The 72,089-nt window shown below is 39.2% G+C and overlaps 3 protein-coding genes across 5 annotated transcripts; all 3 read left to right on the top strand.

The window, feature by feature from the left end:
• The first annotated feature begins 365 nt into the window (after positions 1-365).
• LOC132151918 (volume-regulated anion channel subunit LRRC8C-like) lies at positions 366-6,904 on the top strand. Its single transcript, XM_059560466.1, has 2 exons — positions 366-506; positions 4,468-6,904. The coding sequence occupies exons 1-2, from the start codon at positions 369-371 to the stop codon at positions 6,706-6,708; spliced, it is 2,379 nt and encodes a 792-aa protein (XP_059416449.1). The 5' UTR covers positions 366-368; the 3' UTR covers positions 6,709-6,904.
• A 12,481-nt stretch (positions 6,905-19,385) lies between these two features.
• Positions 19,386-31,473, top strand: LOC132151919 (volume-regulated anion channel subunit LRRC8D-like). Of its 3 annotated transcripts, none has more exons than XM_059560467.1 (2): positions 19,386-19,524; positions 27,335-31,473. In XM_059560467.1, exon 2 carries the CDS (start codon positions 27,337-27,339, stop codon positions 29,860-29,862), a length of 2,526 nt encoding a protein of 841 aa, XP_059416450.1. In that variant the 5' UTR covers positions 19,386-19,524; positions 27,335-27,336; the 3' UTR covers positions 29,863-31,473. The 3 variants fall into 3 exon arrangements, with proteins under 3 accessions (XP_059416450.1, XP_059416452.1, XP_059416451.1); XM_059560469.1 differs by lacking the exon at positions 19,386-19,524 and adding an exon at positions 19,554-19,692; XM_059560468.1 differs by lacking the exon at positions 19,386-19,524 and adding an exon at positions 19,715-20,107.
• Positions 31,474-32,909: 1,436 nt separating this feature from the next.
• LOC132151311 (DBIRD complex subunit ZNF326-like) lies at positions 32,910-37,275 on the top strand. The gene is made up of 14 exons (XM_059559417.1): positions 32,910-33,113; positions 33,449-33,567; positions 33,674-33,720; positions 33,852-33,924; positions 34,241-34,601; positions 34,674-34,839; positions 34,967-34,983; positions 35,051-35,096; positions 35,472-35,553; positions 35,836-35,983; positions 36,080-36,179; positions 36,324-36,454; positions 36,573-36,668; positions 36,759-37,275. The coding sequence occupies exons 3-14, from the start codon at positions 33,693-33,695 to the stop codon at positions 36,861-36,863; spliced, it is 1,353 nt and encodes a 450-aa protein (XP_059415400.1). The 5' UTR covers positions 32,910-33,113; positions 33,449-33,567; positions 33,674-33,692; the 3' UTR covers positions 36,864-37,275.
• The last annotated feature ends 34,814 nt before the right edge of the window (positions 37,276-72,089 follow it).

The following is a 72,089-nucleotide window of genomic DNA, read 5'->3' on the forward strand; positions in this document are numbered from 1 at the left end:
CTATAGTTGTGTTCTTGGCCTGTGAAGAGCATCAGATATTTTTTGTTTACAGTGTATTTATTATTTAAATGTTATGCATGGTAGCCAATTGCACTGCACACTGCAAAGTGGAGGAATGGAGGTTTTGGGAGGAATAACTGCTTTTGAATGCAAGAATGAAATGATGATTGTGTAATGTTTCTTTTGTCTTCATTTTATTACTTGCCTTTTTTAAAGAATGTTATTAATTGAAGAAATCTTTTTTTAGAATTTATCAAAAACTACAGAAATTCTGTTATTAACTCTAGGATAGCATATCAGCTGTTTTTTGTTTTTCAAAATTTCTTCCTATTCATATTCATAACTCCTCATTGTGCCTGTACAGGAGTATGATTCCAGTGACCGAATTCCGGCAGTTCACGGAACAGCAGCCAGCATTCCGGGTTCTGAAGCCATGGTGGGATGTGTTCACAGACTACCTCTCTGTGGTCATGCTCATGATAGGTGTGTTTGGATGCACTCTGCAGGTAAATATTAAAAAAATTCCCATTAAACCACACACTGAAATAACATTTTGGTCTTTCAAAGTTTTTTACTGACATCTTAAGACAAACTAAGACATACAGTCTTCCTTGATCCACAGCAATAGAATAATGAATGACTTCACACCATAGATGGATTTCCTCTGTGCATGAATAGCCCACTGTTGGAGAGTGCATACTGCATTTAGAAGTGGGAGTTTGTTAACAGAAAAAATTCCACTCACCCCACTCGAAAAGATTACTCCTTCCCCTCAGGAGGCCCCTCTATAAACACAAAATGACTCCTGTGGTAAAGCTACTCAGCCTCAAACTAGTGGGTGGAGCTTCAAGCACACGTGCCCTCGAGTTTCAATTCCTAGATGATCCTAATTATTTTTAGCCTCAACAAACACTAACAGGAACCAACTGTTAGGGTGGGAATATCCCCCGCTATGGCTGGAGTTGTGCATCAAAGAATGGGACAGTCGCATTATGTATTGCAATTTCTGAATTGAGATTGGATATTCATGATGCTCCCAGTGAAGGCTGTATTAATTGATCTAATTAATGCGTTTACTAATGTCATGGCATAGTCCTGTGGTTCTGAGGGGGGAATAAATAGCCGCCTCTTTGCTAAATGACCATGTTTGACTGGGGGCACTTTGAGTGGCCATGTAGTGCATAATGCACATTTTATTAGGCACTTGGGGCTGCTGCACCTCACATCCATTTTACTGCAGAGATGACGGAGCTGATGCTTCATTAGCAGGCTTTACTCAGCAGCCAGCTTGTTGTCTTTGTGCTACACTATAATGCTGTGTAGAGCTCTCACAATCTTTTCCCTCTTTTTTTTTTTTTAGCAGAGTTCTTGTTTCTCATTACCTTTCCAGACAGAAACCACATGGTGTAATTATCAGACAAACTTAAACAATTTTGCAGGAAAAGGGGGGAAGTGCACACATCTTGAATCATATACAGAATGCTTTTGTTTACTGCTTTTCAGTTCTAGTGAAAGGTTGTTGTTTTTTATTTATTTATTTATTTATTTTTGGCCTGGTGTGTTGAGTAGTCGTTGAGCACCTTTTTCTCCTAGCCCAAAGGTAATTCATCTCACTCTTATATTTAAATGGCTAGTGTAATGTAGGGCTGGGCGATATGACGTTTTTAAGGATGAAATTAAAAGTCTATCGTTTCATATTATACTCTATAGTTTATTTCGTGGTGCCACAAAATACATCGTTTATGGCAATACTTTTTCATTTAATGATGGCAGTCTTACATGCATTACATGGGGATGCAGGCAGAAATGTAAATAACAGCATGCGTGCTCATGTCACATTGTTGTGAGTGTGGAAATGAAAACTTAATGTTTGCACACGGTTTTAATCACTGCAGTTTAAAAACAACTGATTTTAGGCCGTTGAAACACAAACAACAGAGCTATATGCATGCACTGTCTCTGTTTCTGTGTGAGAGGAGTGCATAAGCCACACATCAGCTGCTAATTCAGGTGCATCTCAGTAAATTAGAATGTCGTGGAAAAGTTAATTTATTAAAATTAATTCAACTCAAATTGTGAAACTTGTGTATTAAATAAATTCAATGCACACAGACTGAAATAGTTTAAGTCTTTGGTTCTTTTAATTGTGATGATTTTGGCTCACATTTAACAAAAACCCACCAATTCAATATCTCAACAAATTAGAATATGATGACATCCCCATCAGCTAGTCAACTCAAAAAACCGGCAAAGGTTTCCTGAGCCTTCATAATGGTCTCTCAGTTTGGTTCACTAGGCTACACAATCAGGGGAAGACTGCTGATCTGACAGTTGTCCAGAAGACAATCATTGAACCCCTTCACAAGTAGGGAAAGCCACAAACATTCATTGCCAAAGAAGCTGGCTGTTCACAGAGTGCTGTATCCAAGCATGTTAACAAAAGGTTGAGTGGAAGGAAAAAGGGTGGAAGAAAAAGATGTGCAACCAACCGAGGGAACCGCAGCCTTATGAGGATTGTCAAGCAAAATCAATTCAAGAATTTGAGTGAACTTCACAAGGAATAGACTGAGGCTGGTGTCAAGGCATCAAGAGCCACCACACACAGACATGACAAGGGATTTGCTGAACCACAGACAAGGTCAGAGGCATCTTACCTGGGCTAAGGAGAAGACTCACTGGACTGTTGCCGAGTGGTCCAGAGTCCTCTTTTCAGATGAGAGCAAGTTTTGTATTTCATTTGGAAACCAAGGTCCTAAAGTCTGGAGGAAGAGTGGAGAAGTTCATAGCCCAAGTTGCTTGAAGTCCAGTGTTAAGTTTCCACAGTCTGTGATGATTTGGGGAGCAATGTCATCTGCCGGTGTTGGTCCATTGTGTTTTTTTTGAAAACCAAAGTCACTGCACCCGTTTACCAAGAAAACCACTTCATGTTTCCTTCTGCTGACCAGCTTTTTGCTGATTTCATTTTCCAGCAGGATTTGGCACCTGCCCACACTGCCAAAAGCACCAAAAGTTGGTTAAATAACCATGGTGTTGGTGTGCTTGACTGGCCAGCAAACTCACCAGACTTGAAACCCAGATTAAATCTATGGGGTATTGTCAAGAGGAAAATGAGAAACAAGAGACCAAAAAATCCAGATGAGCTGAAGGCCACTGTCAAAGAAACCCGGGCTTCCATACCACCTCAGCAGTGCCACAAACTAATCACCTCCATGCCACACCGAATAGAGGCAGTAATTAAAGCAAAAGGAGCCCCTACCAAGTATTGAGTACATGTACAGTAAATTAACATACTTTCCAGAAGGCCAACAATTCACTAAAAATGTTTTTTTTTTAATCATTATTATTATTATTATTATTATTATTATTGGTCTTATGAAGTATTCAAATTTGTTGAGATAGTGAATTTGTGGATTTTTGTTAAGTGTAAGTCAAAATCATCACAATTAAAAGAACCAAAGACTTAAACTACTTCAGCCTGTTTGCATTGAAATGATTTAATAAACCAGTTTCACAATTTGATTGCCACTTTATTGGCTTTGAATGATTGCATAAATACATATATGCACCCAAATTCCCAGCTTTGCAAGTAGCCTATCCTCATAAACAAAGCCATTTAGATCTTAAGGGATCGTAAACAGTTACGAAAGAAAGCTCCGGTCTTAAAGGGTAAGTGTTCCAATATTCATTCTGTCTACCAAAATCTCTCACTGCTCTTGACTAAATTACTTTTGTAAGTAGAATAAGAAGAAAATAAATAAATAAATGATAATAATTATGCCTATAGATGGATAGATAGATAGATAGATCGATATAATTTACAGAGTGAAGACTTATTTATTGTAGTTTTTTGTCCTATTGCTTGTCCTATTACTGACTGTTTATTTATCTCCAGTGAACTTCTTTTTTTTTTCTTGTATTATTTTGATTTCAACATTGGTGACGATTATGAAAATTATATGGTATCAAAGATTTTAATATCATAAAAACCTCATTAAAAGAAAAAATAAATAGTGATATATATCGTTCTCGTGATATAAAATTACTCATATGATGATACAAGATTTTGGTCATATCACCCACCTTTAATGTAATGATTTTTCATTTCCTGAGTCAAACAATGATGTCAGAGGACCAAAATAGTTATCTTAAAAGAGATGCTCCTTGTCAGATAGTGTTACACTGTTCCTGGAAATATATGGGTGGTGTGGATTTGTAATTCAGTCCATGCAATGGCCTTGTCTGCTATCTTAAACACGCTTGAGGTTTATTTATTTGCTCTCTGCATTTGAAGTTCATTAGCATTTACTGCATACTTGGGGATATTAATGTAATTATAATGGATAGTACATTGGTTAGAATGGTATATTACATAGTTATAATGTACATGGAAAGATGCTGGTTTAACTATCCCCCAACTACTTTAATGCAAATTTCTGTCTCTTCTTTTTCACTCTTCTGTCCATTTAGGTGATGCAAGATAAAATCATATGCCTTCCTCAAAGGACATTCTCGCCAAACCAGACAGAACTGATGTGCCCACCTCCTTCTACAAATAATGAATCAATAGTGCCTGTCCATGAGTTGAAAGGACTAAAGACGAACTTGGATATTCAGCAGTATAATTACATAAACCAAATGTGCTATGAAAAGGCACTGCATTGGTATGCTAAGTACTTCCCTTACCTGGTTCTCATACATACTGTAATTTTCATGGTGTGCAGCAATTTCTGGTTCAAATTTCCTGGCTCCAGCTCTAAAATTGAGCACTTTATATCCATTCTGGGCAAGTGTTTTGACTCCCCATGGACTACGAGGGCACTGTCAGAAGTATCTGGGGAGAATCCTGAGGAGAAGGACAAGAAGAAGAACAGTGCCAGTAGGTCAAACCTTGATACTCCAGTTGGTGAGGGCAACCTGGAAAAGACTCAGTCTTTAAGATCCATTCCTGAAAAGATTGTTGTTGAACAGCCAGTAGCAAGTGTCCTTGACAAGAAGGAAGGAGAGCAAGCCAAGGCCTTGTTTGAGAAGGTCAAAAAATTCCGCCTGCATGTGGAGGAGGGTGATATATTATATATGATGTATGTCCGTCAGACTGTTGTAAAAGTACTCAAATTTATCATTATAATTGCATACAACAGTGCTCTGGTGTCACAGGTTAGGTTCAGTGTTACCTGTACTGAGAACATGCTGGACATGACAGGCTACCGGTACTTCTGTTGCAATCATACTATGGCCCACTTGTTCTCCAAGCTCTCCTACTGTTATTTGTGTTTTGTTGGAGTTTACGGCCTTACCTGCCTTTATACATCCTACTGGCTGTTCTATATTTCTCTCAAGGAATACTCTTTTGAATATGTCAGGCAAGAGACTGGAATTGATGACATCCCCGATGTAAAGAATGACTTTGCTTTCATGTTGCACATGATTGACCAGTATGATCCCTTATATTCCAAGAGATTTGCAGTTTTTCTCTCAGAAGTGAGTGAAAACAAGCTGAAACAGCTCAACCTCAACCACGAGTGGACAGCTGATAAGCTTCGGCAGAAGTTGCAGACCAACAGCAATAACAGACTAGAACTTCAACTCTTTATGCTGTCTGGTCTCCCAGATACCATCTTTGAGGTGACAGAGCTGCAATCTTTGAAGCTTGAGATTATTAATAATGTTACCATACCAGCAGCCATTGCCCAACTAGAGGATCTCCAGGAGCTTTCGCTTTACCAGTGCTCGCTCAAGATCCACAGTGCAGCCACCTCCTTCCTCAAGGAGAACTTGAAGGTGTTGCGAGTTAAGTTTGATGATGCCCGTGAACTTCCACACTGGATGTATGTGTTGCGAAACTTGGAAGAGCTCCATCTGAGTGGCTCTTTGAGTTCTGATGCATCAAAGAATGTGACCCTAGACTCTCTACGAGAGCTCAAAGCGCTGAAGACACTGACGCTCAAGAGCAACTTCACCAAGATCCCTCAATCCATTGTGGATGTGGCCAGCCATCTACTACGCCTCTGTATTTGCAATGATGGCACCAAACTGGTCATGCTAAACAACCTGAAAAAGATGGTGAATCTTACAGAACTTGAGTTGGTGCACTGTGATCTGGAGCGTATACCACACGCCATTTTCAGCCTGTCTAATCTGCAGACTTTGAATCTGAAAGAGAACAATCTACGCACTATTGAAGAGATTGTCAGCTTCCAGCACCTCAGAAAGCTGACCTGTCTGAAGCTTTGGCACAACAGCATTGCTTTTATACCTGAACACATTAAAAAACTCAACAGCTTGGAGCGCCTCTACTTCAGTCATAACAAGATCGAGATCCTACCTTCACATTTGTTCCTGTGCAACAAACTCCGTTACCTTGATGTTTCCAATAATGACATCCGTTTCATCCCACCGGAGATAGGCGTTCTCCAAAGCCTTCAGTACTTCTCTGTTAGTTGCAACAAAATTGAAAATATTCCTGATGAGCTCTTCTTCTGTAAGAAGCTGAAGACTCTAAAGCTTGGCAGAAACATGCTGTCTGTCCTCTCACCAAAGATTTCTTTCCTAGGTGTACTGACTCATTTGGAGTTAAAGGGTAATCACTTTGAGTTCTTACCAGCTGAACTTGGCCATTGTCGCGCCTTAAAGTGCAGTGGACTTGTCGTAGAAGACTCGCTGTTTGAAACGCTGCCTACAGAAGTCAGGGAACAAATGCAAGCAGAGTGATGACTGTTTTGCTTTCATGCCAAATATTGTAATCTGACTCCTTAAGAGGCAAGACTCCAGGGGTTTCGTCCTGTAGTATGTATAGTGATCTATATGGGTGAGTACTTGCAATTTCATGTTTAGAGCTGGACTTGTACTTAATCGCCTTTTAATGCAAAAAAGAGAAACATCTAGGGATGAATACCTTTTAATGCCTTACATTATGGAATGATATTCCAGACATTATTCAAAAGGAATTGCAAAAAGGAAATGCGTTTTCAATTTGTGGACACATAAAATGTGACATAATCCATATGCAAATCGCGCATTACCATTTGCATTTTCGTTAAGCGAACGCACTGTGTCTGCCAAATTTAAAATGGAAATCCAAAGTCCATTTGCAATTGTGTTTCCCATATCTTACGAGCTATGAGCCTGTCATATTTAAATAGCAATATTAATTACCACATTTGCCTTTTCACTCTCTCTGCACTGTGCATGTAAACTGCCAAAACTCAAATGGAATTGCAATTCCTTTTGCATTTGAATTTCCAACGTCTACACGGAAACCTGTCAATCAAGTGACAGGGGTGGGGCCATTTTATTGGGCGTGTTTGCATTGGGAAGTGACGTCACTCACAGTCGACGGTAATAAATAATTATTAATTAATTAGTGTGGACTTTGTCATCTGAATACTTAATAACCAATAAGGTTAAGGATGTGTCTTAAAAATTACTTCATCTTTTCTATCCTGTGTAGCTTTACTTAAAAAAGATGTTTCCTGATATTGACACTTTATGTTCTTTTTGTGGTGCTGAACACGAATCCATTTTTCATCTCTTCTGGGAATGCACATATACATCATCTGTTCTGGAAGAATTTTTGTATCTTCGATCATACTAAAATGTACCATGTTTTACTATGGTAAATATGAGTTATCGATAGGGTTTATAATTAAACCACAGTAGCCACAAATGTACAGTTGTCTGAGACGTTTTGAAATGTTCTTTAACATCATGAACCATAAAATGTAGTCAGTGGTCTGCTATGGTTTATTTTCATAATAAGTAAACACAGGTCACAAGTTAACACGGTCACATTTCCTTGATTCAGCGGCGGCACATCAGTCCTGTCTTCAATCGAGAGATCTGGAGCTGATTCGGTGTAGATCAGTAGCTTGGTGTTTAGTGACTCTCGTCTCGCGGTGTGCCGTCTTTTAGCGCGTGTTCGAAACCCGCGCCAACACAGATGGACTTTATTTTTTTTTTATCCTACTTAATTCAGCCGCAAAACAGGCGATCATACTAATAACTTGTAATCTTTACAAGAATATCTGAATCATGCAATGAGCAAGTCTGCGTCAGTCAGTAAACACTTCATATAGCGTCAGTTTGTGATTTCAGAATCGCAGAGTCTGCTGCCGTCATTCCAGCACATCTGCAGCAGAGACCTGAACCAGGAAGTTCGTAACCAGATAACACGGTAACCAGTTAAACCGTTACACCGGGAAGATTAGGCAAATAGACTGGTGACGTAGGTCTGTGCGCGTTTCTCAATACAAAGTACGCTGATTTCGGACTTGCAACTTCGGTAGTTCAGACTTTGTGCATTTGACTTGGGAGTGTGATGTCTGCGAGGACGCAGGTCCAGTAATTCTGCAAACAGCAGCGTACTTGATAACTTCAGTCAGCTTGCCTTGACTACTGCAATTTTCCTCACTGTATATTTACAATAAAACAAAAAAGGATATGAAATACCACTGCCTCCTTTCATTTTTCATTTAAACATAATAATAGCAGCAGAAATGTACTTAGTTCAGGGAAATGTGTATATATACAGTCATTACAAATGAAACTAAATATTATATCAGTTGCCTCTTTTATTACCGTCGACTGTGAGTGACGTCACTTCCCAATGCAAACACGCCCAATAAAATGGCCCCACCCCTTTCACTTGATTTACAGGTTTCCGTGTAGACGTTGGAAATTCAAATGCAAAAGGAATTGCGATTCCATTTGAGTTTTGGCAGTTTACATGCACAGTGCAGAGAGAGTGAAAAGGCAAATGTGGTAATTAATATTGCTATTTAAATATGACAGGCTCACAGCTCGTAAGATATGGGAAACGTAATTGCAAACGGACTTTGCATTTCCATTTTAAATTTGGCAGACACTGCGTTCGCTTAAACGAAAATGCAAACGGTAATGTGTGATTTGCATTTGCGTTTGGATTATGTCACATTTTATGCGTCCACAAATTGAAAACGCAATTGCAAATACAATTTGCAATTCCTTTTGAATAAAGTCCGGAATATAATTCCATATAATATAATATAATATTACATTGTAGAACAGGGATAGGCAACTTTGGTCCTGGAGGGCCACTGTCCTGCAGAGTTTAGCTCCAACCCTAATTAAACAAACCTGAACAAGGCAATCAGTGTTTTCGGGATTACTAGATAGATACAGGCAGGTGAGTTTTTATGAGGGCTGAAGCTAAACTCTGCATGATAGTGGCCCTCCAGGACCGGAGTTGCCTATCCCTGTTGTAGAATATGAAAAAGATGCGTTGTAAACATTTTAAGACTCTTTATTTAATTTTCTATACATGTAAATCATAAAAGTAGACAATTGACAGGGATTTATTTTAAAGACAGTGGGATGCAATTTCATTGCATTCTTTCACTGCATTTGACTGACATTTGCTTTCATAATCCATTAAGCTTTTGCAGGTCAAGTACTGTACAACATGTTTTGCACTGGAAATAGTGATATTAGAATATGCACTAGGAACTTTAACATTCCTTTTATTTGACACTTTATGTGTATATAGGACTTTGCAAGGATTTGAAGTATGTATTATAGGAAAATAGTTAATGTAAACATTTATACTAGTAGTATTTTTTTTTCTTCCTGCATATTTACTGATAATTCTTAAGCTTTTGGAAAGCAGGATCCTTATGCATGTGTTCTCGGGTAGATTTACATGTTTATCTTAGCATTACTGTTTTAGTGATGAGTTTGTCTGCTGTTGGCAGTAGATCCTGGGCAGATAAAGGTAACCACATTTCAGTATACCTCTTATGTTCTAGTTGTGCCTAGCTTCAAATGTCACATTATGCATTTTCTGCTGTGGTTTGCTTAGTTTTAACAGTACTTGACTTTTCTGGTTGAAGACAGAAAGCAGATGCAGAAGGCATTTTTCTTACCTTAACTTGGTCTTTTAATGTACACACATTTTTCTTATAAACCAACAATGTACTACAAATAGACATTTCGATTTATTAATCATATTAGTCAACAGTATTTGTCATTTAAGCTTGCATTGTACACTGTTTCTATTTTATGCAAACTAAAAGAAAACATTTGCCAGAAACAAAGCTCTAAACATATAAACAAAAGCATTTGAAGAAATGTATTCTTCTATAATGTCTATAATATGCAAAAAAAGATCTCTCAAGGTGCACTAAGATAAATCAGGTTGGTAGTAGGCCTGTCTCGATAACTTTTTGTTGTGCAATATATTGTCCCAGCAATAATTGCAATTAATAATATTATTGTCATTTTAAGACCATTTTATGCCACTGAATATATAATCATAATATAAAAGCATAATAATGCAAGAAGACCTACATACTTTCAAATGACAACAAACTTTATATTCCGATACCTTGAAAAACTTGAATAAATAGTAAATAAACATTTTCTAACAAAAATGGCAAAGTAACATGTAGAAAAAAGAAATATTCACGAATAAAATGTATGAAGATTTTCCCAGATTCCAGATTTTTTTCCCGGACCTTATTTTCTTTGTAAATTAAGGGTGCATTGTATTGCTGTAAAAAAAAAAACAAACAAACAAAAAAAACAATTTTAACAATAAAAACAATAAATTTGAACTAGCACCAACTACATCATGTTATGTACGAGAAGCTGCAAAGACACTGGCGCAAGTGGAATGCAAAAAACATGGTGACATTAATGTTTAAGTAAATATAATGGGCGATACATTGTCACTAAAAATTATTGAGGTCATGTACATATATTGTGTAATAAGTCGATATATTGATTATTGCGACAGGCCTATCAGGTAGACTTAGTTCCCACAGTATTTTCTCTCAGCTAGACAGTGGCGATTGATTATGAGTGTGTGTGTCTTTTCTTGAGGTCATGTACATGGCAATTGCATCGTCTCTGATCTGATCTTGCCTTGTGGGAGGTGACTCATCTGATGTACTGAGATCAGCATGTGGCCTTTTTTTAATAGATTGCTGTTACATCGCCATCATAAACGAGTGTCATTGAATCAGTGTTTCATGTATGAATTCCAAGACACTGGTAATACACATCTTTAGTTGCTTTAAGGTTAAAACTGAATACTTAGATCACCAGACCTTTGTGTGTTTTGCATGTATTCCTTTATTAAAATATTCACAAATAGCTTTGGTGCATTTGAAGTGATTTTTGTTTGTTTTTGTCAGTAGACCTGTCTTAGGTCAGGAAGGTCAGTTCATGTTCTGGTCTTATGTCTGGTCTGCATGTTAGTGGTTATAGTGATGTGAATGCCAAAGCTTCAGAGTGGCCTTTTTTTTTTTTTTTCTGGGCATAAAAGGAAGGATTTGTTTTCCATTAAATAAAAGTGCTGACATAATATAGTCAAGTCACTTTTATTTATATAGCCTAGTGCTTTATACAATACAGATTGTGTCAAAACAACTACATAGTGCCGCAATATGCCTTATTTTATGCCTTAATTTTGTATTATTTTCATTCTACCAAAGTGTTTTTGATTTGTAAAACAGCATAAATAAAATGCATTATTTGTCCCTTGTGTTGAGTTCAGTTGATGTTTTGAAATTCTCAAGGGAGAGTTGTCACACAGGTGGCAGTATTGTGCAGTAAATGCAACAGATTCGAGTCTATCCAATATTTAAGGATAATTTGCTTATTTCCTAAATGCATGCATACACCAGAAAGTTTAACACATTGCTGATGTTAAAAATGTAACTGCAAACAAGATTTTATTTATTTATTTATGTGGGATGACAGTATGATGGTGAAGATTATTCAAATATGTCTCAGTCATATTTGTTAAAATTTTGAAAATGAAATGGACAGAAAAATTAGCAAAATTATTTACATAATTGAACTGTGTAACAGTATGCCTTAAAAGGGGACCTATTATGCCAATTTCACTTTTATAAACTCTCACTGAGGACACAGTGGATTAATTTTATTCATGAAGGGAATATGTCCAAGAAAAACCCTAAATTCGTATGTGTTAAAATAATGCAAATTATCACAAACTTTACAAACAAGGGCCAACAAAAGTTCATTCTCATATATGGATCAATACCAACTGTTCGTGATCCAACTTCATATCCGGGACATGCAAATAACTAACTTTTCATTTTGCGAATGTTTGGAAACCTTTCTGAATGTGTTTTTTAGCACATTGTATCTGTATTCACAGAGACCAGAGCTATGTCATTTTTATTTTTTAACCCCCAAAACACTCACCATCTTTATAATTCATAAACGCAAATCGATTGCTTCTTAAAAATAAATAACGACATAAGTTAGCTCTGATCTCATTGAATACAGTCAGAGACAATGGTAACTTTATCCACATTAGCCGTTCACCGTGCTAACAAACACATTCAGAAAGTAGGGATGGCTGAGGTGAAACTTCAGTTTTGACTCAATGCCTGCAAGTGACCACTAAACTTAGGTGCCACAGTGGAGACGAGTGTCATATTGTTTCAAAGCCTCGACACGGTTCGGCACATTTGTTTCAACTGTTTCACAAAATATCCCCAAAATATAAAGTGTGGTACTTGTGTGTTCTGGATATGAAGTTCACGAAGAGTCGGTTTTGATCATAGACCGTATAAAAACAGGTATTAATACATCTTCATGAATTCAATCACCAAAACTCAATTCTAATTTTATTATTGGAGAGTATCCGGAGCGTGACTGTAAAGGCTCAACCCTCCTCTGGAAGAAGGGATATGGAGCAGCAGCTCATTTGCATTTAAAGAGGCACAGGAAAGCAGCATGTTTCTGCTCGCACCCAAAAAGGGAACGTTTGGACATGGTATAGTAAATGATATGTGTGGTACTTTGAGACTTCACAGAGACATTCTGGGGACACCTGAGACATTACATCTTATAAAAAGGAGCATAATAGGTCCCCTTTAAAGCCAATAATTTAATCTGTATAGCATGATTCAATGTTTTGTTTATTTTTTTATTCTTAAATATATTCAATATTAGTTTTTCAAGCAAAAAATAAATTAAAAAATGCATTGCGTTTAAATTGACTTTATTTTCATATGGTGATTAGGAGAATGTTAGTAAATGATGATGCTGTATAAAGCAGTTATAGGCCTAATTTATATGAAAGGGAATTATTAATGTCTGATGGAGCAATCCTCTGTCTAATGGAGGTATGTGGGTGTTGTCTCCTATCTCATCTCATGTTCCAGCACCAAGTAGGGATCAGAGAGTGTTTGGTCACATGATCAGCTGTGATGGATATGCCTATTGATAGCTGAATCATGGTCTGGTCTACAGTAAAAAGCAGAGAGGGCAAATACTATAGCTACTGCCCCTTTCAAAAGCATTACCTCTGCCTTGCATGTAGTTATTTAATGTAAATTATGTTACATTTGAAGGTAAAATTTGTATTTTATTATTATTATAATTATTATTATTGTAATCAGGGAAATAAAAAATGTCCTCCATGTACCTCTACCTGTACAAAACTCCAAAAGAGATGGAAGCAAATATTTTGTTACAGTTTTGCTCTGTATACTGGCATGTCATCTAACTTTGACTAAGGTGGACAGCGAATGCCTTTATATAGAACATATCTTGTTTAATTACCATCCTGAAACACAACACCACATACAGATCTAAGGCAGGCAAGTACTTGCACCCTAAAATAGAAAGTACAAGTACACTATTTTGTCAACAAAATGGAGATGTTTAACTTTCGTCTGATCCCTTGTCATCACGTAGTCTAAAACATTCCATATACCAAATGTAGAATGGCTGACTCATTACAAATAAGAGCTTCAACAGGTGATCCACGAACCCTACAGGGACCACATTTGCACTCCATAGGGTGCAGCAATCAGTGGCGGATTGGGACAGTAAATCAGGCCGGGAATTTGACTCCACCCCAGGCCACCTCTGTTGCTGCAGTCACCACCACCCAATTCATGTGTCCACCAGACTGCTAAATTCTTTGGCTCTTTCAGTAGTTTGAATTGGGTGATACTTCCTTCGTCACCTTCAAAATAAATAAATAAACATTGTAGACTAGACTACATATTGTAGGCAAGAAAGGGAAAATCTAAATTTCTGGTCAAATTTGGCACTAAAAAAATACTGTATACCCATATGTAAAAAGTGTGGTAGTTTGTCATTAAGATGCTCTTTTAAAACTTCTATCATTACATATATTTGTTATTTATTTTTTATAATAGATTTTATCTATTGTAAGTCGCTTTGGATGAAAGCGTCCATCTGCCAAATGATTACGTAATTACTAGGGGTGGAAGAGTTCAACTTTTTCAAGGTTCGGTTAGTTTCAAGGGTTTAGAGTCACTGTTGTATGTGCTATGTTTATAGAAAAAATAGATTTTCAAAAATATATATTTTATCATACTATTAAGAATATTCTAACTACAACTACAAACATGGATGGAGATTCTAGAAAGCAGTGCACCAGGATTAATGATAGATGCTCCTCCTTTGCTAACTGCACTACTGGAGTCCCTCAGGGATCCATTTTAGGACCAATTTTATTTAGTTTATATATTAATGACCTGCCATTGATTTGCCCAGAAGTTCACAGCCAATTGAACGCTGATGATACAGTTATCTACACCCATGCGAAAACTAGAGAACAAGCTGCAGCAAAACTTACTGCAGTGTTAACCAAAGTATCAGACTGGTTAACTCTCAATTGTCTTACTCTTAATGTAAGCAAAACAGTGGGTATCTATTTCTCTATTAAGAGGAATGTTACACAACATCAACCCGATATCTGTATTATGGGAGAGGTGATACATATTGTTGATCATTTCAAGTATCTGGGCATAATTATTGATTCTAATTTAAGTTTTAAAAAACACATAAAAAAGATCTCCAATTGTGTCAGAGCTAATTTGGCTAATTTTAGACATATAAGACACCAGTTACCAACAGCCGCAGCTAAACTGTTTTTGCATTCAGTGATTTTTTCACAATTATCTTACTGTTCGACAAGCTGGTTCCAGGTGGGTCGGACCACGCTAAAACCTTTATGTACCCTTTACAAACAAGCTGTGAAAGTTCTCGACAAAAAACAAAGGACTATCACCATTGCGCCATCATAAAAAAATACAATTTATTAACCTTTGATAGTTTTCTCTGTTTTGCAGACATGTGCCTGATGTATAAATTGATCCATGATCTTGCACCACCCCCACTCAAGCAATGTGTGTCATTTTGCAGAGAAAATGTAAGGGTCACCAGGGCTTCTGTAAGAGGTGACTGTTACACGAAAGACAAAATTTGGGCAATCAGCTTTTTCTTTTTCTGTAGTAGAAAGGTGTAACTTAATTCCACCTTATATTAGAGATTTTGAAAGCTTTCACAGTTTTAAAATATCCTTAAAAACTTGGCTGAAGGCGAATCAATTATGTGATTATTAATCCATGGAATGTGTATCTATATCTGTGTTTTGGTTTGTATGCGAGTACTGTTTTGTCACATGTTGTTTGTTTGTATCTGTTTTGATAGTATTGTCTACATTTTCTATATTGTTCTTCTTCTTTTTTTTTCTTGCCCAGGGACCACAGATGTAAATTAGCTTTACAGCTAACTCTGGTACAGGGCTTGAACTGTGCACGGTCCCTGTCAAATAAACTAATAAAAAAAAATAAAGCAACCAGCACAAATAAATACAATAGAGTAAAGATACAGATAAAATAAACTGACTTTTTAGGGTTTTATAGGGATTTTTAGCATTAGTTTTTAGTTACAGAAATTGAATAAAGTAATCGAAGGTAAACAGCGAAATTGCTGTTCGATTAAAGGGTTAGTTCACCCAAATAGCAAAATTATGTCATTAATAACTTACCCTCATGTTGTTCCAAACCAGTAAGACCTCCATTTATCTTTGGAACACAGTTTAAGATATTTTAGATTTAGTCCGAGAGCTCTCAGTCCCTCCATTGAAACTGTGTGTACGGTATACTGTCCATGTCCAGAAAGGTAAGAAAAACATCATCAAAGTAGTCCATGTGACATCAGAGGGTCAGTTAGAATTTTTTGAAGCATCGAAAATACATTTTGGTCCAAAATTAGCAAAAACTACGACTTTATTCAGCATTGTCTTCTCTTCCGTGTCTGTTGTGTGAGAGAGTTCAAAACAAAGCAGTTTGTGATATCCGGTTCGCGAACGAATCATTCGATATAACCGGATCTTTTTGAACCAGTTCACCAAATCGAACTGAATCGTTTTAAACGGTTTGCGTCTCCAATACGCATTAATCCACAAATGACTTGTGTACAGTGTACTGTTTGAGTACATAAATTACTCCGGGATATTGGTTTGTTTGAACTCAGAGGGAGTGTCAGCCACATTAAAAAAGTTAACAGCTTAAGTCATTTGTGGATTAATGCGTATTGGAGACGCGAACCGTTTAAAACGATTCAGTTCAATTTGGTGAACTGGTTCAAAAAGATCCGGTTACATCGAATGATTCGTTCACGAACTGGATATCACAAACTGCTTTGTTTTGAACTCTCACAACAGACACAGAAGAGAAGACAATGCTGAATAAAGTCGTAGTTTTTGCTATTTTTGGACCAAAATTTATTTTCGATGCTTCAAAAAATTCTAACTGACCCTCTGATGTCACAAGGACTACTTTGATGATGTTTTTCTTACCTTTCTGGACATGGACAGTATACCGTACACACAGCTTCAATGGAGGGACTGAGAGCTCTAGGACTAAATCTAAAATATCTTAAACTGTGTTCCAAAGATAAACGGAGGTCTCACGGGTTTGGAACAACATGAGGGTAAGTTATTAATGACATAATTTTGCTATTTGGGTGAATTATCCCTTTAATTAGTGCCGAGCAGTGTGTGGAGAACCGAACGGTTTGGTTTTTTTCAATGAACTGTCCCATCCATAGTAAATATATTGTAAATGTAATTCTGACCGACCTGCTTTCTACTGGCGAACATGGCTGGGATTTTGCAGTAATTTGCTGTGTATGTTCCCTCTCTGCTCCTCCTTTGCGTTTAAACTCCATTTTTTGCACGGATAAAGCCAATTAGGCAGTGCTTCGCTGATGTTGGTGTCATGTGGTGGTGCCATTTTCACTCCGCGATCGCCTGATTCGTGAATTCATAGGTCCATCAATTAATTAGCAGTTGCATTACAGCCTATTGCATGTCAGCCTGATCGACAGCACAGCCGCAGCCGGCAGGCCAGAATGACCGTCAGGCCCCCGGGAAATGTCCCGGTGCTCCCGATGGCCAGTCCGCCCCTGGCAGCAATTATTATCATTAATAGGATAGTTCACACAAAAATTACCCACCCTCATGTTGTTCCAAACCTGTAAGACCTTCGTTCATCTTGGGACACAAATTAAGATATTTTTGATGAAATCAGAGTTTTCTGACCCTGTATCGACAGCAACACAACTAACACGTTCAAGGACCAGAAAGGTAGTAAGGACATCGTTAAACAATTCCATGTGTTTCAACTGTAATTTTTATCAAGCTACGAGAATACCTTTAATTAACTTTTAATTAACTTTTCGCACAAAAGCAAATAAGCTTAAGTAGCTTCATAACATTACGGTTGAACCACTGATGTCAGATGGACTATTTAAATGATATCCTTACTACCTTTCTGGGCATTGAATGTGGTAGTTGCATTGCTGTCTATGCAGGCTCAGAAAGCTCTTGGATTTCATCAAAAATATTTTAATTTGTGCTCCAAAGATGAACGAATTTGTGTAATTAGTGACAGAATTTTCATTTTTGGGTGAACTATCCCTTTAACTATTAATATTTATATTAACAAATGTTTAATGCAAAATAGAGCATGTTGATGGCATGAGTAAGTTCATTAATCTGTTGTCTGTGAAGAGTTTTTGCAGGTCTGTGATTTGTGGTGCATTAATAACAAATCAAGAAGTTGTGCACCAGACCTCAGGCCTTTACAAACCTGACAAGCTGATGACCTTGGACAGTATGATCTTGAAAATGTATCCAGAGGACAAGACTGCTATCTGTTCAACCATGAAAAGGCAAGGTCCAGCAGCTGTCAAAGAGGAGCTGTAGATAGAGGCAAAAGGACACTTTCAAGCTTGTGATTAGAGACAATTTTATAGATTTTGAATTTAATCTGATTTATTTTGCCGTCAATTAAAAGCAGACAGTTCTACAGCCTTTCTCATATAATCTATAGAAACAAATTAAAATTTTCATTTTAAAGACAGCATCACTAAAGCTAAGCTAGTCTTTCAGAGTATTTTCTTTAGAGCGGCTTATTATAGCTGAAGAGCTTGAATGCCAAGAAATGTCCGCATGTACCCAGAATTTGCCTGCGGCATGAATTGGAATGTGGGATTCACCTTGTCACCCTCTGTTTCAATCAAACTCTGAGACTTTTTTGTGTGGTTTTCTGATATTTTTTCCTTTGTCTCCCTCTGTGTGTGCAGGTGGCTAGACACATACGATTAACAACACCACTGACCCACAGCAAATCGTTCATGAGGCAGTTATATACCTAACACAAACCCACTGGACCTGGTTGTCTGGTGGGGTGGGGAAGGCAAAGTCTGTTTAATCTTATTTGCAACCATATGTTAAAACATAAGGATCCCATTTACATAAACAAAACAGAAAGCTTACAAATCCATGCATTTACGATGAAAACTGACATAAGGTGAGTTTTGCTCCATATTATTTTATGGTGTAATAACTACTCTTTGTATTTGCTTGTTGTTTTGATTTTAATAACAGTAATTGCATAGTTGAAATATTACTTGACTCTAGCATTTAAGGTGAAAAACTCAGCAAGTACAGAGTTTAACATTTAGCTGGTTTACTATAAATAAATAAGTGTAGAGTTCTTGAGTAGAGAGTTCACCAACTTTATTTTAGAACTGAATGCTTAATCTGTAAAATAATCACTGATGCTTATTTTATGTTCATTTCTTCTGTTTAAGTACTGACTGCATTCAACCATTCACCACAAGTACTATACAAAATAATTGACTAAAATACATACCCCATAATAATATATAGATAGATAAAAATAATCAGCAGTAATTACAAACCAATATTTGTAGCAAACCCCTTCTGAGTGACAGCTTAATTTTGGCTGAATTTGCAACTGTGTTACTCATTTTATCATATTTGTATTTGATTTATTTTTACAATTTATAAAGTGTCTACTTTATTTATAATATATAATCCTATAAAAAATGCTAAAAATCAGCTTATGGAATTGGACATAAAATATATAGAATTGAACGTTTTCTGATGGTTCAAACCCACCATAGACTGTATAAAAACAGTTTCAAACGTGTAACTATTCATGTGTAACAAACCGGGTTTGGGTTGCTTAGTAACTTCAAGACACCGGTCAGGTGTTTCGCGCGTAAATCCTCCCGTAAACTTTAGCCCCGCCCACACGCACTTCCTCTATTTGACAGTACATTTCTGTTTATCAGACAGAGACATTTCTCATTCATCATTTCGTACGCATGGATATCGTGGCAGCGTTGACGGTTTTAAAATGACAGCTTTGTTTTGAGGTATGTATCAGCCTGTAAATGTGTTTTTGTGCGGGTTTAAAGGTGGCGGATATGCAGTGTAGAGAACTGGTGCAGACTGGTTGACTCTGCTGCTGTGCGCGCAGCTCTGAATGTACCATAAACAATGAGATGAGCGGGGACCCTTACATGTGCATAAAGCCCTCTCAGGTAAGGATTAGTAAATTGTCCTTTTGTACCGACACTTTTACCGCTTTAACACAACAGTGTTGTAAGACTTTCAATGGTTTCCTGCCTGAGCGGCGTTAATCTTCACAGAACCGCGAAGACATGACAAGTCACCGGATTGCGTTCACAGGGAATATTCCAGTCCGTTGCTGTAAATCGCGTTTTGCTCGTGGTTTACGCCTTATTGGGAAGCAAACCCTCGTCGTATATATGGTGTGACCCGGTATAGAAACACAATGGAGTGAATGCCCTCAAAATGACGTCTCCCAGACGAGAGGACCGCATATTTGTCATATTTGTACAACTGAATCCCCATTACTGCAAGGACAAGTGGATAAAACTGTGTATCAGATTCTCAGGAATTAAAGTGCTGCATGGATGACGTTTATATGAGACAGTAAGTATATACGATATGTTATGCATTAATTTCTGAAATATTACAAATGGTCGAGTATCTTTTTTTTAGGTTATGTTTATGAAGACTGTCAGAGTAGTTCAGTGCAGTCAAAGCAAGATGGTTTGGGCACTTTTCGAAGGAGACTGTACAAACTATATTGACTGTTCTAACAGTTGCACAGGCTAGTTTATAACAAGTGATATGAATGTCAGGTATCTTGTAAGAAGCTACTGATTTATCTAATTTTAGGTAATTCATATTACATAATTTGTTTCATAATATTGTACACTATTTCCCATCCCCAGAATTTCATCCAGCAGGACAGTTGTTGTAGACACAACCACTGCAGTCAAGTTGATGTAAAGTGTTAAATTCAAAAAGTTTGAATTTAGGTTTAGATTAACCAGTTTATTTTGCCGTCATTTTTAGACACATTTGGTGATGTTGGATTATGTGCAGAAGATATTTAACATTTTTGGTTGACCTTAATATTCTTGAATTCCTGATTTTGATTTCTTACACTTGACTTGGTAGATATTGTTCAGTTTCAGCCTTTAATCCGTTTTTCCCTCCACATATACCTGTATATGGGATATACAGTAGGCTATATGTATATTTCAATAACCTCTATATGGGACACATATGGTTGCCCCAACACTGAAATGTGCAGGAAAACATGAAGAGACATGATTGGTTAACAGCATTGTCATTTAAATTTTCTGTTTGAGACACAGCAAATGAGAATAACAGATGCAGCCGTGACCTAGTTATGGGGTAAAAGCCCAGACTGAGGTTAAATAAGGCTAGCTGTGATGGTAATTGTGTCTTTTGAGGGTTAAGGTTGTGTTACCTAGGTGAGGTTAAAAACTGAGGCTTCTCATCACCATAGACTGGTAAAAAATGAGTGAAAGACCATAATTCTGTTTATTTTTTGTATCTTTATTGTATTTATTTGTACTGTTGCTTGTAGTTGGATAGAATATTCTTATTCTTATTATTTTTATTTTTTAATGTATAGTTTCTCCATAAACAGCACATACCGAACTTTATAGAAATGTTTATTTAGCAAGGATGCTTAAAATTGGATTGATCAGAAGTGATGATAAACACATTTATAATGTTACAATTTCTATTTCAGATAAATGCTGTCCTTCTGAACTTTCTATTCATCAAAGAAACCTAAAAAAAATTTACTCAGCTGTTTTCAACATAATAAAATATTTTTAAGCAGCAAGTCAGAATATAGGAACGATTTCTGAAGGGTCATGTGACTGGAGTAATGATGCTAAAAATATAGCTTTGAAATCACATCACAAAATATTTCTAAATGTTACAGTTCTTGCTTTATTTTGGATCAAATAATTGCAGGCTTGGTAAGCAGAAGACAATAAAAAAAGTTAAAGATATTAATATTAATTAGGTGAGTCTGAGACAATTATTTGACTGATTTCACATTTATTGTTTGTATGAAGGCTAAATAAAAAAAAAGCTCAACTAATTTATTTGTGCTGTTTTTTTTTTCTTTTCTAAAATATATGGTTTTAAATGAGGTGTCATAGACTTGGCAAATTCATTTTTCATAAGTTTGTATGCTCAGACATCTGCTGTGGGCGTTCTTGGCAGATTTTTTAAGTGTTCATATCGATATCGGAATTCTGTTTTATCGACAAAATTATCAGGAGATGTTTGTGTAAGCATTTACTGTTTGTGAATGTTATAAGTTTACATTAGTTTGAGAGTCCAGATTATGTCATATCCTATCAATCCATATACTTTATTTATTGCTTGTAGTGAAATAGAGAATTTCTGTCGTAGACTCTTCAAAACATTTGCAAATTATCCTGCTTAACATCTCTGCTCCTAGGGTAAGTGTGTGTAACCTTATAGCTTATTTTGGATAGACAGTGAGAAAAGCAATTCTCAGACATTCTCTGATGTCTTGTTGAGTCCTACTTTACCAGTCTTTGAGCATTACATTTATAAGGTGACTTAATATTATTCACAGTCTTGCTGGTGGCTGTGCGCTCAATTTCCACTTTATGTACAGTAATAGGCTGGTATTAATTTTTACTTTAAAGGACTGATTTTTTTTTCTTTCTTCACAGTGAAGTACCATCAAAGAAGTGATGAGCTCTGCAGATGTTAATACTTATAAAATGACAGATCTACCAAAATAGATCATCCTGTTGAAATACCCAACCATGATCTAGGTTTTTGATTTTACACTGTCTATCTATGTGCTTTTATGTAAAATGCATCTGTACGTTATTATGTGCCTTTTGAGGAATCACAAGTGCTTTTCAAACCCAATGGCAACACACTAAGAGAGTAGTAATTGTTGTTTATGGCAATCTGACTTGGCTAAATAAGATGTTGTGTAATTGCACTAAATTAGAGACTAATTAATGCAGATTAAGGACTTCTGCACATACAGCTACTACTGTAACTAATGCCAATCTTGAACTGGACTGCACCACTTTAAAGGTGTTCATCTGTGACACACACTATTTCTTTATTTTTTACATTTATTGACTGAAATACAAAATTATATGTATTATTAACTTCAACATTTTCCGCATGCTTCTTAGATTCTTACACCTTCCTTACAGTTGACATGTTAACATCAAAGGCGTAAGATTTGAACAAAAGATCAAAGTACTTGTGACTTGGATGGAATGTGATCGTCTTGTGAAGCAAGTCTAGACTTTATTTTACTGGTAGATTCTAGAGGCAGTACATTATGTGTGAAAGGCCTCATGGAAAAAATAAAAGTATTAAGTAATAGTACATGTAATCTGATAACACATTGCTTTAAGGAGAATAATTCCGGTATCCAATAATGAATTCATGTTACTGAAAACATTTATGATTTATATATGTAACAGCTTTATTAGCCAAGTAAAATACAAGATAATTAATCATTATGACATTGAGTCAATTGTTTCCTGACAGTGAGAAGGTCATTCAGTTTGGCCTGTTGGATGTTTATAGTTAAGTCTTACCAATGTGAAAGCTGAGCTTCTCACATCCATAGAACGCCTGCAAAATGCCTGAATATTAGTGCAGGGACTTGAAACTTGATATGAAAGACAACATTGTCTTTGGCCAGGTTCGCCACTGCAGTACTTTTATCTTCATGCAGTACAGTATGGGCCCACTAAGACTGATAATATAATAAGAAAGTCTAATGCAGTGCTTTAGTGTCTGAGCAGTGATCAAGCTCTGTGCTGTGAAAACTGATATAGGACAAAGACACTAGGGTGTCTCCCCAAGTGATGGGACCATTTGTTATGTTTAGTGGTGTAGTAGGCCACTCCTTGCATTTGTAGATTGATTTGATGAAGAATGAGATTTGTTATGTCAAGCCTGTATTTCACATAGCAGTGAGTGTAACATTGAGGCACTTGACGTGTTTATTAGCTTAAAAGAAGGAGCGAAAATGAAACTTTTTTTTTTACATTTGTTGTATATTAAAGTCATTGTATAGCATTATGCATTTTATTATATTAAGGTATGTATATATATATATATATATATAAGATTTTAATAGATGTTAAATATCAGAAATTTGACATCTTTGACAAGGCAAGGTTAATTGAGGTTGTAAAATGTCATGTGGTGTGACTTTCCAAATATATCCCAACCCAACTTTGAAAATAGATTAATGGCGATATTTTTTTTTATTGCCCGATAAGAGCCTCACGTTAACGCAGCACGTTAACGCCGATAACGGCCCACCACTAATATATATATAGTACAGACCAAAAGTTTGGACACACCTTCTCATTCAAAGAGTTTTCTTTATTTTCATGACTATGAAAATTGTAGATTCACACTGAAGGCATCAAAACTATGAATTAACACATGTGGAATTATATATGGAATTATATACATAACAAAAAAGTGTGAAACAACTGAAAATGTCATATTCTAGGTTCTTCAAAGTAGCCACCTTTTGCTTTGATTACTGCTTTTCACATTCTTGGCATTCTCTTGATGAGCTTCAAGAGGTAGTCACCTGAAATGGTCTTCCAACTAGGGCTGGGCAATTTTATCGATTCTGCGATATAAATCGATATTTTTTTTCCCAAAGAAAGTATCGTTTTTTTAGCCGCGAGTATCGATACATACGTCCCATTATAAATCCCCCATGTTTACCCCCGTTCGCGTTGCAGGAAGAGCGATTTGGTCAGCCAGCCGCTAGTGTTGCTGTAGAGCAAGTTCCCCGTACTAACTTTACACAGACGCAGACGTCTACCTCTTCCTGTTTACCAAGTCAGAGTGAGGATATTCAGAGAATGGCGGCGAATATAAATCCGGCACCCACCTGCTTAAAAGCAGATGTGTGGGAGCACTTTGGTTTAAAAAAAAAAAAAGAGGGAAAGCAATGACTTGAGTAAAAGCGTCGCAGTTTGTAAGCTATGTGGCACTAACGTTAAATATTCCGGCAATACCACAAATTTACGAGCGCACCTAAAACGTCACCACCTGGACAAGTTTATGCTTACGGAGGACCCAAAGCAGCAGTGGCCGTGTGACCCAAAACAAACCACGCTAGACATCGATGGCGGTTTTTCCCACAAGTTTCCATCTGCTTCACCAACGTCGCAGAAAATTACAGAGTCCATTGCCTAGTTTATTTGTCAGGAGTTGAGCACGTATTCAGTGGAAAACCCCGGCTTTAGGCGCATGGTGAATGCGATGGAGCCCCGCTATCCTATTCCAACCCGCGAACACCTCACCAAGGGTTGCATTCCCGGGCTGTACGCTCAGACAAGGGCACACGTTAAAGCCTCCCAGCCAATTATTGTCTGGCTGCCATGGTTTATTTTTTTCTGCTGGCTAGACTGGCTACCTCACATAGGTGTAGGCTTACAGGCCTTAAAATACTCAGGTAAGTTTTAAGTTAAATGTTCTTAGAGACTTGAATTATTTGATGTTTTGGAGAAGCCATGGTACTACTATGTTTACTTACCTGGCGGCTAGACTGGCTACCTCATGTTCAGTGGCAAGCTAAAAAAATTTCAAAGAAACTGTTCAGAACAGGCCACTTGCACTTTAACTCTCCATTGTTTATTGCGAATTGCAATGTTGCACTTTATTTACTTTTCAAAGGCTTGTAAGCTACAGTTTGCACTGTTTCAATAAATGGAACTAATTTTCTCAACACATCTTTGATTAATTTTGTCCAGCATTTATTTTGGAAGCTGTCTGATGTTTTTTTGAGTTTTCATTTAAATTAATTCAATCCAAGTAAATGAAACAGTCACAAGATGTCACCAGAATCACTCTGTCCCCTTTAAATCTATCAGAAAATGATGTAAGCGTATCAAATTATATAGAATCGTATTGAATTATATCAGATCGTATCATTGGCTGAATATCGTGATATATATCGTATCGTGAGATTAGTGTATCACTACAGCCCTACTTCCAACAGTCTTGAAGGAGTTCCCAGAGAGATGCTTAGCACTTGTTGGCCCTTTTGCCTTCTGTCTGCGGTCCAGCTCACCCCTAAACCATCTCTATTGGGTTCAGGTCCGGTGACTGTGGAGGCCAGGTCATCTGGCGCAGCACCCCATCACTCTCCTTCTTGGCCCTTGATGCCTTCAGTGTGAATCTACAATTTTCATAGTCATGAAAATAAAGAAAACTCTTTGAATGAGAAGGTGTGTCCAAACTTTTGGTCTGTACTGTATATACAGGTCCTTCTAAAAAAATTAGCATATTGTGATAAAGTCCATTATTTTCCATAATGTAATGATAAAAATTAAACTTTCATATATTTTAGATTCATTGCACACCAACTGAAATATTTCAGGTCTTTTATTGTTTTAATACTGATGATTTTGGCATACAGCTCATGAAAACCCAAAAATTTCTATCTCAAAAAATTAGCATATTTCATCCGACCAATAAAAGAAAAGTGTTTTTAATACAAAAAAAGTCAACCTTCAAATAATTATGTTCAGTTATGCACTCAATACTTGGTCGGGAATCCTTTTGCAGAAATGACTGCTTCAATGCGGCGTGGCATGGAGGCAATCAGCCTGTGGCAATGCTGAGGTGTTATGGAGGCCCAGGATGCTTCGATAGCGGCCTTAAGCTCATCCAGAGTGTTGGGTCTTGCGTCTCTCAACTTTCTCTTCACAATATCCCACAGATTCCATATGGGGTTCAGGTCAGGAGAATTGGCAGGCCAATTGAGCACAGTAATACCATGGTCAGTAAACCATTTACCAGTGGTTTTGGCACTGTTGGCACAGGTCATGCTGAAAAACGAAATCTTCATCTCCATAAAGGTTTTCAGCAGATGGAAGCATGAAGTGCTCCAAAATCTCCTGATAACTAGCTGCATTGACCCGGCCCTTGATAAATTACAGTGGACCAACACCAGCAGCTGACATGGCACCCCAGACCATCACTGACTGTGGGTACTTGACACTGGACTTCAGGCATTCAGGCATTTGGCATTTTCGGTCCTTCTCCACAATCTTCCTCAGGGTCCGGTCACCTCTTCTCGTTGTGCAGCGTTTTTTGCCACACTTTTTCCTTCCCACATACTTCCCACTGAGGTGCCTTGATACAGCACTCTGGGAACAGCCTATTCATTCAGAAATTTCTTTCTGTGTCTTACCCTCTCGCTTGAGGGTGTCAATGATGGCCTTCTGGACAGCAGTCAGGTCGGCAGTCTTACCCATGATTGCGGTTTTGAGTAATGAACCAGGCTGGGAGTTTTTAAAAGCCTCAGGAATCTTTTGCAGGTGTTTAGAGTTAATTAGTTGATTCAGATGATTAGGTTAATAGCTCGTTTAGAGAACCTTTTCATGATATGCTAATTTTTTGAGATAGGAATTTTGGGTTTTCATGAGCTGTATGCCAAAATCATCAGTATTAAAACAATAAAAGACCTGAAATATTTCAGTTGGTGTGCAATGCATCTAAAATATATGAAAGTTTAATTTGTATCATTACATTATGGAAAATAATGAACTTTATCACAATATGCTAATTTTTTTTAGAAGGACCTGTATATATACACCAGAAATGTATTAAATTAAAAAATAATCGTTTTTCAAAGCCATGTTAAATCAACATTAATACAGAGTACATATATAAGAAGTTACATGTATTTTAAATGTTTTTTTTTTTCTCGGACACTCTTATTTGTCATTGATAATACTGTATACTAAATACATGTTTTTGTTTTTTTATGTCTTCATGTAGGAATGTTTACCCTCACAGAAGTTGCCTCTCTAAATGACATCCAGCCAACTTATCGGATACTGAAACCATGGTGGGACGTCTTTATGGATTACCTGGGTGTGGTCATGCTTATGCTGGCCATATTTGCTGGGACCATGCAGTTAACCAAAGATCAGGTGGTTTGCCTTCCTGTTCTGGAATCATTTGAGGACCAAACCCCTGTGGCCATAGAAAGGCCCCGAGAGAAAGCTCTTGGCTCAGGGACAGGAGGAGGCCATGTGACATTGGCAGCTGCACCTTCAGCAAGCAAAGAACAAACCGACAGTGTTGTCCAACATTTCTCACAGTCGTCTGCTGTCAGGCAACCTCAGCCTACGGGTTTACGAACAAATCTGGATTTTCAGCAGTATGTCTTTGTTAATCAGATGTGCTACCATGTTGCCCTTCCGTGGTATTCAAAATACTTTCCATATCTAGCTCTTATTCACACTATTGTTCTCATGGTAAGCAGTAACTTTTGGTTCAAGTATCCAAAGACCAGTTCCAAAATTGAGCTTTTTGTGTCTATTTTGGGTAAGTGTTTTGAGTCCCCTTGGACAACCAAGGCATTGTCTGAGACAGCCTGTGAAGACTCTGAAGAGAATAAGCAGAGATTGACTGGAGCTTCTACATTACCAAAGCATCTTTCAACCAGCAGTCAGGAGGGAAGTCCAAATCCGTCCACACCCATGCTTGTGAAATCTAGCATTAAGTTTTCTGCAGAGAAGCCAGTCATTGAAGTTCCAAGCATGACTATACTTGACAAGAAAGATGGAGAGCAAGCTAAAGCACTTTTTGAGAAGGTTAGGAAGTTCCGTACACATGTAGAAGACAGTGACATGATTTACAAACTCTATGTAGCTCAAACAATAATAAAAACGGTCAAATTCATTCTGATTCTGTGTTACACCATGACCTTTGTCACGTCCATTAAATTCGACCATGATTGTGAGCCTGAAATTAAGCATTTAACTGGATACGCAAAATTTAAATGCACCCATAACATGGCTTTCATGTTGAAAAAACTCCTTGTTACCTACATTGTCCTCATTTTTGTTTATGGCTTGGTTTGCATTTACACACTTTTTTGGCTATTCAGACGGCCTCTTAAAGAGTACTCTTTTGAGAAAGTTCGAGAAGAAAGCAGTTTTAGTGATATCCCAGACGTGAAGAATGACTTTGCTTTCCTCTTACACATGGTGGACCAGTATGACCAATTGTATTCTAAACGTTTTGGTGTCTTTCTCTCAGAGGTAAGCGAGAACAAACTGCGGGAAATCAGTTTAAACCACGAGTGGACCTTTGAGAAACTTCGCCAACACGTGACTCGCAATGCACAGGACAAGCTTGAGCTGCATCTTTTTATGCTCTCAGGCGTTCCTGATGCGGTCTTTGACCTCATTGATGTAGAGGTCCTAAAACTAGAACTCATCCCAGAGGCACGTATCACAGCGAAAATTTCCCAGATGATCAACCTCCACGAATTGCACTTTTACCACTGCCCCGCCAAAGTTGAACAGACTGCATTCAGTTTCCTCCGCGATCACCTCTGCTGCCTTCATGTCAAGTTTACGGATGTAGGAGAGATTCCCACTTGGGTTTACATGCTAAAGAACTTGAGAGAGCTCTACTTGGTGGGAAACTTGAACTCCGAGAATAACAAAATGATAGGATTAGAGTCCCTCAGGGACTTGAGGCATCTAAAGATCCTACATTTGAAGAGCAACCTTACAAAGATCCCGACTAACATTACGGACTTATCACCCCACCTGATCAAACTTGTGGTTCACAATGATGGTACTAAACTCTTGGTGTTAAATATCTTGAAAAAGATGATGAACCTTGCTGAACTGGAGCTGCAAAATTGTGAATTGGAGAGGATACCGCATGCAATTTTTAGTTTGACCAACCTGCAAGAGTTGGACTTGAAATCGAACAATATCCATACCATTGAAGAGGTCATCAGCTTCCAGCACCTCAAGCGGCTTAACTGCCTCAAACTGTGGCACAATAAAATAATTTCCATTCCATTGTCCATAAGTCATGTTAAAAACCTGGAGTTCCTCTATCTGTCACATAACAAACTAGAGACCTTACCTACCACTCTGTTCAGTCTTCTTAAACTTAGATACCTGGATGTTAGTCAAAACTCCATCGTAGTGATTCCTCCAGAGGTGGGGTTTCTCCAGAATCTACAGCACTTTGCCATCACAGGAAACAAGGTGGAAGTGGTACCTAAGCAGCTGTTTAAATGCACAAAGCTGCGTACCCTATACCTTGGGTACAATTGCATCTCATTGCTGCCAGAGAAAATTGGGCAGCTGCTGCAGCTGACTCATCTTGAGCTGAAGGGCAACTGCCTGGATCGGCTGCCTTCACAGCTTGGCCAGTGCCGACTCTTGCGCCGAAATGGCCTCATTTTGGATGACCACCTTTTTGATTCACTACCCCTAGAGGTCAAAGAGAGCCTAAGTCAGGAAACCAGTGCTAATTTTGCTAACGGAGTGTGATTTTTGACCTGAAAAAAAAAAAAAACTCGGTAAGATGGTTTTCTGAGTGAATGGAATTAGAGAGCGCAAAAGGCAGTGTTTCAGTAAAAATATTTTTTTTGTCATTTAAATTTTTGTCCAGAAGTTTTATCCAGGACTGTTCCATGTGTACGGAATGAGTCCAGTATCAAAGCTTATGTTATTTGTTTGCACAGGCCAGAACAAATAGCCGGTAAGCCGAAATAAACATTTGTGAACTTTATGCTTAGTGTATAGAATTCTGTAAAAGTATTCAAATGTATGAAATTTTTATGATTGTTATATTTTGTTATTTTAGAAAAAAAATTGTTTGTTTTTATGATTTGCCCATTTTACAGTGGAAATATAATTCCGATCATTTATGTTAACATTTTCACAAGCTGTTATCCGCACAGTCTGCATCACATGCATTGCGTATTGTGGTGCCATTAATGATTTTATTTATTGTCTGGGAGAACCCAGAACAACTGACATTTCATTATAAAGTTAATCTAAACTAGTGTATCTGTTAATCTAAACTACTGTACTTGACTATAAGGGGTAAAAAAAATAATAATAATAATAAAGAGTTGAAAAGGTCACCCTGGTACTCCTCAAAAAGGAATTCTCATTTGGGTTTAGTGAAAAGAGCACTAAAGCAATTAAACGTGCACTACAAAGTATTTAAGAAACTGAATGTTTGCATTGATACAAAGTTATCATATCCATCTGAGATTCAATCAAACTGTATATTTTATACCTCAGTTAATATCTGTTTGATATATTTTTTTTTATGAGATTGTTCCCCTATTTGGTGTCTGTTAACCAAAATACATGGAACTGAATAACAATGTTTGTTGATGGAGTGCATTGCACATGATACCTTTAGTTTGTGCAAGTTTTGGCAATAAAATAGCATCATCTTTTTATGTGGGTTAAAGAAGTAATGCATAAGTTATGGTGAGCTCATTTGACTTGTGCATGTTTTGTATATAACACCATATGATGGGACAGACCTGTAATGTGCATAGACTGCATGGTCCTTCATGCTCAAAAACACCAGTAGACATATATATATTCTAACATATGATATATAGTCTAACATCATATGTTAGCCTGTAACTGTGTATGAATACCATCTGCTTTAATGTATCCATTACTGGCTAGTAAAAGTAATGAAAATGCTTGCATTGTGTGTATCCCTTTTAAGTTACCTTGCTCTTGACATACTCTGTACTGTGCATGCCCATGCAGTCAGCTTTTGAGGCAAATGCACAAAAAGGTGACTTGACAGATGTTAGGTATCGATATTCACGCAAATCTTGGGATTACATGTTATTTAACTATAACCTGAACCTTTGTTGTTTCATTTTGCTTGACAAAGTAACAGATCTGTCATAGACAAATGAATGAAACATGGTCAAGATTTAATAGTTGTTTTATAGTTGAACCAAAAATAAAGATTGCCATCATTTATGCATCCCGATGCCATTCCAGACATCTAGACAACCTGTATGAAAGAATGAAAGTTGTTTGGATCACATTTAATATAATATTTCATTTATTATTATTATTATAGTTTATTTTGTGTGTGTGTGTGTGTGTGTGTGTAATCTATAGAAGAAAGTCATACAGGTTTGAGACAACATGAAAGTGAGTAAGTGACTTTTTTTTTTGGTTTGGTTAACAGGGTTATTAGTAGTTGAATAATTTGGATAACGTCCATTTATTTATTTTTCTTATTTTTGTTTTTGAGTTGTCAAGTCATTCTGTGGAATTAGTCTTCCCACACTGTTATGTTTGTCCTTCTGAAATGCTGCAGGGTCTGATCTGTAATTGGTATCTTTGTGACCCCTCAAGAATCTTTAGACTTGATGTCATGCCAGATGAGGCTTGAAAATCATTTTTGATACGTGTGTGAATAACAATAATTATAACCACACGTGACTCTAGAGAAGTTTCAATGTTTTGAGTGATTTTGAATTAGATTATTGTTACAGCTTTTGTAAAATGTAACTTTCTGTTCCGTTAGATGTTTGAAATTAAGGTTTGTTTATTCATTTATGTGGAGATTTATTAATTTATGTTCCATTTCTATAACCTACTAATAGTTTTACTACAATTTACCTGATTTGAAATGATTCCACCGAAAAAATACTTTGTGTCCAGTTAAATGTTTTTTCTGACTGAGTACTATATGTTTTATTTTTCAGCAAGCTATTTTAAGGTGTATTGCTCTTCAGCCTTGAATGTAGCCTGATACTGCAGCCCTTCATGCTTTAGCCTTTCCGTTTTTGATGGAGAGGAGAATGAATTTAGTAGGCTTTGCTTCTAATCACGTTTTGTTTGAAAGGATGTTAAATTTGCAACTTGCTATTTTTAATATAATAAATACATTGAAAATAAATATATTGGTGTCTGTGTTGTTTGAAATGTTAAAATTTACATTACAGCAGTGGTTCTTAATCCTGGTCCATCTCTGCAAAATGTGCAGATCTCGGCAAAGTCCCGGATTATACAGAATAAGGAACTAACAGCTAAGATATATATTGAGAAGGTAAAGAAGATAAAATAATTTATAAGAGTAGTAATGGACAATATGGCTTTTAATATTTGTAGTTATATTAGTAGAGTATTTCAAAACAAGACCCTTTAGATTTTCAGAGAACAGTACAAAATAATAAAAAAGGCAGTTTGTACTCTTTTAAGTGGAATCCTTGCACATTGGTTTAGGTTTGCACTCCCTCTAGTGGTAAAGGAAAAAAATGTGTACCTCTTGAGTGAATTAATGAATGAAAAACAATTTGATATGGTCTCCTTTCCCACGTACTGCCAAAAGCAGAAGCATTAACCGTTACGCTTTTTTTGCCTAAAGGTTGCAGACTTTCCTTCCAGTGGCTTGGTGCTGTTAAGGACAGACCAAACACAGCTGTTTGTGATTACTGGAAAAATCGTGTATTTAATAGATTTATGACATTGTAAGGCTGTATCAATCCGATTATAAAGACATGTTTTATAGTACAAATGCCTCCAGTGAGACCAAAAGTATCAACGATTTGAATGGGCCCGAGCTTGGGTCTCAGCGTAAGATCTGTTTGTGAAGCACTAGCGTCCTCTGGAGCATGAAGCATGTTGTTGCAGACCAGCCCTAAAGTTTCCTTACACCGTTGCTTAGTTTGTTTCCAGGGGGAAATGATTTCAGTGACACCTGCTTTAATTGAACGCGGTAGGACTGATTAACTCTCGTTTATGTGGTAAGTGCTTTATATTGCATTTCGAAATAACGTTACTTTTGTTGAAAAAGAATCAGTGAGACGAAAAAAAAACAAAAACCAAAATAATTGGCACGGGTTAAATGTGGGCCTCTTACATAAAAGCTATCATAACAGAAAGGTTTTTTTTTTTTTTAAATAATTTTTTCCCTTCTGAAAACAACATGGGCCTTTTTTCACAGACTGTGGTAATGCATTTCCACAACAGTTAAAACTTTGTTATTTGTGAAGTGTTTTTTATTTATTTATTTATTTGGTTTTTGATTTATGGCATGACATTGTTTGTAGAATTAATGGTTTCCTGTTTGCCTTTATAGAAGTTTACCCTGCTTGATCATTATATATTGGCCATTTTAAAAAAAAGAAAGAAAAATAAACACTGGTTGACCCCTAAATTCAGAATCCTTTATGAAGTACCATAGAAAAGCTTAACAAGGTAACTGCTTAATTATATAATATTATATAATTATAATTATACTTGCTAGTAATATTACATTTTTAATCAGGTCTTTAATTGTGACATTATATAATCTGTTTTAAAGGACTTATAATAAGGATGAAATGTTCCCATCATCAGCTGAAAATTCAGGTAAAGAAATTACATTAGTCCTTGCTTTCATTTTGCTACAGTGTTATGTACAGCTGCCTTGTTCTTGTTTCTGAATGAGGTCAATTCCCATAGCACTCTCAAATAATCACTTTCACTTGTCAAATGTCCAGGGAAATGCTACAGTCAGCCATTATTTGGATCGTTTGCATCTTCTGAGGACTTTGAGACCAATGGCTCTGACAGGTAAGAATTGTCCGAGGATCTTTCTTGTGCTTTTCTGAAGAGGCAACAGAAATAGCTCTCCTATATAAAATGCTGGAGACATTTGACATTTTTATTTTAAAGGTAATATCTGCTTGGTAATATTTTATAATAAGTTTTGGAAAAGGAAAAAAATAAATGTTTAAAAATAAATAAATATACAAATTATATAAATTGTAAATTAAATTAAGATTTTTCAATACGTTTTTCTAAATTATATAAAATGTATTATATATGTTACTTTTTAATAAAAAAAAAAAGTTTTATTGCATAGTGCTACCATTTATTTTTTCAACAGATATGGTGCCTATGAAACTTTTGGACTTGGGGCTTTGAACACTAGAGATGCAGATAGCGTTTTTGATAATTCTAATGGAGGGTACAGTGACACTTGTTCATCCTGGGGTGCAGACGTCTTGTCAAATTGCATCAGGCCCTTCGTCATGTCTTCCCAAAGGTCCAGGTCTCCGTTTTCAGACAGTGGCAGAGAGAGTTCATACTCCACATCCAATCTCTCAGATTACTCCAGCCTGAACTCTCCTTCACACTCTTGGTCAACACCGATTGGCTCACGGGGCAGAGACATGCACCCATATGTGCACAGAAACTACCAGGGAATAGGTGCTGCTGCACCTGAGGCTAAAGGACAGGATTTAGGGGTACGTCTGGTGTCTAGATTATTAACTGAGCAAAAGCAATGACTTTTAGTGTTGATCTCTTTTCTTCCACAGTGCTCTAGTCAGAACCCGTCTATTTGCATAGAGAGATACTACTCAAAATCAGCTGCTTCGGTGATTCGAGGGACCAAAAGGAAGATGATGGAACCAGTACCTCCTTGCAAGTTGGTAAAAAAAAAGAGGATAGTCAGAGCAACTCCCAGCTTAAGCACTATTGTGGGTATGTGATCTGCTGCTTTGTTAGACCAAACAGTTTCCATTGTTAAATTGTTGCACTTTATTGTATTTTTAAAAAATATTGCCTTGCGTTGATGTTTATGATGCTTTTTTGTTTGTTCTTTCTTTAGGACCGCACATTTCAAAGGTAAGAATTCACAATCAAAGATGCCTCAAAAACAAACCTGTGATACTAGAGTTTTTCTTTTCTGCAGGAGAGTTGTATTTCTTCCCATTCCAAGGAAATAAATAAAGAGCATGGTATGTAATGGCTTTTATATTTCTATTGTTAATTAAATTGGAAAAGATTAAATTAATCACCATACTTCAGTGCAAGCATGGTTACTTCATAAAAAAAAAATACAATTTTGTCATTAATTTCTCACCATCATGTCATTCCAAAGATGTACATGGACTGTTTTAATGATGTCCTTACTTACCTTTCTGGGTCTTGAACGAATCACTTGCATTGCTGTCTATGAAGGGTCAGAAAGCTCTTGGATTTCATCAAAAATATCTTAATTTGTGTTCCGAAGATGTGTTCTGAGGTCTAACGGGTTTGGAACATCATGAGGGTGAGTAATAGTGACAGAATTTTCATTTTTGATGAACTTACTCTTTAATATTTGTGTGCAGAGCTTGGTAGGAAAGTTCGAGCCAGAGAGAAGCGCAGAAGACGACGCAAGAAGAATCATGAAAAATATGGAGACAAGCACAGGTGATTACTGTAATTTGACTCATCACTTGTGTTTTAAAACAATATCTAGATTGATTTGCTGGATATCAATTTATTATTTAAATCGATTATTTAAAAAAAAAAAGAAGCAGTGAAATGTTGACTTGTGGTATGTAGAAAGGCCATAGAATTTAAATTGCAACTACAAAATCTTTCAAATTAGACATTTGCATCAGTTATTCAAAAACATTTAGCAATAAATTTCGTTAAATGCCAATTTCTGTCACTTTAGTATTCATAGCATGTTATTAATTTGTTTTTTAGGTGGGCTTTTACATGTGCTTTTTGTAAATTCCATACATTTGAAGACAAAGACATTGAGAAACACTTTGGAAGCACATATCACAGAGAGACTCTTGACTATATACGACGGCAGGCCAAATTTGATGACAAGGTCATCAGTTTTTTGCATGTAAGACTTTTTAAATAATTTTCTTTCCTTCATGTTTTAGTCTTGATTTGTATTATATTTGTTCATGTACATTTACCCCATTCTAATATTGCACAGGATTGCATGGTGCACAAGTTTCATAAAACTGTCTCTACCCTACACAAACTCAAGTTTACCTGTGGACGAAGCAAAGATGAATGGGCAAAAATAATGGAAGGTATGACTCTGCTTAAGCCAACGTCACATTATAAATATGCATTGTATGATAAATAAATACATTGATGTATTGTAACTCATTTCCCATCATTCTGCATACTACAAAGACAAATATTGACATACTCTAAACTTCTTGTTCTTACAGGCGTGACAGAAGATGATTACATGACAAGAATGGAGGTGGTCTACTGTGTTGCATGTGACATTTACATTCCTGTGGTTTTCAGCTCTGTACAGCAACATCTTCATTCAGTCACCCACCTCAAGAGCAAAGTGGTAACAGTACTCTGTCCTCTCTCCTCTAAATATCCTGAACTGTCATTTTCATCTTTATATATATATATATAGGGGCTTTTTCTCATTTCATGTCTCGTCTTTTTCCCTCCTCTCAAAGGCTTACAAGGACCAGTTAAAAAGAGACAGCGTGGTCACAGCTAAAGCCATAATAAATAATGATAATGTGAAGGTGCGCTATGAGAAGTACATGAAGGTAATGACGTTTGTGGTATATTAAAACACATAAAAAAAAATAAGTTTTTTTTAAAGAATATTTAAAGGTATATCTCTTTTTGTTTTACAGGGAGAAGACCCATTTGCATTCGATGCCAGTGACACAAGTTCTGATTCTCAGGATCCTGAGAGATCTGATGAGGCGGAGGAAGATGAAGAAAATAGTGCCTCATAATAATGGACAAAAGGAGAATTGAATGGAGAAAAAGAGACGAGAGGAGAGGACTCTTTGTACTGTACTTTTCTGTATCTTCAAGTGCTCAGACATCTATACATTTCACATCACCTTGCAATGTCCTCTGATAAAGTGTAGGCATTTTTCTCCCTTTTTCATTGTTGTATTCACATTGCAGACTCAGATGAATTCCGTCTTCTTGGGTCAGATTGTACTGTGTTTGTAGTATCTGTGTGAGTTTGTAATAATATTTTTCCACTGTTCTGAATGCCTTTAAACTTTACAGCTTCATATTTAAATGCAGATGTTACATTTTGTTCCCTATAATATTTGGGATTGGACATTTGCCTTTTCACTGTTTGGTCTGAGATGAGATGGTGTGTTGACCATTAAATTTTCACTTTAAACTAGACGTGCTTGTTGTGAAAATGTTTAACAGCATTATCATTCATTTTACTCATTAGAACTTTATGTAAGACCATCTGTAAGAGTACTTGCACGAGCTGCACTGGAAGTCCCTCTACTGGAGGAAACAATTAATGACAGCTCTGAGCAACTACTGTTTTACACGTGTATTTACTGTAGAGGTGCATCTCAATAAATTAGAATGTGTGGAAAAGTTAATTTATTTCAGTAATTAAATTCAAATTGTAAAACTTGTGTATTAAATAAATTCAGTCCACACAGACTGAAGTAGTTTAAGCCTTTGGTTTTAATTTTTAATTTTGGCTCACATTTAACAAAAACCCACAAATTCACAACAAATTAGAATATGGTAACATGCCAATCAGCTAATCAACTAAAAAAACTTGCAAAGGTTTCCTGAGCCTTCAAAATGGTCTCTCAGTTTGGTTCTCTAGGCTACACAATCATGGGGAAGACTGCTGATCCGACAGTTGTCCAGAAGACAATCATTGACACCCTTCACAAGGAGGGAAAGCCACAAACATTCATTGCCACAGAAACTGGCTGTTCACAGAGTGCAGTATCCAAGCATGTTAACAGAAAGTTGAGTGGAAGGAAAAATTGTGGAAGAAAAAGATGCACAACCAACCGAGAGAACCGCAGCCTTATGAGGATTGTCAAGCAAAATCAATTCAAGAATTTGAGTGAACTTCACAAGGAATAGACTGAGGCTGGGGTCAAGGCATCACACAGACATGTCAAGGGATTTGCTGAACCACAGACAACGTCAGAGGCATCTTACCTGGGCTAAGGAGAAGAAGAACTGGACTGTTGCCCAGTGGTCCGTGTGTTTTTTTTTTATTGTTTTTGTTGAGATAGTGAATTGGTGGGTTTTTGTTCAGTCTGCGTGCATTGAATTTATTTAATACACAAGTTTCACATTTTGAGTCGAATTACTGAAATGAACTTTTCCACAACATTCAAATTTATTGAGATGCACCTGTGTGTATATACAGGTGCTGGTCATATAATTAGAATATCATCAAAAAGTTGATTTATTTCACTAATTCCTAAGGAAAAGATTTGGTAGAAAAAAAGTGTACAAGCAATAGGGATAACTGCATGCTGGAGAGGATTGTGAAACAAAACCCATTCAAAAATGTGGGGGAGATTCATAAAGAGTGGACTGCAGCTGGAGTCAGTGCTTCAAGAACCACTACGCACAGACGTATGCAAGACATGGGTTTCAGCTGTCGCATTCCTTGTGTCAAGCCACTCTTGAACAACACACAGCGTCAGAAGCGTCTCGCCTGGGCTAAAGACAAAAAGGACTGGACTGCTGCTGAGTTGTCCAAAGTTTTGTTCTCTTGTAAATTTTGCATTTCCTTTGGAAATCAGGGTCCCAGAGTCTGGAGGAAGAGAGGAGAGGCACACAATCCACGTTGCTTGAGGTGCAGTGTAAAGTTTCCACAGTTAGTGATGGTTTGGGGTGCCATGTCATCTGCTGGTGTTGGTCCACTGTGTTTTCCGAGGTCAAAGGTCAACGCAGCTGTATAAAAGGAAGTTTAAGAGCACGTCATGCTTCCTGCTGCTCATTCATTTTCCAACAGGACTTGGCACCTGCACACAGTGCCAAAGCTAACAGTACCTGGTTTAAGGACCATGGTATCCCTGTCCTTAATTGGCCAGCAAACTCGCCTGACCTTAACCCCATAGAAAATCCATGGGGTATTGTGAAGAGAAAGATGCAATATGCCAGACCCAATAATGCAGAAGAGCTGAAGGTCACTATCAGAGCAAACTGGGCTCTCCTAACACCTGAGCAGTGCCACAGACTGATCCACTCCATGCCACGCCGCATTGCTGCAGTAATTCAGACAAAAGGAGCCCCAACTAAGTATTGAGTGCTGTACATGCTCTTACTTTTTATTTTAATACTTTTCAGTTGGCCAAGATTTCTAAAAATCCTTTCTTTGTATTGGTCTTAAGTAATATTCTAATTTTCTGAGATACTGAATTTGGGATTTTCCTTAGTTGTCAGTTATAATCATCAAAATTAAAAGAAATAAACATTTTAAATATATCAATGTAATGAATGAATATAATATACAAGTATACAATAGTTCTGCTACAAAATTCAGTGGGTCTGCTGGGGATAGATGCCATCTTTATAGAATAAAGATGTAAAATGTATGTTTGATGCCATCTTTATAGAATAAAGATGTAAAATATGTGTTTTTGAAATTGCTTTCCATCTAATCATAGACTGGGACTCAATGCCAAAAAAAGTGACAAATCCTTATTATTCTTATTATGATTGTTCACATTGAAGAATCGTGACTCATTATGAGGTCTGAAATGAACACTAGAATCAAATTTGCCTTACGATAAAAAATAAAATGCAATAAAAAACCTATAACTATCACTGTGCTAACATTAGCACATGCTTTAACTGCACTGTTAAAGATGTCAATATAAACAGACATTATTGGCAATTGTTTTACAAGAAAGTTGTGAAAATGTGCTACTTGCCTTTTATTTGTAATTGTTTGTGAAAATTGCTGTCAGTTTCTGAGTGAAAATTGTTTCTACATCAAATGTGTATGCAGACAAGTGACAGATTATACAATAAATGCTTGTTGATATTCCATTAGTCAAGACCAAAAAGAGCTACTTTTGATATATAAAGATGTTAAGTGTTGCTTCTGAGTCGAGGGCATGTGTTTTCTCGTCTAGATGCTGAAGCTCCAATTTTAATTGGGCATTAAACCCAGTGAGAGATTGATTGTAAAACTTTTATCTAGGGTATGGCCTTGGATTTATTTGTGTGTGTGTATGTGTGTGTTGCCCAAGGGAAAAGAGCACAAATCCAGAACTGGCACTTTGTAAGCACTTGCACAGATGATGAGCAGTAATTATGCTTTAATGATTTCTTAAGGGCATCTCCCCCTCCCTCCCTCACTAGCTCTCTCTTTCTGTCTTTCTTTTTACTTACTCCCCCTAAATTAAGGCTTATTTTGAAAAGATTTGGTGATGAAATGCAGCTTAAGTTCTCTAATTGCCACACAAACCTCTTGCGGGCATTTTCGCTTGGCATCTTTGATGTCACATGCAACTGCCTGGGTAGCGATTGGTGCTTATTGGCTGTAATTGGGACAAGTTGTTTTAAAAAGGGCATCCGCTGCATGACTTTGATGGCTGCAGTGGTCTCGCCATTGCTCAGAGTGGAGGAACCCTCCCCCAGCATGGACACACGAGCACTAAGGCCCTGTCACTTATTAAAGGAGGTTGTCGCCACAAAGTGACAGATGTCCTGATAGGATCTGGCTGAGTCTTTGGCCCCAGCCTGGCTTGTTAGTACACATGGTTCAAGGGAAGAGAACTGTTGGTTGTTTTAATAACTGTTACTTGTATTCTTCGGAGGCCTCCATCTTTCCCAACCCTGTGTTACTTATTCATTCTTCACCATATATCCATCTCCGCCTCTTTCACCCTCCTGCTAGGAGGTGTTTTAAACCCTTCGTAGCTGCTTTTAGATTCTGAGCTCTGTTTTCATTCTCTCCCTGAGGTGCTGGCCTTGTCATGTCAAGGGTTCAGTGCCATCCGAATGTTTTTAAAGCTCCATTTTCGCTCTGCGCTGCCCCCCTGCTCGTCACATGAAGATGAGGATGGTGTCCTGGGGTACACACCTGGCACTCTCAGTCCCTCACTATCCCCCATCAACCCTAAGCAGCCCTCTGGAGAGCGGCCCGTCCTTTTAGGTTTTTTTCCACAGGTAAAATTGTGAAAAACCTTGCAAGGCCCCTGGTTCCCCCGGAGGTAAAATCTATAATGGAGTTTTGATTCAAGCTACAAGGGCCTTGAAAATGGACTGTTTTAACCACATAGCTGCCTTTCAGAAGGTCAGTGTTGCACTGAGACAAGAGAAAATCATTGGCCCAAACAGGGCTGGAAAAGGCCAGAACTGCTCACCACAAATCACACATCAGAAAAATGCCATGCAGAAATGCATTTTTTCCCCTAGCAGGAACTTTTATTTGTGCAGTATGGCTTCTTTCACATTTTTCAACATAAATTATTCAGAATGTTAACTTATTGAATTACCAAATTAATAACAGTTTTCATGCATGCAGTGCTCCACTCTCAAGGATACAATGTGGTGGGTCTGCACATGTTTGATATCCTTTGATGATTGAGTGAGGTACGAAAGCTGGAGTAGCTATAAAAATAATATTTTTATTGGTCTCCAAATGTGACTTGTAATATACTTAGTTCTCTATTAGTGGAAAATATTTGTACTAGTAGCAAAAGACAGAGGGCGCTATAGTATAGCGTTGCAGTATTCAGTTTTTTTTTTGTTTTTTTTTACATATTCAAAGATTTATTTCAGTGTCAGTCAAGGTTTTTGTCATTTGATGTCAACTGACACATAACTGTTCTCTTTTGTAAAGCTCTAGTTATATTCCATCATATGTCACACTCTCATAGCAGGAGGGCATTCTATCCATTTATCCAGATAATCACTAAATCCAAACATCAAACAAGCACAATGTTGTTTTTTATCAATTAAATTGAATCTATTTCATTTTCAAATCACTATATTAGAACCCAAACAATATGAATTACATCTGCATGTCGAACCCTAAATTACATTACACTTCAACTTTCAAACTAGAAGTGGATATGAAGAGTCAAACAAGGCATTCAATTTCCATTGCTGCTGGAATCTTTGACACTCATTGCTTTATTGCATGTTTGTTAGAAGAAATAAGATTAATTAAAATAAAATAAAATACAGCTGCCAAGAGTAGTCATTACTTCCTGTCAGGACCCTTTGAAAGTAAAGCTACCTGACAGTTAAATTCAGCTTCTGACAGAACCAAACTTGTTGAATTCCCACGGAGGTTAATACTCTAAATACTCATTGTTGCAATCAGTTAAACATCCCCTGGAGGCTCAACAGAGTTTCCCTTTGAACAAATACCCGAGGGAGGCCGGCCTGGGACAGTGGCAGAACCTACAGGTCTTAATGTCTGAAGCTTCTGGGAGTTTATGTAATGAAGCAATTGGTAAATTCTCCTGCGACTGTTGGGAAAAAAATTTAGAAAAAGAGAGGCGAGAAAGAGTTGAGAGTATGTTTTAAGTAAGAATCTTTACTGGGCTTAATATCCCATGCTTGAGCAGAGTGGAGGATTTTTTTTTTTCCTCCTTACAGATCTTTTTGTCAGATCCTGCCTACCCAAGATAGACCCAGGGGCACTCTGAGAACATACACATCACCTAGATTTGCCTTCCAGCCCACTTCAGCGATCGTTCCCGCGATCCCCAATGGCTTCTTTGTGCAGCAAAGACGAGAGAATGTTTTAGAAATCAAATTTCACTGTCGGGGGAACCTGTAACAGACTCTAATTTGAATAGATTTAATAGAGCATAATTGTTGCAAATACATAATCACACATCTCCCCAGATTACTGAAAGCTCGCACAAAAGAAAGCTTTAAAATGTCTAAATGACATCTCCTGTTAATGCAGTGCCAGTGGAATAGTGTTTTGTAGAATTATGAACAATTTCCCACAGAAATGTGAAGTAATCGTAGACTTGCTTTAAACGTATAGTTTTAGACTCTCAGGTTTCTTATGATCACACCTTCACTTAATCTAGTCATATTCCCTGTGGTCAATAAATTACATGGCACTTTTCATCACTTTTTTCATTCACTTTTTTTTCATCTACAGTGACTTAATGCACTTTTTCTATAACAAGTAATTAAGTAATAATTAAGTAATAAGTAATTATGATAATGATAGAAAAACTCAGCTGGAAAAGAAAACGTTATTTATTAATTAGTAAGATTAAAACTAGTCTTTTAGTATTATTTGTTTGAAATATTTCTTTGGAATGATATTTTAACAAAACTGCTTCATGTTGTCTAAATGCTTTTTTTTTTAAACCTAGTGTGACTTTTTGTGAAAAATTACAGTAATTAAATAGCACATATGAACTAGATTTGTTATTTATTTATTTATTTATTTTTCTTAATCATGGACAGTCTTACGTAATTGCCCTCTTTGTATTCTGAGCTGTCATTGTAAATTCTGGTAGGTTAGAATCATTATATTTTTTCTTGATTTTTCCGCTCATGAACTCCTCAACGCCTCTGTTCTTTTGAAAGCATTCCTCTTGTTTGTCACACTAGCATGCTGACAGACTTGTGGCCCACTGGGGGATTTAATAGTGCACAGGTTATCATAAGGATGAGTCAGTCTACTGAGACACAAGGGATGTAGAAGTGGTCTACAGAGAAAGATATGGGCTTGGGGAGGGAGTGTTGGTGTGGGGGTTTGGAGGAGACACACATAGGTAGTGTATTCCTCCATCCCTCAGCACCTTGCCTACGTTGACCGGAGTGTCCATCAGTGTGGCCTCTGGAGTGCTGTAGGAACAGCAGTGCTGGCAAAAATAAAAAACGCCCCAAGAAAGTGTTTTTTTCATGGCCGGAATAGGAGTGATGGATTGGGTTAGCATGAGCACACAATGTATTTGTTACAGAAAGAAAGAGAAAACAAGGTCTGGCAGAAGACCCCTCCACTGGCAGTTGGCACTGAAATATGCAAGAAGTAATTTGTACTGAAATATATAATGGCTTTGAAATATTTAATTATAAACAAGAATGGGTTGAATATTTGGATTTAATTATTTAAGATTTCATGATGTATCTCATTTGCAAATATACTATGTGTTTCATTATAAGCATAGGTTTGACTTTACTGATAACACATGGGTTGCTTGTCCTGTGTCCTTGAATGATATCTGATTTAACATGGCCCTCTGTGTTTTGCATGTGTCTTCTAACCTTCATCGTCCCATGAAATGTAACTATTTGTGGCTGCTGATACATGTGAAATATGTTCTCCTGAGATTTGTGTAAAGGCAGGCTACCTGCCAATATGAACCCCCAATTCATCCTGGATGTTCACCAAGAGCTTATTTAGGGATATCCTTTTTTCCATCAAGGTTATATTAATTAATGCATGCCTTAGCTCAAATTAGCCCTCTGAGGAGCAATAACTCAAATTCTTGTATTTATTTAAGTAATAGTTAAAAAAGCATGCTAAACTGAAATAATTATGCACTCCAACACTTTGCTTTGAGAATAAACTGCTTGAAAAACCTGATAAAATATGAATGTGTTTAGGGTGCAAATTTGTAAAATATTTACAGCCTAGTCTTGGTGGGGTACAGCAGTTAAGTCGGCAGTCAACTTCAATAATTACTAATAAATTAAACCTTTTCACTGAATTTATTGTTACTCACCTAATTGTGAAGTGTTTTGATGTTTATAACAATAATTACTGATCTGGAAGGTAATCTTGGGAATGCTGGAAGTGCAGAATACTGTTTCAAAACATAGTGTTTAGTTGTGATGTGAGAAATCAAGTAGACTGCATGAGACTCAGCAAGAAGCCCCCATGGGGACTGATCTTATGTCAGGAGATTGCAGATTTTTACGCTAAAGAAACTACTCAATCTCTCCAAAGACTGAATTATTAAAGGCCCTGTATGTTTTTCAAAGGCTGGGTTCAGCTTTTAGATGAAAGTGGGGGGGGGGGTGTTTCATTCTGGATCATATCTGTCCCACCCCCCACCTCTATAATTCTCTCTATACTTGCTCAAATGGCCCTTTACTTTCTAAGCATGCTTTTACTGCCTTTGAAGACTTATTTTTGTTGATGAAAAGGATATACCGGCTTGGTAAAGTGAACTGCGGCAATTCGTTCGCTCGTTTAATACTCCTCCCTCCTAGGTTTGGTTCATAAATTTATTATCAGTAAAGTATATGAGCAGTCTCATGCCTTAGCGAGGCCTGGAAGCTAAGTGTTGCTGATGTGAAAAGATTGAGAGCCAGACAGAACAAGAGAGAGAGCAAAGAGGCGAAGAGAGGGAAAGAAGAAGGAATGTTCTGGTTAGTGCGTTTTCTTTGACTGACTGACGGCCGGGTGTGAATTATTAAGCTCTGGCTTCATCGATGACTCCTTCATTGTGAGCTGTAGAAGAGCAGCCTGACTTCATTCCTGTTCAACTGAATGCTGTAGCTGATTAATTTGCATTGTACAAACACATTCTCACAGCACTTTGAAGTTGACAAGTTTATCTGCCTGAATAGAAAGTCACTTGCATATTAACTTTAACCTTTAATCTAATATTTAAATAATATTTCACCCCAAAATGAAATTCTTTCCTTTTTGGAGGGGATGGGCATTTTTCAAAAATATTGTATATTATATATTTTTTTATTTTTTTTTATTGTTATTTAGAATTTTGAGGGGATTTTATGATACAATACAATTTTAGTTAGGTATTTTTTCCATTTAAATCAATATATTTTTCTTTATTTTTTTTCAATCAATTTAATATTTCTATTAAAATAGAGTGAAGGCATTTAAAATCCATTTTTGTAAGTGAGAACTGTGCCATCTGGTGGCATTAAAAAAATGCGAAATGTCATGCAAACTCCTGTATAGCTCCATATATACAGAGTAGGGGTGTAACGATTCACTCGTTTTCTCGATGCATCGATACAAACCCTGTCGATTCATATGCATCGATCTTGAAACATGATTTTTGAATCGTGAATCACCGATCTTGGACAGTAATCGATTCAAAATGCTAAGAATCGAATGAATCGCGATTTCTATAGCGATTCAATGCTTTCAAAATGTATACACATTAAATTACTACATGCACGAATTAATGGAGACCTTGAAGAGTGTTCGTGAATAATCTGTCCTTCACGCGATCCACTGTTAACCGACTGAGACTGTCACAGGATTGCGCTCGCGCTCTGTTCGTCTCTGACGCAGCTGACGTGTGATCTATAGGACTCGTGGCCAGTAATGCTAACGTGAAGTAGTTTTAATTTTCTGTAGTTTGTCAATGGCTCTCTGCATCTTACCGACGGAGTTACCGGAGCCGTCGACAGCTGTATTTATTGCATGGACGGAGCAGAAATGTAAGTGTCTAAATCATACGCACAGATCCATTGAATGATAAATGTTTTTAAACAATGCGGATGAACCGAATATACGAAGGAAACTTTTAAAATCGGTTTTGTTTTGTAGTCTCTGAGGAATGGTCGCTGTTGGACAGTGTTTTCTCTACTTCCTGTTGGCCTTCTGTAGCAAATTGTAGCTCCGTGTAGCTGTTTTTATTTTATTTTTTTTCTCTAGAATCTTTATCTTACTATCACTCTCTGTTTTTTAAAGTGGTAAAATATAACTTAATTCACACCATATTTCTGATATTATCGATCAATCTTATCAGATTAACTTTGATCGTTCACTTTTATTTTATTTCCGTGAGTGCAGTACACCTGCAAAGCGTTAGCACTCGTTAGCTTGTCATTAGCGTTTTCATTCGAACCTATCGCTGTTTTCTTTTCTCCTCTCCCTCGCTCCAGTTTTTCACAAGTTCATCAAACAACCGCAGTAAGAATTTTCATCAAGCACGGTGAATAATGGCTTCTCCTATCATTGTTTCTTGCACCTCTTGCCACATGTACAGTTTATCTATCTCTGTTGCTGATGAGGGATTCACATGTGATAAATGTAGGGAAATAGTTAGGCTGACAGAGAAGATTTCAGAATTAGAGACACGCATTCAAACTTTAATTGAGGACAGTAAAAATGTTAGGGCTCTAGATACGGCTTTGGATGCGTCTAGCTCAGGGATTCCTGTACATTGTTCGGTTCCGGAAACAGAGCCCCAGCAGCAGGGCAACTGGGTGACGGTGAGGCAGCGTAGTCGTGGGTCAAAACACCGCTCTTCTGTTCCGATCAAAACATTAAACAGGTTCTCCCCACTCAGTGATGCACCCACTGAGAAACCTGATGAAAGTGCTCTAGTTATTGGTGATTCTATTGTACGGAACGTGAATATAGAGACACCAGTTACCATAGTCAAATGTTTACCGGGAGCCAGAGCGCCTGACATCTTGGCAAATTTACAAGTGCTGGCTAATGCTAAACGTAAATACAGTAAGATTGTTATTCATGCCGGCGCTAATGATGTTCGACTTCGCCAGTCGGAGATCACTAAAAATAACATTAAAGAGGTGTGTGAACTTGCAAGCACGATGTCAGACACTGTAATATGCTCTGGTCCCTTCCCTGCATAGCAGATTGTCATCACTCAATGGCTGGATGTCTAAGTGGTGCCCACAGAATAACATAGGTTTCATAGACAATTGGACAAGCTTTTGGGGCAGACCTGACCTGTTTAAAAGAGATGGTCTTCATCCCTCCTGGGGTGGCGCCACTCTTCTCTCTAGAAATATGGCAAATAGTCTTAGTGTTTATACTTGACTAACTGGGGCCCAGGTCAGGAAGCAGACAGACTGGCTAAACCGACCGTCTGCTAGCTGCCTCCCGTCACAGAGGTCAGTTAATTCTCAGCACATAGAGACTCTTTCACCTAGATATCACACTATAGAGACTGTGTCTGTTCCCCGAACTAGAAAATACAAAAAACGTCCAAACCAAGTTAAGATTAACAATTTAATTGAGGTTCAACAAATAAAAAACAGAAGCAATATGGATAAACAAATGATAAAGCTTGGCTTATTGAATATCAGATCCCTTTTTACGAAAACACTTTTTGTAAATAATATGATCACTGATCATAATATAGATGTACTCTGTTTGACAGAAACCTGGCTAAAACCTGATGATTACATTATTTTAAATGAGTCCACCCCCCAAGATTACTGTTATAAACATGAGCCACGTCTAAAAGGCAAAGGTGGAGGTGTTGCTTCAATTTATAACAACGTTTTCAGGATTTCTCAGAGGGCAGGCTACAAGTATAACTCGTTTGAAGTAATGGTACTTCATATAACATTATCCAAAGAAACAAATGTTAATGATAAATCCCCTGTTATGTTTGTACTGGCTACTGTATACAGGCCACCAGGGCACCATACAGACTTTATTAAAGAGTTTGGTGATTTTACATCCGAGTTAGTTCTGGCTGCAGATAAAGTTTTAATAGTTGGTGATTTTAATATCCATGTTGATAATGAAAACGATGCATTGGGATCAGCATTTATAGACATTCTGAACTCTATTGGTGTTAGACAACACGTTTCAGGACCTACTCATTGTCGAAATCATACTCTAGATTTAATACTGTCACATGGAATTGATGTTGATGGTGTTGAAATTATTCAGCCAAGTGATGATATCTCAGATCATTATTTAGTTCTTTGCAAAATTCATATAGCCAAAATTGTAAATTCTACTTCTTGTTACAAGTATGGAAGAACCATCACTTCTAACACAAAAGACTGCTTTTTAAGTTATCTTCCTGATGTATCCAAATTCCTTAGCATATCCAAAACCTCAGAACAACTTGATGATGTAACAGAAACTATGGACTCTCTCTTTTCTAGCACTTTAAATAAAGTTGCTCCTTTACGCTTAAGGAAGGTTAAGGAAAACAGTTTGACACCATGGTATAATGAGCATACTCGCACCCTAAAGAGAGCAGCCCGAAAAATGGAGCGCAGCTGGAGGAAAACAAAACTAGAGGTATTTCGTATTGCTTGGCGGGAAAGTAACATATCCTACAGAAAAGCATTAAAAACTGCTAGATCCGATTACTTTTCTTCTCTTTTAGAAGAAAACAAACATAACCCCAGGTATTTATTCAATACAGTGGCTAAATTAACGAAAAATAAAGCCTCAACAAGTGTTGACATTTCCCAACACCACAGCAGTAATGACTTTATGAACTACTTTACTTCTAAAATCGATACTATTAGAGATAAAATTGCAACCATTCAGCCGTCAGCTACAGTATCACATCAGACAGTGCACTATAGACCCCCTGAGGAACAGTTCCACTCATTCTCTACCATAAAAGAGGAAGAATTGTATAAACTTGTTAAATCATCTAAACCAACAACATGTATGTTAGACCCTATACCATCTAAGCTCCTGAAAGAAGTGCTTCCAGAAGTCATAGATCCTCTTCTGACTATTATTAATTCCTCATTGTCATTAGGACATGTCCCCAAAACCTTCAAACTGGCTGTTATTAAGCCTCTCATCAAAAAACCACAACTTGACCCCAAAGAACTAGTTAATTATAGACCAATCTCGAATCTCCCTTTTCTGTCCAAGATACTAGAAAAGGTGGTATCCACACAATTATATTCCTTCTTAGAGAAAAATGGTATATGTGAGGATTTCCAGTCAGGATTTAGACCGTATCATAGTACTGAGACTGCTCTTCTTAGAGTTACAAATGATCTGCTCTTATCATCTGATCGTGGGTGTATCTCTCTATTAGTTTTATTGGATCTTAGTGCTGCGTTTGACACAATTGACCACAACATTCTTTTGCATAGACTTGAATACTTTGTTGGCATCAGTGGAAGTGCATTAGCATGGTTTAAATCGTACTTATATGACCGCCATCAGTTCGTAGCAGTGAATGAAGATGTATCCTATCGATCACAAGTGCAGTATGGAGTACCTCAAGGCTCAGTACTAGGGCCGCTACTCTTCACGCTTTATATGTTACCCTTGGGAGATATCATCAGGAAACATGGTGTTAGCTTTCACTGTTATGCTGATGATACTCAGCTCTATATTTCTTCGCAGCCCGGTGAAACACACCAATTTGAAAAACTAATGGATTGCATAGTCGATATAAAAAACTGGATGACGAGTAATTTCTTACTGCTAAATTCTGAAAAAACAGAGGTGTTAATTATAGGACCTAAAAACTCTGCTTGTAATAACCTAGAACACTGTCTAAGACTTGATGGTTGCTCTGTCAATTCTTCGTCATCAGTTAGGAACCTAGGTGTGCTATTTGATCGCAATCTTTCCTTAGAAAGCCACGTTTCTAGCATTTGTAAAACTGCATTTTTCCATCTCAAAAATATATCTAAATTACGGCCTATGCTCTCAATGTCAAATGCAGAAATGTTAATCCATGCATTTATGACCTCAAGGTTAGATTATTGTAATGCTTTATTGGGTGGTTGTTCTGCACGCTTAGTAAACAAACTACAGCTAGTCCAAAATGCAGCAGCAAGAGTTCTTACTAGAACCAGGAAGTATGACCATATTAGCCCGGCCCTGTCAACACTGCACTGGCTCCCTATCAAGCATCGCATAGATTTTAAAATATTGCTTATTACTTATAAAGCCCTGAATGGTTTAGCACCTCAGTATTTGAATGAGCTCCTTTTACATTATAATCCTCTACGTCCGCTACGTTCTCAAAACTCAGGCAATTTGATAATACCTAGAATATCAAAATCAACTGCAGGTGGCAGATCCTTTTCCTATTTGGCACCCAAACTCTGGAATAACCTACCTAACATTGTTCGGGAGGCAGACACACTCTTGCAGTTTAAATCTAGATTAAAGACCCATCTCTTTAACCTGGCATACACATACTAATATGCTTTTATTATCCAAATCCGTTAAAGGATTTTTAGGCTGCATTAATTAGGTAAACCGGAACCGGAAACACTTCCCATAACAACCTATGTACTTGCTACATCATGAGAAGAATGGCATCTACGCTAATATTTGTCTGTTTCTCTCTTGTTCCGAGGTCACCGTGGCCACCAGATCCAGTCTGTGTCCAGATCAGAGGGTCACTGCAGTCACCCGGATCCAGTACGTATCCAGACCAGATGGTGGATCAGCACCTAGAAAGGACCTCTACATCCCTGAAAGACAGCGGAGACCAGGACAACTAGAGCCCCAGATACAGATCCCCTGTAAAGACCTTGTCTCAGAGGAGCACCAGGACAAGACCACAGGAAACAGATGATTCTTCTGCACAATCTGACTTTGCTGCAGCTTGGAATTGAACTACTGGTTTCGTCTGGTCAGAGGAGAACTGGCCCCCCAACTGAGCCTGGTTTCTCCCAAGGTTTTTTTCTCCATTCTGTCACCGATGGAGTTTCGGTTCCTTGCCGCTGTCGCCTCTGGCTTGCTTAGTTGGGGACACTTCATCTACAGCGATATCGTTGACTTGATTGCAAATAAATGCACAGACACTATTTAACTGAACAGAGATGAGATGACATAACTGAATCCAATGATGAACTGCCTTTAACTATCATTTTTGCATTATTGACACTGTTTTCCTAATGAATGTTGTTCAGTTGCTTTGACGCAATGTATTTTGTTTAAAGCGCTATATAAATAAAGGTGACAAAATTAACCACAGCATTAACAACGACCTTGAAATAAGAGCGCAAGATTTATCTGATAATCAGATGCATGAAAGTAGCGTTTGTTTCATTAGCAAACAGACATCGGCCGCGTTTTCTCTCAGAATCATTCGCTGATGGAGAGGAAAAGTTAAATAGAGATGAAGACGTTTTCACACTGAAAGAGAAGCGATCTCACTCTCATAGACGTGCCAGGCTATATCTGCAGCTAAACTGAATAAAAGCAGAATGAACAGATTAAACTAAAAAAAAACCACAAACAATTTATGAATGATGCAGTGCTAATTTACATTTATTACAGTACAGAAACTATAAGGTATATTTTCTGCCTTATTCTGTGCAGAAAATTTAAATAATTGCTAATTAAATGTAGCCTAGTAGCCTATATAAAACTCATAATCATAAAATTGCCATTAGGAAAAAAATATCGATTACAAATGATTGATTATTGTCCAGCAGTGTATTTGATTTATTACAGCTAATTAAAAGTAATTAAAAAAGAAGATAATTCCTTGTAAAAAAAAAAAAAATAATAATAATTATTATTATTATTAATAATATTATATAGGCTACATACATAAAATGATTGTATTTGACATTTCTGTCACTTCTGAAATTATGGCTACGCCCCTGGTGTGACAAAATGTTAGCTTATACATAATACTCTTTAAGCTCTTTTTTAAAAACTTGGCTTACATACATTTTTACGTATGCCATGTCGCATCATTAAACTAGCATTTAACAATGGACAAAAGTTTTTTTTTTTTTTTTTCTAACCTATGGTTCTCTAACCATAAATGCTACTGTAATTTGCCCCTGACTAAGCATTTAAAGAATTTAGTAGAAGCATTTAAATAATCCCGTGAATGCACTTAAAGAATGCAGAATCTAATTGTTATAATCGAATCGAATCAAATTTAATTGTGAATCGAATCGAATTGAATCATTCTAAATTTGCAAAAATCGTTCTTGAATCGAATCGAAAACCTATGAATCGTAATCGAATCGAATCGCTGCCTTGCCAAAGATTCACAGCCCTAATACAGAGGCTTTTGGATTCCCTTTTATTTAAAGTATTTAGACATAATTTCCTAATTGTATTAGGTTTTGCATTCAGATATATATTTAGTCATTCCAAGTATGCTACTTTTTGTCAAGGTTTAGATATTTTTGGTTAGATAAATATCAGGTTCCTCTTCAGGAACTCGAGCTGCATCAAAACGCTACAGGGAACCAGTGTTGCCAGATCTCGCGAGACAAATAAGCAACCAGGTCTGTGAAAACAAGCCCAAAACAAGCGGCTTTTTCAAAGGAACCCCCCCCCCAGGTTCTGGGAAGAGAAAAATTAGTTTTAATGTTTTACAATTCGTGGGGACTGATTTTTAAATTGTGGGTACAGATTGTCAATTTACATCCATGTGGACAGATTGGTAAACTGAGCTTCAGGACAATGACCACAAGAGGGAGTTAAACCACCTTCTAACATTAGAAAACTGATGGGATATCAAATAAAGACTGATGTACCGAGTACATTATATACACAGTAAACATCTGATAGTTAAAATTTGCACACACAACTAAATATTATCCTGAATTCACAAATTCTTTATTTATTATTGCATAAAAAAAACCTCTCCTACAGTCCAGTCAGTCACCATCAGTCGCAACTCGCGCACATTTATTGACGACATTTTCATAACCAGGAAAAAAAAAAAAACCACTTTGACCTGCTCTGCCTCTGATTGGCTAGTACTTGTTGCCATCTGGGTCAGAGCCATTTAGAAGCAGGATATGGGTGGGAAAAAACTCTGCTGTCTCCTTAAAGGGAGGGACAGAGAACAGGCTAGAACTCCTACGTTTAAATAGCATATAGAAAATATCTGCTTGATTACATATTATGGAGCTGGGAACAAGCCCAAATAAGCAACTACACTTTAGAAACAAGCCCAAAAAACGCGACCCGCGACTACCAATATTTTTAAGCGACTTTACAGAAAAACAAGCCCAAAGTCGCGTATAATAAGCGGACTTGGCAACAATGCAGGGAACGCGTTTAGATGAGACACCCCTCGCTGCAGACTGTAGCGTGGTGACATCACGTATGTACGTCACGTATGTGTTTACCGCGCATGCGCTTGTAATTTGCATTGCGTGGTGACATTAGTTGTTTTCGCGTCATGCGTGCATTAAAACAATGCGCATACTTAACAGAAAACTCTAATAAAATGTTAAAGTATTAAAGAATATTAAGGTGAAAAAGAGACGGGAAAAACAACAGTACAAAACAGCCCATATCGATTATTTTAACCATGTTTCATCTGAGGTAAAATTGGAATTAAAGTTTATTCTGTAATATCTGTGTAGTATCTTACTTACAATATATTAACATTCTTGGACTTCACTGTGTATATTGTAATATTACACTTTAATGGCACCTTTTATATTTCTTATTGAGCTAGTCAAAATTACAACAGATAAAGTACAGTCGTCAGCTCTAATGGTGCAGATGGTAAAACGTGTGTTGTTCACAATTTGATGCAATCGATACGGGTACAAATCTGCCTTTTGACAGTTTTTTTCTCCCTTTTCAAATTTCAAATCACATCAGAAAAGCATTTATTTTAAATAAAAACGAAGACAATAATCAAAAAGGTGTGAGGGAGGGCTTTATTTTCTTAATATGGCATCCATTTAATAATTTGAATTAAAATTTCAATTTACACTCAGTAATTATTGCATACTGTTTTATAATGTACTACAATACTGAGGTGCAGATAATTACCACTATTTGCAATAAGTAATATAAATAGCAGAAAATCCTGCTATTTTAACATAGTATAAATAGAATCTATAGCCATTTGCACTTAGTGTAAATAGCCACTGCCTTTCTTATTTTAATCTTTCCTTTGCTATGGTTCTTGTTTATCTATGTATTAACTATAAATTTTGACATTTTTCTTTTGCTTTAGCAATTCTGCATGTGAAACATTTAAGCTAGTAAAGAAGTTTTAAGTTCAGTTGACTACATACAGTATATTTTCAGGGTCTGCATCCCATTTTATGCATGATGCCTCCAAAAAACTGATGACAGTGATCTTTTTTTTAAATTTATTTCAAAGTACCAAACAGAAAATATAATTTTATATACAGATATAGATTAAGACTATAGACATGACACAAGAAAAAAAAACTGATATTCACCTCCATCACTGATAAAACAATAAGCCAAGCAGTAGCCCTCAAATTCTTTGAATGAATAAAACCCACACAGGACTCTCCTCCTGCGATTCCTCACACACAGGTGGACAGTCTTTAAATATCTCACTTCACCGGAGGCACTGGGTCAGAGAACATGACATCTGGAACACTGGTTGTATTGTTCAGACAATGCACTCCAGTTCACGACACCTAATTTACATAAAAGAACAAACAATACTAAAGCAATATTAAATCATTTTGAAGAAAGGCAGAAGAGCCATACAAGGAAAATATTTTAAATGTATTTTTAAATATATTATAGCATGGTGTTAGAAAGTGTTACTTTATCTATAAACTACCTAAAATATTTAATTTATAACCAGCATTAACATAAGCTAAATTAAGAAAGTTTGTCAAGTCAAAATTTAGGTTGGATTGGCTTGGCCTGAAAGTTTGAAGTTTTTTTCAATTTGAAAATTTTACAGTTGAGGGCTATACAGTCTGTCAGAGAAAGAAAAACAGATAATTACAGTACTCTAGCCACATGAAGTGTTTAATGTATTAATTAACATGAACTAACAATGAACAATACATGTGTTACAGTATCTAATAATCTTTGATAATGTTAATGAAAAATATTACAAATATGATATTTTTTTTGCAATGCATGCAACCATCAATGGCATTAATTATATTAATAAAGTGTGTCTGCTCTATTTTAAGACATCTTTAATGGTTCATTTTAGGCGAAATAAGACTTTGAAAGACCAGCATTCAAATTTTATAAAACATGTCATAAATGTTTGAAATCGCACACATTTGCAATGACACTCTCTATGATTATGACCAAAGCATTCTTACAATTAAAAGCAATTTAAATGCACATTTTTAAGAAAACAAAAATAATATCTCATATCCACCATACTGTCACGGCTTACGCTGCTGGAAGGAACACGGAGCCGAAGGATAAATGAAACAAGGCTTTATTATATCCAACTTAGGCATTATCCAAACATGGATCACAGAGGAAGACACAGGTAAGTAGCAAGTAGACCCGACCAAACATAACTGAAAGGACAAGGCTTTTGTACAAGGGATAATTGGGGAAACACAGGTGGATGGAATCACTAAATAAACAGGGACAAGGAACACATGGGGAAATGAATAGACACACCTGGGAACTAATCAAACCAAACACGGAAGACAGAAACTGGGTCACAGGGGCAAAAACACACTAAATGAGTCCAGGTATGTGACAGTACTCCCCCCTCCCGGTAGGTGCGTCCTCGCACCGTAGAAACAACAGAGGGAGGCGTGGGTGGGAACTTGGGAGGAGGTTCCGGTGGAGGACAGCCTCCCAGGAGGGGGCCAGCAGACAGGGACCACGGAGGAAGGAGCCAGGGAGGAGACGACGGAGGGAGGAGCCAGGGAGGAGACAGGAGGGATCTGGAGCAGGAGGCACCCAGCAGGGCCCAGGCCACGGCCATAACGGCCCAAGGTGGGGCCGATGGTGGGAGGAGCCATGGAGGAGGAATGGTCACCGACTCCAGGGGTTCGGCCCACGGCAACGGAGCAAGTGGAGGAGGAGCCCGAGGCGGAGACGGAGAGCCGAAGAGCCAGGGTGACGGGGAGGAGCCGGAGGTCCTAGGCGGAACTGATGGCTCTGGTGACTGATGCGGCGATGTGGATCCGGAAGGCTGCGGTGAGGCCAGAGTGACAGAGGACTGAGGTGTAGACGAGGGGATGAAGGAGCCTGACGGAGCCAGAGGGACGGAGGGATGAGGCGAAGCCGGAGGAGTGGAGTCCCGAGGCATAGGATGGACGACGCCAGACCAAGGTGGAGCCGGAGGGACGAGGGAGCCAGGCAGAGCCTGTGGACTGCCGGGCCACGGCGGAGAGGAAGGAGCTAGGAGCCATGGTGGAGCCGACGGGTCAACGGGCCGAGGCGGAGTCCAGGCCTCAGAGGCCGGAGGCGGAGGTGAGGGAGACGCCGACCAAGGTGGCGCTGGAGGATGGCAGTCCCGCTGAGCTCACACCACAATGATGGTAGGCTGAGGGCGAGCAGAGGGGCTGCCAGATGACAGCGGAGGAGGAGGCAGGAGTGGGTGTGAGGGTGGGAATTTCGGAGGAGCAGGCACTGGAGCGAGCTCTGGGGCTGGAGCCCTTCCTGGGCTTAACTGGGGTTCAGGAGCCCGTCCTGGGCTTAACTGGGGATCAGGAGCCCGTCCTGGGCTTAACTGGGGATCAGGAGCCCGTCCTGGGTTTAACTGGGGTTCAGGAGCCCGTCCTGGGCTTAACTGGGGTTCAGGAGCCCGTCCTGGGCTTAACTGGGGATCAGGAGCCCGTCCTGGGCTTAACGGGGGATCAGGAGCCCGTCCTGGGCTTAACTGGGGATTAGGAGTCGTCCTGGGCTTAACTGGGGATCAGGAGCCCTTCCTGGGCTTAACGGGGGATCAGGCATTGGTGAATTGAAAGCCCCCTCAGGACTAGACGAGGAAACAAAGGACGGAGGATGGCTGGACGGGACCAGCGGAGACGTCGGAGAGAGGAGAGGGGGCAGTTCTTCCAGTTCAGGTTCCCAGTCTGTACAATCCTCCACCTCATTTTGACCCATTTGGCGCTCCACATTTTGCTCCCTCGTGGTGGGCAGTGTCGCCGGCTCTCACACCTGGTCTGACGGGTTGCTCTCTGGCTCTCCGTCATCGGTGGGCTCGGGCTTATGCCCCGTACCGTGGGGAGATTGTAGGCTGGGCTCTGGGTCCAGAGTGGACCTGGCGAGATCCTCCATTGGGCAGACAGTGAGAGGTGACCCATTTCTCACCAGAGTCCACTCTACTTGCACTTGGAGTTCAGACTGGCGTGATATAAGGAGCAGAGCGCGTCGTCCGGGTAGCGGGTGGCATAAGCGAGCAGTAGAAACCGTCTCGTATGGTCCTCAAGGGAACGTCCTTCCTGCTTCAGCATGAGGAGGAGGAATTCGGGGCTATAGAGGGGATCCATCGACACCACGGAAAGAAAAAACTGTGGAAAAAACGGAAAACAAAACGGATGGGAAAACACGCAGTTTTAAACTTTTTAGGTCGGGTCTTCTGTCACGGCTTACGCTGCTGGAAGGAACACGGAGCCGAAGGATAAACGAAACAAGGCTTTATAATATCCAACATAGGCATTATCCAAACATGGATCACAGAGGAAGACACAGGTAAGTAGTAAGTAGACCCAACCAAACATAACTGAAAGGACAAGGCTTTTGTACAAGGGATAATTGGGGAAACACAGGTGGATGGAATCACTAAATAAACAGGGACAAGGAACACATGGGGAAATGAACAGACACACCTGGGAACTAATCAAACCAAACACGGAAGACAGAAACTGGGTCACAGGGGCAAAAACACACTAAATGAGTCCAGGTATGTGACAGTTCTGTCACAGCTTACGCTGCTGGAAGGAACACGGAGCCGAAGGATAAACGAAACAAGGCTTTATTATATCCAACATAGGCATTATCAGAACATGGATCACAGAGGAAGACACAGGTAAGTAGCAAGTAGACCTGACCAAACATAACTGAAAGGAAAAGGCTTTTGTACAAGGGATAATTGGGGAAACACAGGTGGATGGAATCACTAAATAAACAGGGACAAGGAACACATGGGGAAATGAATAGACACACCTGGGAACTAATCAAACCAAACACGGAAGACAGAAACTGGGTCACAGGGGCAAAAACACACTAAATGAGTCCAGGTATGTGACACATACCTTACGAATATCCGGAAGTGAATGAACCTGGATATGCGCATTAATGACAGTCAGTACAGCGCACACTCGTATTTACGGTAAATATATATATGTTACTGCGCATGCGCGGTAAACACATACGTGACGTCACCGCGCTACAGTCTGCAGCGAGGAGTACTTGGTTTAGATTGCGCGACTCTGAATATCGTGTGTACTCTGTCCAATGGAAGAGTGGGGATACACACAGTCTGTGCGCGGTCTGCCTGGGATCGAAGCACGCTGATTCAGCTCTTGAGGGAGCCGACTGCCCGCACTGTGTAAGTTTGCCAATGCGGGCTTCGATCCTGGAAGGCTCTCCTTGAGAGGGAGTTTTCGCCAGCGTTCCTCACGGTGCCAGTCCTGCTTTCGCCGAGGTGGAGTGTCGCCTGCATTCGTTGTGTTCGCAGATAGATCTGCTGCAGGGAACAGAGACGGGCGCGTCCCTATCTCCTACCTCACCCACCAGATCTGCCCCATCTCTGGGTTTGGAAGCCCGAGCTGTGGTCCTTCCCCCGAGGAACGGGCGCAACGCACCACCTGTCTTTCTCCGAGGAGATCGACACGGAGGGCGTCGATGAGCTCGCAGTTGCACAAACATCAGCTGCATGAACATCAGTCGCACAGAGATCAGTTGCAGAAGCATCAGTTTCACAAGCATATTATGGCTAAATATTATAACGAGCAGCATTAATGAGGAGCGCAGCTCACGCAGTCAGCTCTCAGAAAAAATAAGGGGGCTGATTGTGCTTCTTCACATATATCCAGCGGACGGGCTGGAAATGGCTTTTCCTATCTCCACCAGTGTTCCCTAGATCTAGAGCTCATTTTTGAGGCTCGGAAGCCCGGGCTGCGATTCCTGCCCCCTCTGACTGTGAACTCGTGGCCGCAGCTATTTATCTCTGAGGAGATTAATATTGTTTTGGTGGTTAAAGTATTTAAATTCAGTATTTATCTGACTGAGAAGTTAATATAAGATATAATTTGTATCACAAGCCAGACCGTGTTTACTAGTCTGCTTGTTTGGCTCCATTTAATATTGAGGAATTAAATGAGGCATTTATTTGACTATGAGAAGTTAGATATATAATTTTTATTTTTGATTCTTGATCTGAATCTTACCATGCCAGACCATGTATACTTGTCTAGTTCAGCTGCATTTAATTCTGAGGAATTAAATTCAGTATTTATCTGACTATGAGAAGTTAAATATACAGTACAAGTAAATACGGTCTGGCTTGTGATACAATTCATATCGAAAGGGATACAGCGGGGAAAATAAGTATTTGACACATCAGCATTTTTAGCAGTAAAGGGGATTTCTAAGTGGGCTATTGACACAAAATTTCCACCAGATGTAGCCATCAAGCCAAATATTGAATTCATACAAAGAAATCAGAACATTTAAGTATACACATTGAGTCATAATAAATAAAGTGAAATTACACAGGGAATAAGTATTGAACACATGAAGATAACAAGGTGCAAAATGGCATAGAGAGCCAGGAGATTACTTGAAATCTGTCAGTATTGAGACAGAAACCCTGCCCCTATCAGAACTAACTGATATCTGCTGCCTTAGTCCTAATTGATGGCCTATAAAGGCTTCTCATTACCCAGGATGCACACAGGAAAGACTTCATGATGGGTAAAAGCAAAGGACTCTCTCAAGATCTCAAGCTATACGCACTTTTCCAGGATGCTGAATGTTCCTGTGAGCACTATGGGGGCCATTATCCAGAAATGGTAAGAGCATCAGTTCACCATAAACTGGCCATGATCAGGTACTCCACGTAAGATCCCTGTCCGAGTTGTTCAAAGAACAATAAGGAGAGTTCTCCAAGAGCCAAGAACCACTCGGGCAGAACTTCAGGAAGACCTTGCATCAGTACTGTTGTTTCAAAGAAAACTATAAGCAATGCACTGAACCACCATGGCATCCATGCACGCTCACCACGCAAGACTCCATTGCTGAACAAAAAGCATGTTGAGGCTCGGTTAAAGTTTGCGAAAGAGCATTTGGAGAAGCCTGTGGATTATTGGGAGACTATAGTATGGTCAGATGAAAGCAAAATTGACATTTTTGGCAGTCATTCTACACACCATGTTTGGAGAAGAAATGGCACTGCCCGCCATTCCCAAGAACACCATACCAACAGTTAATTTTGGGGGTGGAAGCATGATGGTTTGGGGCTGCTTTTTAGCAAGGGGTACTGGCAGACTTCATATTATTGAAGGCAGGATGAATGGAGAAATGTACCGGGACATTCTGGATAAAAATCTGCTGCCATCTACCAGAAAGCTGAAAATGAAAAGAGGGTGGAAATATCAGCAAGACAATGATCCCAAACACAAGGCCAAGGAAACAATGAAGTGAACAATGAGCTGAGAGGCTCGCTACCCCTTCGGGGGTCTCTAAAACAGTTAGATCAGTTGCTGGGAATGGTGTACTACTTCAGGCACCGATTTAGCAGCCTCAGTTACACCAGAAGTCAGTCTCGAGAGATTGATTCCCTTTGTAGATTATTTAGCAGCATTGGAACGACTGCCAAATGTATCTCAGTGGGTCCTGTGACAATGATCCCAAACACAAGGCCAAGGAAACAATGAAGTGGTTTCAAATAAAGAAAATCAAGTTGCTTGAATGGCCCAGTCAATCACCTGACCTAAATCCCATAGAAAATCTATGTAGAGAACTGAAGATCAAAGTTCATAAAAGAGGCCCAAGGAACCTTTAAGATTTAAAGCCCATTTGCGTGAACGAATGGGCCAGAATAACTCCTGAGCAATGCAGACGGCTTTTCTCTCCATACAAGAGGCATCTAGAAGCTGTAATCACCAACAAAAGCTTTTCTACAAAGTATTAAATAAAGTGTGTTCAATACTTATTCCCTGTGTCATTTCACTTTATTTATTATGACTCAACTTGTATACTTAAATGTTCTGATTTCTTTGTATGAATTCAATATTTGGCTTGATGGCTACATCTGGTGGAAATTTTGTGTCAATAGCCCACTTAGAATTCCCCTTACTGATAAAAATGCTGATGTGTCAAATACTTATTTTCCCCGCTGTATCCCTCTCAATATGAATTGTATCACAAGCCAGACCATGTTTACTTGTTTGATTGCATTAAATTCTGAGGAATATAATGACATTTATCTCACTTTGAGAAGTTATATATACTGGAGGGGCTGCTGGGCAGGGGCCGCAACCTCCGTGTACCGGCTTCTCAAATAGGGAGGCGCAGAATCAGAGCATTGCCGCCCGTGCTCCCCCGCCTTCGGGACCAGAGGCTGAAGCAACGCTCTGGGCCAGGGTTTCCCTGGGAGGTCCTCTGCTAAGAAGTCCTGACGCGCATCGGTCACGACTGCAGAGGGTGTTTCTTCCGCCTTCGAGCGTAGCGGAGCTGAGAGGCTCGCTACCCCTTCGGGGGTCTCTAAAACAGTTAGATCAGTTGCTGGGAATGGTGTACTACTTCAGGCACCGATTTAGCAGCCTCAGTTACACCAGAAGTCAGTCTCGAGAGATTGATTCCCTTTGTAGATTATTTAGCAGCATTGGAACGACTGCCAAATGTATCTCAGTGGGTCCTGCATATGGTAATAAGACTATCGCATTCAGTTCTGCTCTTACAGCCAAAATTCAACAGGGTTATTCCGATGTTGGTTGAACCCGAGCAGGCTCTGGTTACGGAACAAAAAGTGAATACCCTATTAAGGAAGGAGGCCATTGAGGTGGTCTCTCCTCAAGACGGGGATCCAGGTTTTAACAGCCAGTATTTCACAAGTTCCATAGAAGGATGGGGGCAGGGGGTTTGCGTCCAATTATAGATTTACGTCAGTTAAATTGCTCAGTTATGAGGCTGAAGTTCAAAATGCTCATTATAAAGCATGCTGTATCACAAATCAGATACGAGGACTGGTTTGTCACAACAGATCTCATAGATGCATACTTCCATGTCTCCATCCTTCCACAACACATGAAGTTTCTGAGGTTCGCTTTCGGGGGCGAAGTTGGCCTGCTGTACATGAGACCCCTACAGTGGTGGCTCAAGACCGAGGGATTTTCCCCAAGGGGATGCCTTCGTGCCTTGGACATGTGGAAGAAACCTTGGTTCTTGAATAAGGGCCTGGTGCTGGGAGCTTTTTGTTGCCGTGTAATGTTAGTGACAGATGCGTCCCTCACCGGCTGGGGTGCAGTCATGAGTGGCCACCCTGCCCGTGGTCTGGGGAGCGGTCGCCATCTGACATGGCGTATCAGTTGTTTAGAGATGCTGGCTTTGCATCGAGCATTAAATATTTCCTCCCAGACCTGAGAGGTCACCATGTATTGGTGCGCACTGACAACACATTGGTGGTCTCTTTTATCAACCACCAGGGAGGTTTGCGTTTGTGCCCCTTGTACAAGCTGGCACACCAGATCCTTCTGTGGTCCCAGGACAAACTCCTCTCGCTCAGAGCAGTGTATGGCTATCAGATTTAATCTTCTCGATGGCTCTCCGTGGGAGATTCCGATCAGGTCAGATCTACTCTCTCAGGTGCAGGACACGATTGTTCACCCTCGCCCGGCGTTATGGAAACTATGGGTGTGGCCCCTGAGGGGGCACAGCTCATAGCATCTGGTCTCTCAACCGAGGTTTTTGAGACCATCCTCCAGTCCAGAGCTCCCCACATGGAAAGAACCTATATGTGGATATATGCGCATATATGAAACCTATATGCAGTGTATATGCACATATATGCTGCATATATGCACATATATGATAATATATATGCTGTATATATGCGCATATATGCTGCATATATGCTGCAAATATGCCATATATATACTGCATATATGCATATATATACTGCATATATGCTGCATATATGCGTATATATGCCACATATAGGCAAAATTGAGGTGCATAGATGTGCATATACAGGAAATATAGGTATCCTGTATTGCTTCTTCATATCCACATATAAGCCCTATACATACAAGATATGTCTTCTATATAGTTAATGGCAGGATCTGGTCATTTTGTAACTCATATCCCATTTTTGACTGTCATACATGATGCCTAGCTCATATTTTCTATTATCAAGGCAAAAACTAAGAATTAACGAAAAAAATTATGCAAGAACTTATGTATGTGCGAACATGTGAAATTGGTATCACATGTAATTGGCATGTTATGGAAATTAACTATGGCAATATATTAACTTGATATACAGAGCCGGACAGTAACGGAGTACATTTACTTGAGTACAGTACTTAAGTACAATTTTGAGGGATCTGTACTTTACTCGAGTATCATTTTTGGGGAGTACTCATGACTCCTGACATGAAATATTGTACTCTTTACTCCGCTACATTTCTATCCATAACCCGTAAGTAACCGTTACTTCTTCGGCCCCGTCCACACGGAGATGGAACCCCGATCTTTTTTTCCCTCGGCTCAAGAAATATCCGTGTCTACACGAAACCGATGTAGTATACATGCCAGACCAGCATGTGGAGCTGTAATTCTGCCACAGAGATACACTTAAAACGGAGAAGAAGACATGGATTTGCTGCGCGTGGTACACAAACGAACATGGAACAATACATTTATTAATCCGTGTTAATGTTAGCGTTCAGTGTTTGTTCATGTTTTTGTTGCTGTTACATGATGTAGTGGTGTTTGACTAGGGGCGAGACGTGGGCTGATGACGCCATATTTTCAGAAAATTTACGTATTCGCCGTCGAGAAGAAACGCAAAGGCGGCGTTTTCAAATATATCCACTCTGGGACCCGGTTTCAAAACATCGGTTTCACTCTTCCAAAACGCCAGATCCTTGTGGACGAAAATGCCTATCCGCTAAAAAATTTGTGCGCTGAAAAAAAGAAGAAAAAATAAAAATCTCGGACACCCTATCAAACGTCATTGGATAGTGCAGGAAGGAAGAGGAAGAGGAGGAGGAGGAGGCGGTGGAGGAGGAGGATGAGGCGCGTCATGACAGACCTTCAAAGAATAATAAAGATAATTTTTTTTTCTATTCAGTTTTTTGTCTTATTTTTGTTCTTGTACTATTTGATTGTTCTTGTAAATACATAATGTACATTTCTATATTTTGGACTTTTATTTATGTTGCCTAGCATGTTTTTTGTCTTATTTTTGTTCTTTTACTACATTTTTTGTTTTGTACTATTTGATTGATCTTGAGTAAATAAATAATGTACAATTCAAAATTTTGCACTTTTATTTATGTTGCCTAGCAGCTATGGATTTTAATTTTACTATTATAGGTGAACATATATGTACATATATGTACATACAATATAGGAAAACGGCCAATTTTATTTATGTCACATATATTAAAAACCTATATCAAAACCTATATTGAAACATATATGTTTATATAGGTTTTTTTCCATGTGGGTCCCTCAACGAGAACACTGTACACCCTGAGGTGGAAACTCTTCACCTCATGGTGTAGAAACCGCAAGCTTGACCCAGGAAACTGTCCAGTCGGTACAGTTCTGGAATTTCTACAAGCCAGGTTTTCTGCAGGGCTGACCCACTCGACATTAAAGGTTTACGTGGCGGCCATTGCAGCCTACCATGTCCCTCTCGTGGACAATCAGTGGGAAGACACCCCCTACTGACACATTTCCTCCATGGTGCGCTGAGGCTGAGGCCTCCAGTTCAGTCCTGTGTTCCCCCCTGGGACTTGGTTGTGGTGTTAGAGGCTCTGTAAGGCTCCATTCGAGCCGATCCAAGATATATCAGATAGACATCTGACCCTTAAGACTGCCTTCCTGTTGCCTATTACCTCTCTGAGGAGAGTTGGAGATCTTCAGGCCCTCTCAGCGTCCCTTATTCATTTCACTCTGCGCCCGGCATGTCCAAAGCACTTCTATACCCTCGAGCGAGTTATGGTCCTAAAGTTCCCTCTGTCACACCACAACCGATAGTACTGCAGGCCTTCTGCCCTCCTCACTTCCGACCAGAAGAAGCTAATTGTATGTATCCAGTTTGAGTGCTGGACACATACGTCCACAGAGCTGCCCTGTGGAGAAAGACGGACCACCTGCCTGTGTGCTATGGTCCCCCCAAGTGGGATTTTTCCTGCAACGAAGCAGAATCTTAGTCGTTGGATAGTTGAGGCTATCAACGTTACCTATGCGTCCTTTCCTCTCCCTTACCTTCCCTGCTTTGCTCCTCTTGTCTCATATACTCTGAGAGACTCTCTCTGCACTGCTCTCCAACTAAAAATCATGGATTTTATAACTGGTCTCTCAAAACAATTGACACCATCTTTTGGGTTCGGGCAAACCTGACTGCCCTGCCGGAACGTTCGCAGCTGGCTACATGATGGACGCGTGGGAGAGGTGGCGGGTCATGTGTCTGGTGGCTCTTTCCGTGGAGGACATTATATCTACCTATTCGGAACCATGATAACAGGTATTCTGCTGATTGGATTAGGCATTGTCCTGGTTTATCGAGGAATTCAGAACACGGTGACAGCTGTCAAAGGCTTACAAGGCTGTCCGTCATGATCGAAGCAGTGGGCAGAGCGGTCAGCATTGAGACTGATACTATTAATCACAATATGGATAACAATGGAGATGAAACACAACATGGATAAAATCATGGAGAAGAACACATCTTTGGAAAAAGCAATTGGATCGATTGGAGACCAGAAATGGACAAAGAGAGTAGCCGTGGAATTGGAAAGCGGCTACTCGCCCCAAGACCAAACAATTGCAATCTTTCGGCTTCCCTCTACCAGCATTGGTCTCGGACAAGGTCGCTGATGGAACAACAACAACCCTGGAAGAGCTCTGCAGTGAGACGCTCTCGCGTTCCTCCCCCCCGTCTTCCACCTGCTGATGTTGACTCTGTCTGGGACCTGAACAAGGCTGTCTCTATTGCAACTTGCTCTGACGCTATCACAATCTGCGGACTGAGGCACCTAGATTGAATCGCAACTCTCCAGGTCTACAAATACACAATCTCTAACAAACACACAGATACAGATATGCATTCACCCCAACCTCCCCCCATCCCTAGCCTTTGCCGCTTTGTACCGTCAGTCTGTCAAGTGGGTCGGTGACCAGCGCTTTAATAGCTGCAGGATAGGATGGCTGCTGCCTGCACTGGATTACCTTGACCCCCCGAATTTCCGTCCCCAGTTGCAAAGTCTTGTGTTTATGGTGTATGTGCTTTTGTTGCTGAGGTGTTTTTTCGGTTCCCATACTGTACTCCTAAAAGGAACATAGTCTGGGTGTTGTAGTTTTTTCTCCTCACTTCCCTAATGTTATGCTGTATTTCTTCCTCAATTCCCTGTCTTCCTGTTCTGTCTACCCCATTGTACTTGTGACTAGTGACAATAAAGGCCTACTACTACTACTCTGGTCTACCCTCGCTGATGGGAGTCAAGGCTCACTCCACACGGGGTATGGTGGCCTCCAAGGCCTTCTTAGCAGGTGTGTTCATAATGGACATCTGCAACGCTGCGGGGTTGTCCACGCCCTCCACTTTCGTAAGACTCTATGGTCTAGACATGCGAGCCATGCCCGGCTTTTCTGTTCTCTTGTCCTAAGCTGTGCTCTTCGGATACACACTAGGCAGGGATTTGGTAGTTTGGCAGCGTGGGCACCTCGTTCCCCATAGCATTTCGACGCAGCTCAAGTTCCTGAAGAAGAACGTCTCAAGGTTACGCATGTAACCATGGTTCCTCGAGAGAATGAGATGCTGCGTCTCGATGCCATACTCCCGGCACCCCTGCTGGCACTTGCTGGCACTCGAAACTGAAGTTTGAACATTTTGCAAAAACTGTCGGCTTTTACATTCTTTGGCCAGCACATTTGACACCCTTTTCTTTTATCTGAGTGACTGGTCATAGAAGGATGAGCCGTGGAGCGACCAGCTGTGGAGGAACCAGCCTTGGAGGGATCAGCTGTGAAGGGACCAGCTCTGGAGGGACCAGCCATGAAGGGACTAGCCGTGGAGGGATCAGCTGTGGAATCACCAGCCTTGGAGGGACCAGCCATGTAGGGATCAGCTGTGAAGGCACCAGCCTTGAAGGGACTAGGCTTGGAGGGACCAGCTTTGATCGACTAGCTGTGAAGGTACGAGCTCTGGAAGCACCAGCTGTGGAGGGACCAGTTGTGAAGGGACCAGCTCTTGAGAGACCAGCCTTGAAGGGACTTGCTGTGGAGGGATCAGTTGTGGAGGCACAAGCCTTGAAGGGACTAGTCGTGAAAGTACCAGCTCTGGAGGCACAAGCCATGGAGGGATCAGCTGTGGAGGCACCAGCCTTGAAGGGACTTGCTGTGGAGGGACCAACTCTGGAGGGACCAGCCTTGAAGGGACTAGCTGTGAAGGTAAGAGCTCTGGAGGCACCAGCCATGGAGGAAAAGCTGTGAAGGGACCAGCTCTTATGAGACCAGCCTTGAAGGGACTAGCCGGAAAAGTACCAGCTCTGGAGGCACAAGCCATGGAGGGACCAGTTGTGAAGGGACTAGCTTAGGAGGGACCAGCCATGGAGGGATCAGCTGTGGAGACACCAGCCTTGAAGGGACTAGCTGTGGAGGGACCAACTCTGGATGGACCAGCCTTGATGGGACTAGCTGTGGAGGTATGAACTCTGGAGGCATCAATTGTTCAGGGACCAGTTCTGGAGTCACCAGCTGTGGTATACCTGTCAACACTGGGATTTGAAAATAAGGGATTTCTTGGTAAAATGAGAACTGCGTCCTCTAGGGGTCGCTATGGGGAACACCTCGTCGTGACCCATGTCTGAAGCATACATTGAAAAAACACCAACGAGATGGCCGGCGACGTCACTAATGGTGCAACTATAAACAGGCACCGGGAGAACACATCATTCTCTTCTTCGTCTTCACTGACTGTTCTGTTTGAAGCGTGCATCTGAAAGAACTGGTAAGAGTGATCTTTCTCTGTCTATCATGGCAACTACTAGCAAACGTTTAAACAATGTGTGCATCTGTGTCTGCGTTAATTTGACACCCGATGACACACACGATCTTTGCGTCATTTGTTTTGGGTGAAGAGCACGCACGCAATGTCTTTGAGGAGGCAATCTGCGTGCAATGTGAGCATTTTTTCAATGAAAAAGTTCAGCTTTCGTTTGTCTCTCTTTCCGAGGAAAAAAAGGCAGCCATCTGCTTCCCACGGTTCAGGACCCGCCGCTGCTGAGGCACGGAGGACAATGAACTTGTGAGAATTATAGGTGGATCTGTCTGAGTGGTTTAGAGAGGGACTTTCCCTTCCACGCTTGTCGGTGGCAGATGAGAGAGAGGCTTGGGAGGATGATGTTATATCTTTAACACTTTCTGATACTGAGGTTAGTGCTCTGCTGGGTTTTTACCCAGGAAAAGCAGGAGATATTTGAGGATGGTGAAGAAGCTGAGGCTGAGCCTTCTCAATCCTCCTGCCCTGCGTATGTAGAGCTGTTGGAGGTTATGGATCGCGCCACGGAAGTGCGCTAACAAAGTGACACCATGATGCCGCCTCGATGAGGGTTATTTTTCTGACCATAGCCCTCCAGCTCAGGTGAGCCTTCCATTTCTGCCTGATCTCCATACTGAGATCAAAAAGAAATGAAAGAGGCCGTTTTCTTCTCGCATCCATCGGTTTTGGCATAAGAGTTATGCCAACATCGAGGTGAAGCGTGAAAGTGGCTATGAGAGGATGCCCCCTGTAGAAAGAGCTTTCTTTCTGCTGGGGAGACATCCTCTCTTAATCTCCTTCCTTGCCATTAAGCCCCTTCAAGAAATACATCTAACTTAAATGGCAAGGCATACGCAGCAGCAGGTCAGGCTGTGGCTTCATTACAAACGATGGTGATTTACATTTACATTTACATTTACATTTATTCACTTAGCTGACGCTTTTATCCAAAGCGACTTACAATTGCCACATATGTCAGAGGTCGCACAACTCTGGAGCAACTAGGGGTTAAGTGTCTTGCTCAGGGACACATTGGTGTCTCACAGTGGATTCGAACCCGGGTCTCTCACACCAAAGACATGTGTCTTATCCACTGCGCTAGCACCACCCCTTAGATATGCTTGATGCTTCAAGCATATCTGAATGATCTGCTAAGAGGCCTGGATAGAGGCGAGGGCCTTTCTCCTGATCAGGTAGCCGAGCTGCGCTGCACTACAGATCTCTCTCCAGACTACCAAGCAGGTCGAGAAGTTCAGGGACATGAAGGGGCGCTCTGCTGCTTTCAGATACTTCGTTCCACTAAGGTCCAGGTCTGAGCCCAAACAACATAGGTGTCCTGGCCTGTCTCGATCTGAGGTTCAAAGACGGGCACAGAAAGCCAGTGTCGCGACTCGCGCTCTAAGAGGAATAATGGGTCACGAGGAGGTCAGCAGAACCTAAGGGATGTGATACTATGGTAAGTGTGCATGTGAAGTCTTTGTGCACTTTCTAAAATCCACACTGTGGTAAATTTGCACGCTAGTATTCTACATTCTTTCTAAAATCCTATAGGATGAGGGCTTCGCACGGTTGCTTCATGCCCTTTCTTGAGTTGGTAAAAGCCCCTTTCATCTTGGGTGCCACTCAACCTATGTATCCTGGGATACCTATCTAAACAGGGTGTTGCTACTAGAGATCTGTTGAGACAGCTCCTTCAGCAAGCTTATGCAAAAGCAAGCGGTAGTCCTGTGTGACAGGCAAGACTTAGTATAAAATGCTAGGTTCTTAGCCTTATCCCTTTAAAGGAATATTTCCTGATTCAAAGCCTTAAGCTCTACCTTGAGCTGAGGCCCTAACAATTAAGTTGGGTATGTAGCTTAGGCCTTTGGCCGTAAGGGGTACCGTCACAGACACCCATCTATTTGTCCCAGGGGCAACTCCCATGGAAATGGTAGAGTTGGTACTTAGTCTTCGCCATGTTTCTGGCCTGCACTCAGCATGGCGGCGTGGGTATACTGTTCCCCATAGTTCGAAGTTCCCTTGAAAGGGAATGTCTCAGGTTATGAATGTAACCATGGTTTCCTGAGTAGGGATTGAGACACTGCGTCCTCTAGCTCCCTGCCATGCTTCGGATGCAAGCTTCAGATGAAGAAGTGAATGACATGTTCTCCTGGTGCCTGTTTATTGCCGCGCTGGTAGTGACGTCAGAGGATGTCGCCAGCAAACTCGTTGGTGTTTTTTCAGTGTATGCTTCAGACACGGGTCACGACGAGGTGTTCCCCATAGCGACCCCTACGCAGTTTCTTGTTCCCTACTCAGGGAACCATTGTTACATTCGTAACCTGAGACATTTTCTTGGAAGAAACAGAAAGCTCTGCATAAATTCCTTTCTCTCTTCTCCAATAAAGAGGTCTTCATCTGCCAACTGATATCCTATTTCATAGTTCAAACTCCTTGTAGAGCTCACATTTCTTTGCACTAAAATGAGAGAATAATTCTGTGTTTATTAAGGGGTCTCAGATTACTCATAGTGTAATTATTAGATATAGAGTTATGTGTGTGCGAGTACTTTTAAATCCCAACCAAAACGTCCTCTATACTGTAGTTTAGTTGCTTATATGCCACAACCAGTGGCAAGCTGGACAAGGTGGCAAATGCAACCAAGGTCCTGGACATAAGTCTGACTTTCTCTTAGTCTTCTGATCACTGAATTGTGTCTGCCTTTCTTTACACTTGCATTGTCAGAGTTGAAGGCAATGACAATATTCCATGGAATGTCTATTTTGCAATTGGAAACAGGAAATCAAAATAATATGTCCACACCCACATGGAAAGAACCTATATGTGGATATATGCGCATATATGAAACCTATATGCAGTGTATATGCACATATATGCTGCATATATGCACATATATGATAATACATATGCTGCATATATGCGCATATATGCTGCATATATGCGTATATATACTGCATCTATGCTGCATATATGTGTATATATACTATATATATGATGCATATATGCGTATATGTACTGCATATATGCTGCATATATGCATATATATATACTGCATATATGCTGCATATATGCGTATACATGCCACATATAGGCAAAATTGAGGTGCAAAATATGTGCATATACAGGAAATATTGCTTCTTCATATCCACATATAAGCCCTATACATACAAGATATGTCTTCTATATAGCTAATGGCAGGATCTGTTCATTTGGTAGCTCATATCTCATTTTTGAATATCATACATGAATGCCTAGCTCAAATTTTCTATTATCAAGGCAAAAACTAAGAATTAACGGAAGAAATTATGCAAGAACTTATGTATGTGCGAACATGTGAAATTGGTATCACATGTAATTGGCATGTTATGGAATTTAACTATGGCAATATATTAACATGATATACAGAGCCGGACAGTAACGGAGTACATTTACTTGAGTACAGTACTTAAGTAAAATTTTGAGGGGTCTGTACTTTACTCGAGTATCATTTTTGGGGAGTACTCATGACTTTACTCAAGTACATTTGAGAGGCAAATATTGTACTCTCAACTCCTCTACATTTCTATCCATAACCGAAAGTACCCGTTACTTCTTCGGCCCCGCCCACACGGAGACAGAGCTTACCCCCGATCTTTTTTT

The sequence above is a fragment of the Carassius carassius genome, chromosome 10 (genome assembly GCF_963082965.1).
Source record: "Carassius carassius chromosome 10, fCarCar2.1, whole genome shotgun sequence".
NCBI classification, from domain to species: domain Eukaryota; kingdom Metazoa; phylum Chordata; class Actinopteri; order Cypriniformes; family Cyprinidae; genus Carassius; species Carassius carassius.

Coding starts and splice junctions, on each gene's coding strand:
- LOC132151919 (XM_059560467.1), top strand. CDS start 27,337: ATGTTTACCCTCACAGAAGTTGCCTCTCTAAATGACATCCAGCCAACT.
- LOC132151918 (XM_059560466.1), top strand. CDS start 369: ATGATTCCAGTGACCGAATTCCGGCAGTTCACGGAACAGCAGCCAGCA. Junction 507..4,467: donor TGTTTGGATGCACTCTGCAG/GTAAATATTAAA, acceptor CTGTCCATTTAG/GTGATGCAAGATAAAATCAT.
- LOC132151311 (XM_059559417.1), top strand. CDS start 33,693: ATGTTCCCATCATCAGCTGAAAATTCAG. Junction 33,925..34,240: donor GAGACCAATGGCTCTGACAG/GTAAGAATTGTC, acceptor TTTTTTCAACAG/ATATGGTGCCTATGAAACTT. Junction 35,097..35,471: donor GGAAATAAATAAAGAGCATG/GTATGTAATGGC, acceptor ATTTGTGTGCAG/AGCTTGGTAGGAAAGTTCGA.